General features: G+C 33.3%; 2 protein-coding genes and 2 pseudogenes across 2 annotated transcripts; 1 reads left to right on the forward strand and 3 right to left on the reverse strand.

The window, feature by feature from the left end:
• Positions 1 to 4,847: 4,847 nt before the first annotated feature.
• On the reverse strand, positions 4,848 to 36,012 carry LOC145961409 (aminopeptidase N-like). The gene is made up of 12 exons (XM_083081564.1): positions 35,552 to 36,012; positions 33,707 to 34,159; positions 31,769 to 31,949; positions 30,283 to 30,421; positions 25,026 to 25,107; positions 24,191 to 24,543; positions 22,155 to 22,435; positions 21,147 to 21,337; positions 20,589 to 20,927; positions 20,433 to 20,502; positions 20,207 to 20,311; positions 4,848 to 4,988 (listed from the first exon to the last, which is right to left on the reverse strand). Exons 1-12 carry the CDS (start codon positions 36,010 to 36,012, stop codon positions 4,965 to 4,967), a joined length of 2,679 nt encoding a protein of 892 aa, XP_082937690.1. The 3' UTR covers positions 4,848 to 4,964.
• On the reverse strand, positions 12,001 to 12,929 carry LOC145961701 (uncharacterized; annotated as a pseudogene).
• A 329-nt stretch (positions 36,013 to 36,341) lies between the features above and the next one.
• Positions 36,342 to 38,665, forward strand: LOC145961810 (uncharacterized; annotated as a pseudogene).
• A 23,437-nt stretch (positions 38,666 to 62,102) lies between these two features.
• On the reverse strand, positions 62,103 to 62,902 carry LOC145961811 (uncharacterized). Its single transcript, XM_083082273.1, has 3 exons — positions 62,498 to 62,902; positions 62,244 to 62,386; positions 62,103 to 62,154 (listed from the first exon to the last, which is right to left on the reverse strand). Exons 1-3 carry the CDS (start codon positions 62,900 to 62,902, stop codon positions 62,103 to 62,105), a joined length of 600 nt encoding a protein of 199 aa, XP_082938399.1.
• Between the last annotated feature and the right edge of the window lie 9,187 nt (positions 62,903 to 72,089).

The following is a 72,089-nucleotide window of genomic DNA, read 5'->3' on the forward strand; positions in this document are numbered from 1 at the left end:
AGTGTGCAAAAATATATAGGGTGTTCCATTTAAAAAAATTGAAGTGACCTTCACGTGACCTTCAAATGACTCTTCAAGGTCAAACCAATGGTACCATCTTATGGCCCCTTTGAAACCAAATAACTTTTGCCTGAAACATATTTTTCCAAAATGCACCGTTTGTGAGATATTTAGGGGTTTCCACACTTTTGACAAACCCTGTATATATACGGAGAGAAAACTGTGTCACTTAGGTTTCATATGCCCAAGATTATGTAATATGAAATTGAGTATTACAGGATTCTTTGCATGCTTCGCGAAAGTAAAAAGAAAATAATTAATATAATCTTGATCGGAAAAATCTTTTAAAAACATAATCGATGTTGTACTATCATTTTTTATTAGATTTAGATAGTCTTTGATAAATTGTGAATCCTCAGGGCAAGAGAGAAATTTTAAAAGTTTAGGTTTAAATTTTTCTTTTCCCAGACGATATACTCCCCACCAAGGAGAATCTTCATCGCTAAGAGAATAGTACAATACTTTTAAACCTTGACAGTATGTCCATTGTTTCCACCATGGCAAAAGCCTACGAGATTTAACAAAAAACAAATTCTAATATAAAAGTTTTGCACATATTAACCTTATATTTTGATTAAATAATTTAACAAATTATAATTTCATAACATAACATAATAAATTTAAATTTTGATCAAATAATGTAATAAACATTGCACATGTATCTACAAAACAATTAAATTAGAATAACCGAGAATATATATGAAAAATTACGTGTTCTTTTTGGGATCTGCGAGATGTCGATTTAAGTTGTGCTGGGCTGCTCTTATGCATATGCGACCATCAAGATTACATGCCCATTTCGCAGCCTCCATTCTTAAACTCCTTGTAAGATCGTGTTCATTAGAAACTTCATCGTATTTAAGTTTATCAAGCAAATCGTATAGTAAGTTTAGCATTTTCCCCTAAATATATAAATATATATATTTATATGTATTTATATTGTTACTTGATATAAATTTTATATTTTTCGATTCTTGCATTATATTTTGCCATACCGAAAGATATCTTGCGCAAATGTATTTTACATGGTTTTATATATTAAGAACGTTTTGTCTTGGTAAACAGCTCTAAACTTCTTTTTATAAAGATATCTATTATATGTATAGCTATACTTATATTGTATACGTATTTACACAAATTTGAATTTTACTTGCGTGCATATTCACACATGCTTAACACATGCACACATGTCCATATCAAAATATACAAATATATGTCTACAAAATACAAAAATATTTTGTAGACATATAGACATACATGTAGACATTATATGTATAATATAATTTAATAACTTTTTAACTGTTTGTGTGTGTATTAAACACACAAATAACTGATGTACATATATGTTTTCTACTAATTTTCTATCTAAAAATTAATGATATTTAAATCGTCATTATGAATATCATGCTTTGATTAAAAATGGTAACAATTTTCATATTTTTCTCTATCTTCCTCTCCAACTTTTTATAATTAGTATGTATTCTATTCGAATAGAAATAGATACTTATCATTCATCCAAAATATATTTAAAAATCGTAATCAAACTTTTTTAGCCACATGTATTTTAATGTATGTATTTTTTCTGAAAGCACTTAATAATTATTGTTATAAATGCACACAATATTAATATGTGCAATAAGTAATATGTTTTTAGTATGTTTAAGGCATCATTATTGACATTGTTTATAATTGGTGTTATTACCTTGATATTAAAATATATTGGTTCCTGAAATAGAAAGATATTGGACAGATATTCCAAAGCTTTGAACATAGGATACCATGCCACGTAGTCTGTTTCTCGTGATAGATATTTCGTAATATTCCAGAATACAGTGGAATTAAGTTGGTTTGTTATCATTAAGTAGAAAGCGTCATCGATAATTTGGGCACGATTCAAAACATGTATTTTCATATAATTTTTAGAATTTAGATAACTTGCAATTCTTCGCCAGTTCTCGATATCGTAATTGACTCGATAATATCCTGCCGAAAATAAATAAATTGTATATATATATATATATATATATATATATATAATTCTTTCAAAGGGTTTATCAGTAAAAGTGTCTGTTTATACTTTTGTACTTATACTTTTATACATTAACACAGATCAAAAATGTATCATAAAGTGAACATAAATGGAAAGGCAAATTGTATATTATATTAGGTATAAAATCATTTTGCATGAAAATTGAATATTTCTAATAATTGTACGTATGTATGTATGTATATTTAATGTATAATAAATGTAATGTATATAATACATAATATAATAAATAATATTTTTAATAATGTAAATCTTTTTCTCCAATGTGTATGTCTGATATACACTGTAAAATGTAATAAATTTATTGCACACTTACCAATTTGTTGTTTATTAAATACTATCCAGTCACCCAACTGCGTAATATACGACATAGGTATGTCATTATTCACTATCTTATGTAAATTTCTATGTTGTATCGTTACTTTTATCCGTCCGATAGGCTGATTATAATCTCGTACTATTTTCAATACAGGAAAATATTTTCGTTTTGTTGAAGACTCAATTAGCTGTCTTATAAGTAAATTGTCTGTAGACATTTGAATGGACGAAAGGTTCTTCATAACTTCACCAAAATAGTTAAAAGTTGGCTTGCTAAAGTTATAAAATTTATGCAAAATTTATTGATGTGACAACGAAAGGTATTATAAGCAAATAAATATATATATATATATATATATATATATATATATATATATATAATTATCACAATTTAAAATTGTTAATTATATTTTATGTTTAATTTAATTAAATATATAATTAATTACATAATTAATCATATGATTTATAGTTTTTATATAAATATTGATGCTACAGTTTAAATTATAATTTAAAAGAAATGGCCAAACTTGATTACTTTTAAAGATAAGTGTATATATAAAATGAAATATATCTTGAATATTTAATGACATTGAAGGTAAAAAATATTGGAAATGATAATAATAAAGATAATAAAGTATAAAGAAACGGTGTGTTTAAATAAAAATAAAATAAATTTAATTTAAATAAAAATAGTAATTATAGCAATATAGTGTATTACTTACTTGTCCTTTACATATATACGGATACTCTGCCAAAATATCACTTCAGTAATCATGTGTTGTAATATACGCAATACACTGGATACTATAATTATATAATTTACATCAGAATATGAATAAGATAATAGTTATAGTAAATAATAATTAATAATTATGGTAAAAGTACATAATATGATATTAAAAGCATTATGTATGAGGTTAGTTTACATTGTACTAATTTACAATAAGATACTCTTTGTACTATATAATGTAATCGAAACAAAATTTTATATTTAAAGGAATACGTTTGCATTATCCGTTCTGGAAGTAGAACTCTCCCGTAAGGAATAAGGGGGAGGGAGACGGAACTCATTGCGTCCACGAAGTGTACTTTGTAAGACAAAGCGAAGTTCATTCTACATCTAATCTTGATCCTCGCAGAAAGTTTCGTCTACGCAGGGTGTCTCTCTTTACAGTGCTATATCTCGTAAACCAATGATTTTAGAGAAAAATGTTTCAGACAAAAGTTGATTGACTCGAAGGAGAACATAAGATGGTGCCATTGATTCGACCTTGGATAATTGTTTGAAGGTCACATGTAGGTCATCTTTAATTTTTTAAACGGAAATGCCAATTTTTTATTGCTCAGTCTTATAGCTTATCTCGAGAGCTTTTCAAAACGCTATAATAAAGTATTTTTGCGTTGAGTGATTTTCAAGTTGAGGCTTGAAATAATTTCTTAATTTTATAATCTATAAAATATCTAGTAAAATATTCATTTTTCGATTATCTTACCTTAATACTTTTATGTAATAAATAATGAGACGAATCAATTCGTGTAAAGAAAAAACATAGTTGTTTTTAAGAAAAAATATGTAATTGTTAATTGCAAATTACATATTTTTCTAGTATTTTTTCATTGAGTACTTTTCGAGTTATGAGGCTTGAAACAATTTTTAATTTTACATAAACCATAAAATATCTAGTAAAATATTCATTTTTCGATTATCTTACCTTAATACTTTTATGTACAAAATAATGAGATGAATCAATTAGTGTAAAGAAAAAACATAGTTGTTTTTAAGAAAAAATATGTAATTTGCAATTAACAATTCCATATTTTTTCTTAAAAACTATGATTTTTCTTTACACCAATTGATTCCTCTCATTATTTTGTACATAAAAGTATTAAGGTAAGATAATTGGAAAATGAATATTTTACTAGATATTTTATGGTTTATGTAAAATTAAGAAATTATTTCAAGCCTCATAACTCGAAAAGTATTTAATGAAAAAATGCTTAATTATAGTGTTTTGGAAAGCTCTTGAGGCAAGCTACAAGAGTATGGAAAAGTATATAGAGTGTCCTGTTTAAAAAGTTGGAGGTGACCTTCACGTGACCTTCAAACGACTTTTCAAGTTAAAACCAATGACACCGTCTTATGGGCCCCTTAAAACCATACAACTTTTGTTTAAAACATTTTCACCGAAACCGCCATAGTTTCAAGATATTCGAGTGTGAAAGTTAAAATGGAACACCCTGTATATATATGTTTAACGCAAACCTTGCTCACTTGCAAATAATATGATACATATATATATATATATATATATATATATATATATATATCCATCATGTTGTTTGCTAGTGAGCATGTTTTGCGCTAAAGAATGCTTAAAATAACCTGATTGGTGACATATAATCCAAGAAATGCGACAATAGCTTCATTTAACAAAGAGGTAACGGCCAAAATGGATTTTCATAATAAGAACATTCCTATATTATTTTATGGGCCATGAAGCGGGCAACTTTGATTTTAGTCGCAACAGAATCTACATTGTCATTGTAGATAATATCTGCTTCTCTGAAAATTATAAATAATGTCTATTTCTGTTGTATAATAACACATAAAGAATATTGTATTTCCAAATTTATAATTAAATGATTCTATTAAATTAACATATTAATAATATATTTTTATTAATGCCTATACTTATACCTTAATATAATTATTTAATTTACAATTTTATATTTTAATTTGTAGTTTTCAATTTTATGATTATAAAATATATATATTTTAATATTATTTTTCGTATAAGTTGATGTACATTGAAGATATAAGTTGTCCAGAAAGTTATTGTGGTTTTTAACCTTCAAGTTCTAATACGCATATTTTAAAAGTGAAACTTATTAATATGTCAAGTGAACTTTATTAATCGAAAAGAGAACCATTGAAATTTAAATATTTTTGCCAACGAGAAACAATATTTATTTATTCCTGTAGCATAAAATTTAGATTTCTAGAAGCGACAAACTCTTCAAAGGTGTTTTTGACAGTAGCTTTATTGTTAAAGGTTTTCCCCAGCAAGAAATTGTCAAAATGTTTAAAGAAGTGATAGTCAGTTGGTGAGAAAACCGGCGAATATAATGGGTGAGACAGAGTTTCATAGAGCTTCATAGCTCAATTGATTAATGCAGCGTCGGTTGTGCGGCGTGTAGTCGAGCATTGTCGTGTAGAACAATTGGAACTTTTCTGTTGACCAACCGAACGCAAACGTATCAGTTCCTGATGCATTTTGCCAATTTCTTGACAGTACCTCTCTGCCGCGATAATTTCGCCCGAATTTAAAAAGCTGTAATGGATTATCTCGGCTGACGACTACCAAATAGTCACCATAATCTTTTTTTAATGCAAATTTGGTTTCCGAGAGTGTTTTGGCGCTTCATCATGGTCAAACAATTGTGCAAAACGTCGACGATTATCGTACAAAATCCATTTTTCATCAAACGTTACAATGCGATCAAGAAACGGATTATTTTGTTTGCGCAAAATCAATGCAGAACACACTTCAAAGTGACGATTCTTTTGATTTTCGCTCAATTGATGCGGCATCCATTTGTCGAGCCTTTTTGTTTTTCCAATTCGTTCCAGGTAATCAGAAACAGCTGACTTGACTACTTGCTTACGCCAAGTTTTTCCGCTAGTTCTCGAATCAATGTGCGTGACTTTGTTTCAACTAACACCTTCAAGTGGTCATCGTCAATAATCGCAATCGTCCAGAACTTTTCATTATATGTTAAAAAACTCCATTTATTGTTCTATTATTATATCTATGTTTCAATCTCAAATGATAGATATTTAAAGAGCTATAGTTTTTCGCAAGTATGTTGATTGTTACTTTTATCCGGGGGATCGGGGACGAAAGTAACATAGTCTGGGGATAAAAGTACCAGTTCTTATTTTCGGAAAAATAAAATAAATATGACTTTTTTCAATTTAAGGCAACTTTTATTATTAATCTTTTATTAAGCAAGATATCTTTTTTTATAAATTTGTATTATATTATATTAAAATAAAAAATAAAATAAATATTTATTTTTATCATCTTTGAAAAACTTAAAAGAAATAATCTTTGTTAAGCAAAGTAATTATAAGTAATATCATAAAATAATTATACTTAATATTACACTAGTTTTGTACTTTTTTAAGTCTAAATAACAGTTTAATTCTAAATAATAGTGTAAAAATTGTATAATAACTTATACAAAAGAGATTGGTATTTATTCCGAATCACAATTATGGCATACGTGAATAACAAGAATCGCCTTTGGTACAGTTATTATGGGACCAGCCCCCTTACACTCTAAGCATTGAAACATGTTACTTTCGTCCACAGAGTATTGTGTTACTTGTGCCCTCAAACATATTTTTTAGAATAAAAGCATTATAACCTAAATATAATGCAAGACTCAGCCAAATCAACTATAAAAACTTATGAATACATTTTAGAAGAATGCACCGGCAAATAATTACATCAATATATACACTTTAATATACACTTTAATTAGGCATAGATACAAAAAAACTAAAACAAGAAATATTTAGGTGAATAATGCAAATACACTAATTTCACTTCTGCATGTGCAACCGGCATGATCGTTCTACAACAATTAACTGAAAAGGAAGAAAATCGAGGCGTATGCGTTTGACTATCGTTATGAACGTAATCGCGAATATCGGGATCGTAAATGAGCTGAGCCACTTCTCTAAGCTTAAAAGGATATAATACTTTATTAACACTGCGTGTATACAAGGGGTCGATCTTCCTACTCGCGCGATCCTTTCGCAACTCTTCGTGCTCTCGCAACGACGCCGAGATTCTCACTGTCTTTTTACATCCCGGACCGAAAATGCCCGGGCGACCTATCTGTTCTATCTCTAACTCAAGTGCTCGGCTGTTTATTTCTAGAAAAATATTTCAAGTGCTCGGGCACATTTTCTACTATCCTTGCCAGGACATCCTCCCCCTTTTCGTGGGAACGAATATCTATAACTTATCGTAAAAGCTTAGTCTAAGATTGTACATATATCGAAATAGCTCAATACAGAAAAAATGAACTCAGGAAATTATACAAAGCAAAACGCTAAATATGTTCTTCTTACAACTAACGCTTGATTTCAAAACGATCAGATTTCTTACTAACGCGTCCACTTTGTGTGGTTACAATCTTTAGATCGTCGTCTTTCTCTTTATAAACAGATTGCTCCTTTCTAACACAATCAATTTTATCGCTAAGTTCTTTGGAGCTCGCTCGCCTGTCTAAATCTTTGATGAGGGTCTCAGACTTTCCTCGCTTTATTTCTAACGGATAGATTCTTTACACCAGCCTCTTAAACAAACCATTCTTGGTTTTTAAAACAAACACTCTATCTTGACCGTCGCGGCCCGGAATTATTTTCACTACGCGTGCTAAGGGCCAATCTATGCGCTTGTGTGTGTTGTCGCCGACTAGAACGACGTTGCCGATTTCTATTTCCCGCGTTTCTTTCTTTTTTCCTTCCTTCAATAATAATTGACCTAAGTATTCCGTACGAAATCTTTTTCGAAGGTCTTCGATAATTTTCTGTCTGTGTTTGAGTTTCTTTTCTAATTTTGCCCGATATAGCATATCGCAGTCGGATACACCGTATTCTCGATTTTCTTGAAGAAATACCGACGGTGACAATGGCTTAAGATCCTCGGGATCTTCTGAGATATACGTTAGAGGTCGAGTATTAATTATTGCTTCTGCATCACACAGAAATGTGTTTAAACTTGCGTATGAAAGACTCGCTTTTCCTAGTATCTTTCGCAATAGTGTTTTCAGAATTCCTATGAGTCTCTCCCACCAACCACCCCACCACGGTGCTGCTGGCGGATTAAAATACCATTCGATCTGTAATGCCTGTGTGCCGAACTGTGTTTAGCGATTTTTTCCCAGTCTAATTTGCTTAATGCGTTAGCGGCGCCCGTAAAATTAATCCCATTATCGCTATATAGGTATGGTACGTGGTCGTCCGCGTCTTGCTATAAATCTACGTAAGCATTCTATGAAACCCTAAATCGATAGTGTTGATGCTAACTCGAAATGTACCGCTCGGTACACGGCACAGGTAAAAATACAAATCCATCCCTTCCCCCCATCCCGCAAAAATAGTGGACCTGCAAAATCGATCCCAACTATCTCGAAAATTGTTGCGTCGCGAACGCGATGGGGAGATAAAGGAGGAACTTCGATTTTCATACGTTTCGTTTTCTGCCTCTTGCAGACTATACAATTGGCTATCACCGCTCTTATTATTTTTCGAAGAGAAATAATCCAAAATCTTTCCCGTAAATAATTGATAATAATCTGTGTTCCGGCATGGCCCATGGATTCATGAGTTTCTTTCACTAGCATATAAATTATGTCATGATTATTATCTAAAAGAATAGGACATAAAAAATTGAGATCATCGATTCGATTAAAAATCTTAGTCTTTAAGACGTATAAATCGTATTCATTCTTCATTATCTTAAAGGCAGATAATTTTTCTTTACCTTTTACAGTCGTAAACATTTGTCTTGTAGATATTTAAATAATCTAGTTTCTGCTGCTTTTTTTTCCACGAGAATTAAGTATAATCTTTTTTGCTCTTTTCCAGATAAATATGCTCTTTTAGGCAATTCGTGCATATCAAGATCGTCGTTTAATTTCTTTCTTTTATCGATCTCTTTTTTCCAATTTAAAAGAAACCTATGCATCCATGCCAAAAAACGCATTAGCTTATTATAAGACAAAAAGTAATCATCGACTTTAACGTAGTAGTTTCCGTGCTAATTGTATATACTAAAGCCGACTTTTTAATTTCTCTATTTATTTCTTCTTCGACAAAGTCGCCCTTTCCTTTGGGCCAATCTATATCTGGCTTATAAAGCCATGAGGGGCCTAACCACCACTCAGATCGTACTAGCTGAGCGGGACTTCAACCACGCGACGGAAGATCCGCAAGATTTAAATCCTCGGGTACATATTTCCATTCCTCTTGTCTACTGAACTCGCGTATTTCTTTTATTCTGTTCCGAACAAACATTTCCCATTGCATGTCGCGTTTGATCCACGCCAACACTGTAGTCGAGTCGGTCTAACTAAAACGTCGTTCTAGAACTCTTTCGCGTTAAAGACTTAATAACAGAGGTTGTAAGTCTGACCGCTATTGTGGCCGCCATCAATTCGAGACGCGGAATTGTAGCTTTTCGGGAGCTATGCGAGATCTCGCACTCAAAAGTGTAACGTTTACTGCGCTCTCATATTCCATTCTCGCGAAAACAGCTGCTGCATAAGCCGAACCGCTGGCGTCGCAAAACGACGTATGTAATGTTAAATCATCCCTGCCGAGTTTTCGCGGGATGTCGATTCGATTCGATAAAGGTAACTCGTTTACCCAGTTCACGAATTTACTTGCTTGATTATCCGCGACCTTTGTGTCCCAATCTTTCTTTTCCGTCCATAATTCTTTAAGCAATAATTTAGGCAACAACGATATGAAACACGTAAAGCCGATAGGATCGAAAATTTTGTGCGTTGCGGACAAAATTACTCTTTTCGTTATAACGCTTGAAATATTCAAATTCAACACTGACGGATTGACCGAAATAGTGTCTTTGTTTTTGTTCCATAAAATTCCCAAAACGAGTGTTGTTTCGTTAGCTCTCGAATCATGTAAACTTTCCCAGCCACGAAGTTCGAAACCGCCCGTTTTCATTATCATCGTGGATTCTGATATAAACGTTCTTCATTCTTCTTCCGAATCTACACTGGTGACATAATTGTCGACATAGAACGATTCTCTTAATTTTTCCGCTGATTTTTTATTCGCGTCAATGTTAAGAACGTCGATAAATGGAGCTCAATGATCGCTGCTAATATAAATGGGCTGCAGGCTAGACCGAATACTACTCGACAATGACGGGAAACTATCCTTTTACCGCCTACGATCCAAAAGAAACGGAGATAATTCCGGTCCGCCTTGTTTACAATTATCTGTAAAAACGCTTTCTTTATATCAGACACACACTACTCCGATCTCTCTTTCTCAAAATCTATTCAAAGACGAAGGTACTAACTCAATTAAGTTAGGGCCCTTTTTGAGGCATTGATTTAAAGACGGATATCCTCTCTTAGAAGCAGAAGCGTCAAACACCGGTCTTATTTTAGTCGTACTATTCAATTTTATCATTGGGCGATGCGGTAAATAATGGCCTAAATTGTCAATTTCATCGTCAGGTACTTTTTCAATAATCCCTTCCGACAGCCATTCCTTGAAAACATTATCATACGCTTCTAATAAATTTTTTGAAGCAAGTTTATCCAGACATCTTTCAAATTTATTGCGCGCTATATCGTAATTGCTGGAAACAAGCTCATGATTTTCCGTCCACGGTAATCGAACTTCATATCGACCGTCCGCGTTCAATTTAGCCGTCTCTATCAAAAACTTCCGCGTTTGTTCGTCTCTCGCTGCTTTATCCGTTTTCTCGATCGAATCTGTGATACCGATAGCATCTAGACGCCACAAATCGCATAGATTGGCCTCCTGCACGAACATTGTCGTTATCATTACCATCGCGTCAGATCTCGTGGATTCTTTCTCGTGGATAATTTGCCTAACACCGTCCATCCTAGACGTGTCTCGATAGCCGTTAATCCATTCTTTAAATCGCATTTCCTACCAGTTAATAATTTACCGGCTACATCCGCACCGATTAGCACTTCTATAGAATTACTTTTACCTCCGATATCCGTTAGATTAATATTCTTTGCTTGTAATTCATCGACCCATGCATCTCGCTTAATACTCGCGATCGGAGCGCAAATAGTATCCCGGTTCATGGCCGAGAAATTGCACGCGTACGATTCATCTAAATTCTGAATGTGTATCTTAAACATATTGTGAATTTTGCTTCCCGACTTGATTCCGCCGAACAGCGAATGTGAAACTTTTAATTCACCAAGCGAAACGTAACCTAATTCTCTCGCAATATCTGTGCGGATATACGAACGTTGTGACGCCGTATCAAAAATCGCACTTACAATTTTCTCTCGCGCTTGAGAACACAATTTTATTCGAAGAGTTTGTAAACAAACATCCGGCGTCTCGCAAAATGAAGCTAGGTTCTGATCATCGACAATCTTTTCGTTATCGTTCGATTTATTTAGAAACGCTCGGTTTAATTACGGAATTGTTCTCCTTGCGAATTATACTCGGACACATTAATAGAACGTACTGTCTCGATCACATATCGCATTTTACTTTAACTTTAAATTTTTATGAAATATGTCCGCGTTTTAGACAATTAAAGCAACAGCCTTCTTTCTTAACAATGTCCTTTTGTTCATTTAATATTAATTTACGCGCGGATTCGCAGTTTAGACTATCGTGATTTAACTTACAGAAAATGCACTCTAGCCTCCTTTGGTCCTTTGCCACGAGAAGCACACTAGCACTAGCTGCCTCCTTCCGCCGTCGATTCTGTTTTACCTTTCAGCTTCTTCATTTTCTCTTGTTCCGTCGATTAACCGAAGCCTGTCAATGCCATGTCGATGCGCTCCTGGCTTTCCATTTCCAACTGCAGGAATCTAAGAAGTTTTGTGAGTCGATCTATTGTTTCACGTTGTCCGTTTGTTTCCATCGTTTTCCGTTGTCCACTGTGTTGCCATGCTCGAAGGACCTCTTCTGAGAGAGACGACTTGACGAGCGGGTACAGCATGGCGGCACAATTGTTCGTCGTCACGCCAATGAACGAATGTAGCACTTGAGCTTATCGTATAGGCTCGTAAGGGACAACTTCTTATTTCCCTTTACTGCGTTTTGCAACACGAGACCTAGTAGTTCGCGCACGTAAAATTCCACAATGATATTGTCTCGTCCAAACCGATTTTTTAGGCTCGAAATTGCTTTTTTATAATTTTCCCCCGTAGGCGGGAAACTTCGCACGAGCTCGTTCGCGCGCGAATCCGGTATCATTTCTTGTTGTAGATATTGCATTTTATTTTCTTCACTAATTAAAGGATCTTCGCTTATCTTCTTAAACTGGCTTCAAAGAGGAAGCCAATCTTTAATATTACCGCCAAATTTTGATAATTTTAATTTAGGAAGCTTCGACGTTTTCAGGGTGTTCGTCGAGACCATTCTCGATATGTTGTCCGACGTCGATGGCGTTATCTTAGATATTTTCATTTTCGCTGTTAGATACTGAATTTTGTATACATCGCCCGATTCTAACTCTCTGTTGATATCAGTCTCGTCCGCCTCTGATTCGAACAGTGTTTCGTTATATGCAGAATGTACTGCATCCAGCTCAGTCATTTTCGTTTCAAGGAATTGAAACGCCACTATCTTTTCTTCTCTTGAGCAGTCGCTCTCTAATCTTGTTGAGAACGCAGTGAGAGCCTTTGTAAAGGCTATACGAAGCGCCTTTCTTCGTTTCTTTAGGGCATCCATCTTCACGGCGTCGACACAACTAAGATTCAAATTCTAATTCCCGATTTCGCGAACAAATTGTCCTGTCACGGTCGCCAGTTGTTATGAACGTAATCGCGAATATCGGGATCGTAAATGAGCTGAGCCACTTCTCTGAGCTTAAAAGGATATAATACTTTATTAACACTGCGTGTATACAAGGGGTCGATCTTTCTACTCGCGCGATCCTTCTGCAACTCCTCGTGCTCTCGCAACGACGCCGAGATTCTCACTGCCTCTTGACATCGCGGACCGAAAACGCCCGAGCACTTATCTGTTTATATCTATCTCAAGTGCTCGGGTGGTCTATCTATTTACTTAATCAAAAATATTCAAGTGCTCGGGCACACTTTCTACTATTCTTGCCAGGACAATTTTAGTACAACAGTACGTGCTAACAATCTATCACTTAAATCATCACTTTTTATCTTTAATTTTGATCTAACAAGGAAAGGCACGGAAGTGTCCCCCTCCGATTTTGATGAGCTTTTAATATGTTGTTTCCTAGACAAAAATAAGGGACACGTATTCTTTTATACGTGCCCATACGCGTGTCTAGGGGGTAAAACACCTCTTTGAAAAAAATCTGTTTTTTCCTTTCGAGATGAATATTTCAGAAACTATAAGAGATAGAAAAAAATTTTCAAATTAAAAGTTAAATGGCTTCAAGAGTACTTTACAATAATAACAAAAAAAATGTTTAGCTTTTTAATTTTTCAAAATACCCCCACCACTAAATATATTTTTTTTTAATTGTGAAATTTCATTATCACCAAGTGAAAGGTTATTTTCTTGCGAATCCAACCATATATGATTAAGTTATGTTTCGAAAAGTTATTTTCCAGAATTAATTATAAACCTCTCTGTAATACGCTATTCGTGTCCGTCTATGCGCTCGATTTTTCGCGTAATACATCCTGTTTTTCCATCATAAAGGATAACTAACACGGATACATTTATCTATATAATTATGTTTTTTTCGCGTGCATAGATAGAATAACATTGATAAACATTAGAATAACATCAAAACGTTAAATATAAATAAGCTCAAAATGTATGCATGAAATGACGCACGAGACTCTAAACTTGTTTAATTTAAGATGGCACAAGATGAAATAATAATAATAATAATAATAATAATAATAATAATAATAATAATAATAATAATAATAACACTTATGTAAATAATATTATAAAAGAAGTAATATATATGAAAATTTTGTAATTGTAACATACAATTTTATAAAGATCATCAATAAGAGAGGAGGAGAAAGGATAAGATAAAAGAAGGTGTAAATATATATCCATTTATTAAATCATATATAAATATATAATGCTGTTTATTAAATAGACAAATAAGAAATTTTATAACATAATTGTATAATTCAATTGCACAATATAAATGTGTAAATGCATTTGATATAATTATGTACATAAATAAAATTATGGTTTAAAATTGTTACAAAGATGGTGGATGAAAAAAATGTTTTAAACATAACGTTTTCTTACACCATATGTATGATATACAGGATGTTCCATTTTAACTTTCACACTCGAATATCCCGAAATCATGGCGGTTTCGGTGAAAATGTTTTAAACAAAAGTTGTATGGTTTTAAGGGGGCCATAAGATGGTGTCATTGGTTTTACCTTGAAAAGTCGTTTGAAGGTCACGTGAAGGTCACCTCCAACTTTTTAAATGGGACATCCTATATACTTTTACATATTCTTGTAGCTTGCCTCGAGAGCTTTCCAAAACACTATAATTAAGTTAGATTTCATTAAGTGCTTTCCGAGTTATGAGGCTTGAAATAATTTCTTAATTTTACATAAACCATAAGATATCTTATAAAATATTCATTTTTCGATTATCTTACCTTAATACTTTTATGTACAAAATAATGAGAGTAATCAATTGGTGTAAAGAGAACATACAGTTGTTTTTAAGAAAAAATATGGAATTGTTAATTGCAAATTCCACATTTTTTCTTAAAAACAACTGTATGTTTTCTTTACACCGATTGATTACTCTCATTATTTTGTACATAAAAGTATTAAGGTGAGATAATCGAAAAAATGAATATTTTATGTAAATGTTTATGTAAAATTAAGAAATTATTTCAAGCCTCATAACTCGACAAGTACTTAATGAAAAAATATTTAATTATAGTGTTTTGGAAAGTTCTCGAGGCAAGCTACAAGAATATGCAAAAGTATATAGGGTATCCCATTTAGAAAGTTGGAGGTGACCTTAACGTGACCTTCAAACGACTTTTCAAGGTAAAACTAATGACACCATCTTATGGCCCCCTTAAAACCATACAACTTTTGTTTAAAACATTTTCACCGAAATCGCCATGGTTTCGAGATATTCGAGTGTGAAAGTTAAAATGGGATACCCTGTATATGATTTAATAAATGGATATTATATGTTTACATCTTCTTTTATCTTATGCTTTCTCCTCCTCTCTTATTGATGATCTTTATAAAATTGTATGTTACAATTACAAAATTTTCATGTGTATATTACTTCTTTTATAATATTAATTACATAAGTGTTATTATTATTATTATTATTATTATTATTATTATTATTATTATTATTATTATTATTTCATCTTGTGCCATCTTAAATTAAACAAGTTTAGAGTCTCGTGCGTCATTTCATGCATACATTTTGAGCTTATTTATATTTAACGCTTTAATATCTTATAACATATTAAATATAAATTTGATTTGTTATATCAATGTTATTCTAGCTATGCACGCGAAAAAAACATAATTACATAGATAAATGTATCCGTGTTAGTTATCTTTTATTACAGAAAAACAAGATGTGTTGCGCGAAAAATCGAGCGCATGGACGGACACGAATTGCGTATTACAGAGAGGTTTATAATTAATTCTGAAAAATGACTTTTCGAAACATAACAATCATATATAGTTGGATATGTAAAAAAATAACCTTTCACTTGGTAATAAAGAAATTTCAAAATTAGAAAAATATATATTTAGTGGTGGGGGTATTTTGAAAAATTAAAAAAATTAAAATTTTTTTTGTTGCTATTGTAAAGTACTCTTGAAGCCATTTAACTTTTAATTTGAAAATTTTTTTCTATCTCTTATAGTTTCTGAAATATTCATTTCGAAAGTAAAAAATCGATTTTTTTCAAAGGGGTGTTTTACCCCCTAGACACGCGTATGGGCACGTATAAAAAAATACGTGTTCCTTATTTTTGTCTAGAAAATAACACATTAAAAGTTCATCAAAATCGGAGGGGGACACTTCCGTGCCTTTCCTTGTAAGTTCAATTATAAATGACACTACTATATGATATATGACATAGAACTAAACTTAAACCGAGGAGAACTAAACAAACACATAATATTCTTTGATAAATAATTTAAATATCGTAAATTATTCATATTTTATGATGCTTCAGAAAACAGAAACTTATTAAATAAATTTATAATTAACGCCGTTGTTTAAACAAACATCCGTAATTTGAACTCAGATTGAAATCGGATACTATATAACCACATACATTACTAGCGGTTCACGAATATATGTACATATCGTATATCACTCTAATAGAAAGCTGTGACTTTTATATGACATCAAGTGAATTAAATTTGATAATTTTTATCGCTATAATTAATATTGTCATAAATTATGGAAGAAAGTGGTACATGATTATATAATTTATTTTTTAATTAAAAATGTCGCTATTTGCTTATATAGTAGGTGCAAATTAATTTGTGTGCATTAGTGCGTGCGTGTGTAAATATTTGCACGAATGCGCGCGGGTGTATGTTACATTTCTTTAAATATGTAAGACGTATAGAGAAATAGACATGTAGATGTATGAGAAAATTGTGCCATGTGGTTTATTATAAAAATCAAAAATTATATAAAATTTACAAAGATCATGTGTTTCAAACAATTAATAATATATATTTAAAATATTAATAATACATATTAAATTTATAACAACAATTTATTATATATATATATATATATATATATATATATATATGTATATATGTATATATAAAGTTATTATTATATTTATAAATATTAAAGAATTGTAATATGTTTTATAAATTTTTAATTTTAGATGTTATTTAAATATTAATATGCATTATTATATCTATATTATACCTATAATAAAAATTTGATTCAAGATAATATAATTAATAAATATTAACAAATAAAGTTACAAATATAGAACAAATCAAATACAATTTAAAAAATAAATCAGAATACAATTTAAATTAGATAATACGTTTTTAGTACATTAATAATATAATGTTAAATATATTGCAGATACTTTCTCATTTAATATAATTAAAATTAATTGTATAATATAACATAATTTAATTATAATTATTTATATATTAAAATTATGAACATAATTTACACTTAATTTAATTATATATTTAATAATAATATAACATAATTTAATTATGATTATTTATATATTATTATTATGAATATAATTTACACTATGCTTTACTTCATGTTAATAAGGAAATAAAAACATCAGTGAATTGCAGGCTAAAATGAATCGTTGTTAATGCACGTGTATTTAATTATATATTATTAAGCATAAATAATAAATCGAAAACTATAAACATTGTAAAAAGCTATTTGTAAAAAATATATATAGATGTATTCGCGTCACAATTGTTACTTTTATTAAACGGTTATTGTTGATATTTGACAAAATTTTGAAAGTAATTCTGTTGACTTTTGATTTCGAAAAAGCGCATTTGTATCTTGCATTCAATATTTGAAATATATTGCTGCATACATCTGAAATTTTCTGCTAATTCTGTTAATTTGCTTGTCTAAAACAGATTATATCGGTATTAAGTATTAGTGTGAATAGCCAATAATTATTAATAAATATTATATTAAATATTATCTCGTGTATGTGTATATACAGGGTGTGTCATTTTAAGTGATGCAGCTGAATATCTCTTCAAGTAAAAGAGATTGGGAAAAATGTTTCAGACAATAGTTGTATGGTTTCGAGGGGGACATAAGACGGTGCCATTAGTTTGACCTTGAAGAGATAGCTGAAGGTCACGTGAAGGTCACCTTCAACTTTGTAAATGGGACACACTATATGCTTTTGCATATTCTTGTAGATTATCTCGAGAGCTTTCCAAAACATTATAACTAAGTTAGTTTTCATTAGGTACTTTCCGATATGTAATTGTTAATTGCAAATTACATATTTTTTCTTCGAAAGAACTATGTGTTTTCTTTACACCAATTGATTCCTCTCATTATTTTGTACTTAAAAGTATTAAGGTAAGATAATCGAAAAATGAATATTTTACAAGATATTTTACAGTTTATGTAAAATTAAGAAATTATTTCAAGCCTCATAACTCGGAAAGTACTTAATGAGAACTAACTTAATTATAGTGTTTTGGAAAGCTCTCAAGATGAGCTACAAGAATATGCAACAGCATATAGGGTGTCCCATTTACAAAGTTGGAGGTGACCTCTACGTGACCTTCAGCTGACTCTTCAAGGTCACACTAATGGCACCGTCTTATGTCCCCCTCGAAACCATACAACTATTGTCTGAAACATTTTTCCCAATCTCTTTTACTTTAAGAGATATTCAGCTGCATCTCTTAAAACGACATACCCTGTATATATAATATTAATACATTTAATACATATATATAATACATACAATAATATTAATAATCTTAAACATAATAGAAATAAATAATAATTATGGAAATTACAAATTTGCTGAAATGAGAATAAAATCATTCTTCTATTGTACTATGTGTTCTATTATATTATGTGCATTGTGTTGCACTATATTTTACTTAACAACTCTTTTGTTTGCAAGGATTGCTTATAAACAGTGTTGCGCTTAGATAACTTAAAATAATTTAGATACAGATTAGATAAATCATATACTCATGTATCTCAGATAAAATAAAGATAATTCGGTTTGAGTGTATCTAGATAAAAGATGTATTAGTTAAATATTTTATCTAGATACTTTTAAGATAATATTTAAGACAATTTAGGATATATAAAAATAATACACTCCAGACAAAAAATTACAGAAAATAAGCATGTATTCATTTGACAATAATAACGAGTATAGGCCGTGTCCACAATGTCAATGTCAATCGACCAATGTGATTATGGCTACGTTCCACTTAATAATCGCAACGCTCGCAAAATCATCTTCTCCTTGTTGTTCGCTAAAAGTTAAACAAAGACACATTATGTTTACAAGTTCCGCGATCATTAAGTGGAACGCTTTTAAATCCGTATTACACTATAGGTTGCGGGCTCGATTACGATTGAAATGTTGAAATTGACCGATTAGAGTAGCCGGCCGGTAAATTGCTAGTTTGAAGAAATTGTACTCAGTGCACACTGATTACATTATCTTATGTGTTTTAATAAAAGATATCACTTTTCTTATATCTGAAATACAGATAAAGATACCACAAACATGAATTATATAGATAAAAGATAAAATAAACAATAATTGCATCTAAGTGAAAATCTAGATAATTTTATCCAGATAACGGAGAAAACACTGCTTATAAATAATACTTTGCAAGTAACTTTCAACAAATAAAAATCAAAATTTAGAATTAAAGATTTTAAAAATTAAAGATTTTAAAAATAAAATTAGAAATTTATATGAGTTGCAGCTGTCACAGAGATAATATCATTATAATATTATAATATTATAACTGTTATATCTAGCAAGTGCATTAATTCTTCTTAACTTATCCATCTTTATTAAATTTTTATTTTAGTAAACAAATGGCTCGTGTAATATTAAAGTATGCGAATCACATTACGTAATACTTTCTCAATCATATTGAAAAACATTTAAATTTATTTAACTAAGAGCTGAACATCTAGACTAACTAAGATTTAAATCTGAAGCTTGTAAATTCTCTTTTTAAAATTTATATAAATCGATTTTCACTAAAATTTCCAAGTAAAGAAATTATCTTTCTCTTTTGCTTTCGCTTGCTCGCTCACTCTCTCCCACTTTCTCATTCATTAAAAATACATATTTCCAAAATAATATATTATCGGAAATTAGAAATAATAATATGCTTATTTTATAAAAAAAATTAAATAACATTAATTTTTGCTTGTTACTTTGTGATACTGTGACATTAATATATTCTACATGAAAAAAAATCAATGATTAATAAATGAAATATTAGAATAATGATATTCATAAAATTTACCTTTACTTTCATATTACTTTCTTTCACAAAAAACCATAACTTCTTACATTCATTTAATTCAACTTGCGTTACATTAAGAAATTTATCTGTTAGGAAGTCGTTTATCTAAAGCAGATTATTTTGATGATATTAAACAGCAATATTTGATGTCGTATCATGGTTATTTATTTTACACACACATATATATATATATATATATATGTACATAAGCACATGCAATTTTTACCTTTTCGAGTTGATTTGTGGAATACACATGATTAATAATAATAATAAACGTTGTATACTTGCTGACTTGTCTGTAACAGTAAAACAGTAAATGTATTGATACACAAATAAATTGTTGAATGATAGATACATATTTACGGAGAGAAAACTGTGTTACTTAGGTTTTATATGCTCAAGATTATGTAATATGAAATTGAGTATTACAGGATCCCTTGCATGCTTCGCAATTGTAAAAAGAAAATAATTAATATAATCTTTATCGGAAAAATCTTTTAAAAACATAATCGATGTTGTACTATCATTTTTTATTAGATTTAGATAGTCTTTAATAAATTGTGAATTCTCAGGGCAAGAGAGAAATTTTAAAAGTTTAGGTTTAAATTTTTCTTTTCCCAGACGATATACTCCCCACCAAGGAGAATCTTCATCGCTAAGAGAATAGTACAATACTTTTAAACCTTGGCAGTATGTCCATTCTTTCCACCATGGCAAAAGCCTACGAGATTTAACAAAAAACAAATTCTAATATAAAAGTTTTGCACATATTAATCTTATATTTTGATTAAATAATTTAACAAATTATAATTGCATAACATAACATAATAAATTTAAATTTTGATATATAATTTTGATATATAAATAATTTAATAAACATTGCACATGTATCTACAAAACAATCAAATTAAAATAACCGAGAATATATAAGAAAAATTACGTGTTATTTTCGGGATCTGCGATATGTCGATTTAAATTATGTTGGGCATTTTCTATGCATATGCGACCATCAAGATTACATGCCCATTTCGCAGCCTCCATTCTTAATCTCTTTGTAAGATCGTGTTCATTAGAAACTTCATCGTATTCAAGTTTATTAAGCAAATTGTATAGTAAGTTTCGCATTTTCTCCTAAATATATAAATATATATATATATATATATACATATATATTTATATGTATTTATATTGTTACTTGATATAAATTTTATATTTTCCGATTCTTGCATTATATTTTGCCATACCGAAAGATATCTTGCGGAAATGTATTTTACATGGTTTCATATATTAAGAATGTTTTGTCTTGGTAAACAACTCTAAATTTCTTTTTATAAAGATATCTATTATATAGCTATACTTATATTGTATACGTATTTACACAAATTTGAATTCTTCTTACGTGCACATTCACATATGCTTAACACATGCACACATGTCCATATCAAAATATACATACAAAAATGCATATTTTGTAGACATATAGACATACATGTAGACATTATACGTATAATATAATTTAATAACTTTTTAACTGTTTGTGTGTGTATTAAACACAGATAACTAATGTACATATATGTTTCCTACTAATTTTCTATCTAAAAATTAATGATATTTAAATCGTCATTATGAATATCATGCTGTGATTAAAAATGGTAACAATTTTTTCCATTATTTTTCTCCATTTTCCTCTCCAACTTTTTATTAGTATATACTCTATTCGAATATTAATTTACAAATAGATACTTATCATTCATCCAAAATATGTTTAAAAATCGTAATCAAATTTTTTAGCTACATGTATTTTATTGTATGTATCTTTTCGGAAAGTACTTAATAATTATTGTTATAAATGCACATAATATTAATATGTGTAATAAGTAATATGTTTAAAGCGTTTTAATATATTTAATACATCACTGTTGATATTGTTTATAATATTTGTTATTACCTTGATATTAAAATATACATTTTCCTGAAATAGAAAGATATTTGACAGATATTCCAAGGCTTTGAACATGGGATACCATGCCACGTAGTCTGTTTCTCGTGATAGATATTTTGTAATATTCCAGAATACAATGGAATTAAGTTGGTTTGTTATCATTAAGTGGAAAGCGTCATCGATAATTTGGGCACGATTCAGAACATGTATTTTCATATAATTTTCAGAATTTAGATAACTTGTAATTCTTCGCCAGTTTTCGATATCGTAATTGATTCGATAATATCCTATCGGTAACAAATGAATATATAACGATTATAATTCTTTCAGATAGATTTATCAATATAAGTATCTGTTTTTATACATTAACGCAGATAAAAAAGTGTATCAAAAATTGTAAATAAATAGGAAAACCAGATTGTAAAATATTATATATATGAAATTACTTTGCACTAAAATTGAGTATATATAATAATTGTACAAGAAATTTTATATAAATTTAAACCAATTTGTTTAATTATATAAATAATGATCAATTTGCATTATATTACATAACATTATTTGTTATTATCTATATATTCATATAAAAACATAATCTGAAACTAACATAAAAAAGTTTTTCTATAATCATTAATTACATGTTGTGTTAAACGGTAGGTTATAAATGTTTTAAAATTATGTAGCTTAAAATTTACACGTACATGCACATACAAAATACTATTTAATAATGCTATATAATACAAAATGTATGTATGGCCAAAGTAATAAAATTGATAATAAAATTGATCTGCAATAGTTTGTTTTACATGGTAAATAAGTTGACTAAATTATCAAATAATAAATTTATTAATTAGATAAAAAAATTCTTATTTTTATATATACATGCATCTATATAAATTATATCTTACTTTAAAGAATTACATTATGCATTTAAGAAAACTATTTAAGCAAAATGAAAGGAAAGTTTTTGCTGTAGTTAAACTTTAATTAAAATATCCATGCCTAATAATATACAATATCAAAACAAACACAATTTTATTGAAGACTTAAATGCATTGTAGACTCAAAAATTTAATGAAATTCTGAAATTACTTATTTAAATTTAACACAGAAGATATATTATTAAATTTACTATACATTTGTAAGAATAAATAACTTTATTACTTAATATTATACAAAAAGAAAGTAATATTATACAGAAAGATATTTATCTTTCTTGCAAATGATAATGTACTCTCTAAAAGTGAATCAATGAAAATATCACTAATTTAAACAGTAAAATAAGATTTCATTGACAAGAGAATCAATGAGTATTTTACTAACCCCCTCCCCCCCGCCCCTCTTCAGTGAAAACGTTTATTTTTTGTTACTTCATCTTATATCTCATTGATTATGGTCAGTGGAAGTAAATTTCATTGTAAAACTAGTAATCGCTAGTTTGTTCGTTTATCGCTACGATGCGCTGTCCCTTTCGTATTTAAGTTTCAATAATGAGAATTAAAGTTTGCAAAGGGCGACAGATAAAATTTAAAATATTACTTCGATTTAATTTCTGATACAATCTGACCAGAGGAACTTCAAATATTAAATCGATTTTATAAGTCGGACATAAATAAATGTCCGGAGAATATAAACGAAAATGATCCATTCATTATCTATTATATTTAAGACAACTAGTTCAACATGCATGTAATATAAATAAAATAAAATTTTTAATATAATAAATATAAATAAAATATTACTGATACTGATTCAGACAATCAATATTACTAATTCTTTCAGTGAAATGTTAGTGATTTACAGTGCTGTATTTATAACTGCTATAATATCAGTGACTATTTTCTGTTTTTCAGTAATAGTACACTGATTCACTTTTAGAGAGTAACAGAATAATTATCATTATATTCTACAGTCAATCATTTTGAATATATAACAAGTGAAAACGTTTAGATAATTTAGGAACTTGTATATAATTAAAATAATATAAAATTTTCATTATATTATAAACATTATAAAGTGTGATACATTTGTTACATATTTACCAGTTTGTTTTATGTTAAATAATATCCAGCCATCCTTTTTAAAAGTCAAACGTAATCCAAATTGTAGAAAATAGTTCAATGAAATTTTACTTGAAGTACCAATAAAATGCTGTGTAGTATACGTTATAGGTACGTCATAATTCGCCAACTTATTTAAATTATTTAAATTATGCGTTGATACCTGTACCCATTCTACAGAAGAACTATATTCTCGTGTTATTTTCAATACAGGATAATATTTTTGTGATAATATTACTGTCCAAGATTTAATTATCAGCCATATAAGATACAAATTGTTTGCAGATTTTTGTGTAGAAGGATTCTCCATTTCAGCAAAATAGTCAACAGGTTTGCTAAAGTTACAAAATTTGTGCAAAATTTATTGTCAAAGTGTCAAAAAGTATTATGAGCAACATATAAATATTATAAAAACATATAAAATTAACACAATATTAACACAATATATAAAGTTGCTACGTTAATTATATTTTTTATTTAGTTGAATTAGTTATATAAATAATTATGTAATTAATCATATGACTTATAGTTTCCATAAATATTTGATATGCTACAGTTTTTAACTATAATTTAACTAGGAATAGCCAACTTAATTATTTTTAAAAGATAAGTGTATGTGTAAATTGAAAGTTTATCTTGAATATTTAATAACATTGAAGATAAAGGAAATTGTGTATGTTTAATAATAAAGTATGAAAGATTCGATGTAAGTTGAAATAAAAATAAATATAAAAGACTTTTATGATATATAATCAATCATTCATCATATTTAGTTTTCTGTAGTAGAATAATTATAGTAGTACAGTATATTACTTACTTATCTCTTACATATTTGCGGATACTCTCCCAAAATATTTGTTCAGTGACCATTTGTTGTAACAAACGTAATACACCGGATCCTACATTTACATAATTTATATCAGAATATAAGATAATAATACTTATAAATTAATAATAATTATAATTATATATATATTTAAATATATTGAGAAAGAAAGATCAACATGTGAATATTAAATATATTTAAGATTATTTTATTATTATGTTTATTTTTAAACATATTTAATTTGGTAAATAAAATAAACTCTATATATATGTACACTACGTGTATATATATGTAATAAATTATTATTAATTATATGTATATTATATATACACGGTGTTCACAATTCGCAATTGAAATTTTAATAACATATTCCTGAGCAAAGACAGAGACGAAAATTCGGAGACACAACAAGATTGAGGCTGCAATAGTTTTTGAGGCGAGGGGCAAACCGCTGATCAAAATTATGTACATTAATGCCTACTAATACCCAATTCCTGGGCATTACAGCTAAATTTTTTACTAATGCCTAGTAATGCCCACCAATGCCCAAGCAAGACTAATAGGCTGCGTTCAGCAGAAAAAGTAGCTTTGCAACTGTTATAAAATTTTTTATATGATTAATTTATTACATTTAGATCGATAAGAACTAAGGGCAAGAACGGCTAAGAATTTCGACAAGAATTAATCGTATTGAAGAATCTTACAACAGTTGCAAATAAGTTGCTTTTTCTGCTGAACACAGTCATAGTAAAACTGTATAAGTTAATATTTACCTTAATAGATTTACATAAATACACTTTATTTAAATCATCTAATATACAGGGTGTCCCATTTTAAATAATACGCACAAATATCTCCGAAACAGTGCGTTAAATAAAACAATATTTCAAACAAAAGTTGTATGGCTTGAAGGGGGCCATCAGATGGTGTCATTAATTTGACCTTAAATAGTTACTTGAAGGTCACGTGAAGGTCACTCTTAATTTTTTAAATGGAACTGCCTATTTTTTATTGCATATATTCTTGTAGCTTATCTCGAGGACTTTCCAAAACACTATAATAAAATATTTTTCCCTCAAGTACTTTTTGAGTTATAAGGCTTGAAATCATTTCTTAATTTTACATAAACCGTAAAATATCTTGTAAAATATTCATTTTTCGATTATCTTACCTTAATATTTTTATGTACAAAATAATGAGAGGAATCAATTGATGTAAAGAAAACACATAGTTATTTTTAAGATAAAATATGTAATTGTTAATTGCAAATTACATATTTTTTCTTCGAAACAACTATGTGTTTTCTTTACATCAATTGATTTCTCTCATTATTTTGTACATAAAAGTATTAAGGTAAGATAATCGAAAAATAAATATTTTACAAGATATTTTACGGTTTATGTAAAATTAAGAAATGATTTCAAGCCTCAACTCGGAAAGAACTTAATAAAAACTAACTTAATTATAGTGTTTGTAGTGGAAAGCTCTCAAAATAAGCTACAAGAATGTGCAATAAAAAATAGACAGTTCCATTTAAAAAATTGACGGTGACCTTCACGTGACCTTCAAGTAACTATTTAAGGTCAAATTAATGACACCATTTGATGGCCCCCTTTAAGCCATACAACTTTTGTTTGAAACATTTTTTTATTTAACGCACCGTTTCGGAGATATTTTAGCGTATTATTTAAAATGGGACACCCTTATATCCAAATTTCGATGATGACGTAACAAAACGAGAACAATAGTAGTGATAGCAGCGCTGAACCGGCGTTTATCGACCGGAATAATCAACGGATAACATCATAAGATATTTATACAATTTACCTAAAATTTAAAAACACGTTTTTTTGAGTGTTGTAATTGTGACATGAAATTATTATTTGGAAAAAAAGACTTAATATTACTTTAATAACGTCCATAATACGCATTAATACTTCAATAAAACCTAATAATGCCCAAGTAATGCCCAGTAATGCCCAAGCAATGCCCAGTAATGTCCAAGCAATGCTCAGTAATGCCCAAGCAATGCCCACTAATGCCCAAGAAACGCCAGTAATTCTCAAACAATGCCCAATAAGTCTACCAATGCCTCAAATCTGTACACCGCAATGCCCTCAGCGATTTGCCCCTCGTTTTGAGGTATAAGCGATTAAAGTTTGCCAATGATATCGTGTAGAATTCGCGCGCTTAGATCCGTAACTACATTTACATGTGTACTGATCTGTCATCTGTAATTGATTTTTTCATGTGATATTGATTTCTACTGCACAGCTAATTTTATTTTTTTATTTTACTTTATAATAATACTAGACTAATTTCTACAAATATTTCTTTGATTAAAAAGAAATGTATCTCATTTCTCAAATATGTTAAAACATTAGATTGTATAATTTCGTTTAAATGTAATAGCTGAACAATTATTTAAATTTTTATTTAAAAAAGAATTAAATGTTTTCTGTATATTATTTGTAATTTGTTAATATTAATTAATCACCATAATCACCATGTATGATGTATATAATAAAGAACTGAAATAAAAAATGAAATCAGCTGCAGTAAAAATCAATATCATCTAACATGAATAAATCAATAACAGATGACAGGTTGGTACACATGTAAATATAGTTACGAACCTAAGGGCGCGAATTCTACACGATATCATTGGCAAGCTTTGATCGTTTATAACTCAAAAACTATTGTAGCCTCAACATTTTTTCATTAGAATTTTCGTCTCAGTTTTTACTCAGGAATATGTTATTAAAATTTCAATTGCGAGTTGTGGAACACCCTGTATATATGTGTGTGTATATACAGGGTGAGTTTTATTTTGTGTCAAACTTTTTATCATACGAGAGATTATCGACTGCAATTATAATAAATTGATCGATACACAGATGTCAGTTCAGATGTCACAGGGTGTATCTGAAATGATGCACTAAACTTTAGGAGTATATTCTAGAGGTCAAAATAAGACTTTTTTTTCTTATGAACATGGGTCCGCAAATGAACCCCCTCCGAGCTAAAATTCGAAAATGTGTGAAATTGACCAAACACCCGCAACGCAAATTTATTTATCTCTCAAGAGAGGGTGAGGTAACGTCAAAATCAAGGTCAAATAATAAAGCAATCCATAATACAGCCAATTTTCAATTTTTTTTCCCAAACTTTAGGGGCCTCTAGCTCGGAGGGGGGGTTCATTTACGGACCCATGTTCATAGGAAAAAAGAAGTCTTATTTTGATCCCTGGAATACGCTCCTAAAGTGCATCATTTCAGATACACCCCGTGTATATATATATATATATATATATATATATATATATATATATATATATATATATAGTGTGTCACATTTTAATCGATCACCCCGAATAACTTTTTCAATTTTGATTGTAGAAAAAAACGTTTCAGACAAAAGTTATATGGTTTTAAGGGGGACATGAGACAGTGCCATTAGTTTGACCTTGAAGAGTCAGCTGAAAGTCACGTGAAGGTCATCTCCAACTTTTTAAATGGGACACCCTATATGCTTTTGCATGTTCTTGTAGATCATCTCGAGAGCTTTTCAAAACACTATAATTAAGTTAGTTTTCATTAAGTACTTTTCGAGTTATGAGGCTTGAAATCATTTCTTAATTTTACATAAACCGTAAAATATCTTGTAAAATATTTATTTTTCGATTACTTTACCTTAATACTTTTATGTACAAAATAATGAGAAGAATCATTTGGTGTAAAGAAACCATATAATTGTTTCGAAGAAAAAATATATAATTTGCAATTAACAATTACATATTTTTTCTTAAAAATAACTATGTGTTTTCTTTACACAATTGATTCCTCTCATTATTTTGTACATAAAAGTATTAAGGTAAGATAATCGAAAAATGAAATTTTTTACAAGATATTTTACGGTTTATGTAAAATTAAGAAATTATTTCAAGCCTCATAACTCAAAAAGTACTTAACGAAAAGGTACTTAATTATAGTGTTTTGGAAAGCTCTCGATGTCAGCTACAAGAATGTGCAAAAATATATAGGGTATTCCATTTAAGAAATTTAAGGTGACCTTTATGTGACCTTCAAATGACTGTTCAAAGTCAAATCATTGTCACCATCTTATGGCCCCCTCGAAACCAAACAACTTTTGTCTGAAATATTTTTCTCTCCCGGGCTTGGTTTTCGAGATATTCAACTGGTCGGATTAAATTGAAACACCCTGTATAATTTGCAATTAACAATTCCATATTTTTTCTTAAAAACAACTATGTGTTTTCTTTACACCAATTGATTCCTCTCATTATTTTGTACATAAAAGTATTAAGATAAGATAATCGAAAAATGAATATTTTACAAGATATTTTTTACGGTTTATGTAAAATTAAGAAATTATTTCAAGCCTCATAACTCAAAAAGTACTTAACGAAAAGGTACTTAATTATAGTGTTTTGGAAAGCTCTCGATGTCAGCTACAAGAATGTGCAAAAATATATAGGGTATTCCATTTAAGAAATTTAAGGTGACCTTTATGTGACCTTCAAATGACTATTCAAGGTCAAATCATTGTCACCATCTTATGGCCCCCTCGAAACCAAACAACTTTTGTCTGAAATATTTTTCTCTCCCGGGCTTGGTTTTCGAGATATTCAACTGGTCGGATTAAAATGAAACACCCTGTATAATTTGCAATTAACAATTCCATATTTTTTCTTAAAAACAACTATGTGTTTTCTTTACACCAATTGATTCCTCTCATTATTTTGTACATAAAAGTATTAAGATAAGATAATCGAAAAATGAATATTTTACAAGATATTTTACGGTTTATGTAAAATTAAGAAATTATTTCAAGCCTCATAACTCAAAAAGTTCTTAACGAAAAGGTACTTAATTATAGTGTTTTGGAAAGCTCTCGAGATAAGCTACAAGAATATGTAATGACAAATAGTAGGTTCCATTTAAGAAATTGAAGGTGACCTTCATGTGACCTTCAAATAACTCTTCAAGGTCAAACCAATGATACCATCTTATGGCTCCCTCGAAACCATAAAACTTTTGTCTGAAACATTTTTCTCTAAAATGCTTTGTTTCCGAAATAATTGCGTGCGTTAATTAAAATGGCTCACCCTGTATATAATGAAGCCATTATATATAAAATTAAATTTTTTATCAATTATTCTATATATTTTTTTAAATATTTATAATCAATATTTACGCATGATCAGTTCTTAATTATATTATCATACCTTTAATGTAAAAGGGATTTTCGACAGCACTGTTGAATGATGTATTATAAAGCGATGTATTATATTCAGTATCAAGATGATGGGATTCTTGTTCAAATTGTACCACAAACAAATCTATTACTCGGTTATTTGGGAGAACCTATAGAAAATAATTTTAATGTATTTACTTAGTTAATATTAGATTTAACACACAGTAGCAATATGTACTAGGACCGCTACTTTTACGTATATGTAAAAAAAATTTGTTACTTATTCTCTCTCTCCCTCTTTTTCTGTCACGCCCCCTCCCTCTCTCCCATCCCATCTCTCCCCTCCCTCTCACCCTCTCTCTCTCTCTCTCTCTCTTCCTCTCTCTCTCTCTCCCTCCCTCTCTCACCCTTTCCCTCCCTTTCTCCCTCCCTCTCTCCCTTTCTCTCTCCATCCCTCTCTCCCCCCCGCTCTCGCTCTTTGAATATGGAATAAATAATTCAAAAATAATATTAATAATAATAACAAAAATGGTTACACGATATCACTTTTAAATTAAATTTTTCTAGAATTATTTATATCATATAGCAAATATCTCATATAGCAAAATTATCGTATTACACAATTTCCATATGCATACAAATGCTTAACTTTATAATAACTTTATATATAATTTATGCAATCTGAATGATAATTTCTCCTTTATTTTATATCAGTGCTCGGATTTACTTGCAACTTTCGGCCAAATTTCTTAGCTTACGTCTACTGTTCCCCTCTTACCGCTCGTGCCGCTCGTAACTAAGGAGCGCTCAGGAACGTGCACGTCACAAATGTAATGTGGCAATCTATCTAAGTTCTCTATTGTTTATTAATAATAAAAATAATTATTCTATTATTAATTACGTATATGTTCTGTAACAATTTAAAATATTTGTGTTTTGAAACGTAATTACAATAAAGAGAACTTAGATAGATAAATTGCCACATTACATTTGTGACGCGCACGTTCCTGAGCGCTCCTTAGTTACGAGCAGCACGAGCGATAAGAGGAGAACAGTAGGCGTAAGCTAAGAAATCTGGCCGAAAGTTCCAAATCCCAGCACTTTTATATAATAAAGATGTCGAACAAATGTAATATAATAGTGACTTTGACAAATAAAAGAAACACAAAAATGTAAGAATATTTTATCTACGTTTGAGAAATATAGCATTATTTTTAAATTATCATTTTTCTTTGTAAATATAGAATCTTCGCGTAATATTCTAATTCACAAAAAAAATTTATACGCTCTGATAAAGCTAAAATTATAAAGAGCTTTTACATTATGTATGTATATACATATATCTTTATGTTTAACTCAAACCTTGCTCACTTGCAAACAATATAATAGATATGTATATATATATATATATATATATATATATATATATGCAAACAATATAATAGATATGTATGTATATCTATCATATTGTTTGCAACTGAGCAAGTTTTGCGTTAAAGAATGATTAAATCAATTACCTTATCGGTGATATATAATTCAAGAAATGCGACAATAGCCTCATTTAACGAAGAGGATAACGACCAAAGTGGATTTTCATAATAAAGACATTCCTGTACTACTTTGTGGGCTATGAAGTGAGCAACTTTAATTTTACTCGCAACAGAATCGACATTCTCAATGTAGGTAACATCTGCTTCTCTGAAAATTAAAAAAAATGCTTTATACAGGGTGATTCTGAACAAACGTTTGTCTTTAAAATATCAAATTCTTGGATGAATTCTAAGACGATTTTTCCTCTTGCAAAATTTTGCTCGGAGCTTAGTTTTTATAAGTGTATGTGTGAGAATGTGTACGCACGCGCACACACACACACACACACACACACACACACACACACACACACACACACACACACACACACTGATTGTTACAGTCATCGCGTATAGCAATCAGCTGATCGCGGCGAGTGCCCCACGTAATCGCCTATATCGCGTCGTCCCTGCCTACCTCTTGTACTCGTTCCGTAAGTAGTTAACTATTTTCCTTTATAGTATAAAAACTAAGCTCCGAGCAAAATTTTGCAAGAGGAAAAATCGTCTTAGAATTCATTCAAGAATTTGATATTTTAAAGACAAACGTTTGTTCAGAATCACCCTGTATATAGAAAGCTTATTACTGTTGAAAATATTTTGTGCTTACAAATTTAATATAATTAAATAATTCTATAAATTAACATATTAATTATATATTAATGTTTTATAATGTCTGCGCGTATGAATGACTTATCACGAAATAATACGATATTTACTTTATATATATACAGGGTGAGCCATTTTAAGTTACCCATCCCAATAACTTTTTTATTTTTGAATGTACAACAAAATGTTTCAAATGAAAGTTGCTTGACTTCGAGGGCGACAGAAGATGGTGGCAAAAATTTGACCTTGGATAGTCATTTGAAGGTCACATAAAGGTCAGCTTTAATTTCTTAAATGGAATCTTCTATTTCTTATTACATATTCTTGTAGATTATCTCGAGAGCTTTCCAAAACACTATAATTAAGTACCTTTTCGTTAAGTACTTTTTGAGTTATGAGGCTTGAAATCATTTCTTAATTTTACATAAACCGTAAAATATCTTGTAAAATATTCATTTTTCGATTACTTTATCTTAATACTTTTATGTACAAAATAATGAGAGAAATCAATTGGTGTAAAGAAAACACATAATTGTTTCGAAAAAAGAAATGTAATTGTTAATTGCAAATTACATATTTTTTCTTAAAAACAACTATGTGTTTTCTATACACCAATTGATTTCTCTCATTATTTTGTACATAAAAGTATTAAGGTAAAGTAATCGAAAAATAAATATTTTACAAGATATTTTACGGTTTATGTAATATTAAGAAATGATTTCAAGCCTCAACTCGGAAAGAACTTAATAAAAACTAACTTAATTATAGTGTTTGTAGTGGAAAGCTCTCAAAATAAGCTACAAGAATTTGTAATAAAAAATAGGCAGTTCCATTTAAGAAATTGAAGGTGACCTTCATGTGACTTTCAAATAACTCTTCAAGGTCAAACCAATGGTATCATCTTATGGCCCCCTCGAAACCATACAACTTTTGTCTGAAACATTTTTGTCTTAAACTTATGGATTTTGAGATATTTCAGTGCGTATATTAAAATGGTCTACCCTGTATATAATATTTTAATATTATTTTTCGTATAAGTTGATACAGATTATAGATGTAATAAATATTTAGGTATGTTTCTCTCATTGTCTCATACAAGTTTACTTATTTTTTAAAAATATATATTCAAATATATTCAAATAATATTTTAAAAATAGACCAAAAAATATGTAGATAATTTTAAGTATCAAGAATTATTATCCTTTTTCATCTGTCGAAATATATTAATATTTTTTAATTATATTATAATATAATTACCTATAAATAGCAAGGCTCAGATTTATGATGCTTTCGTTTTCCGGAAAATCCGGAATTGCAACATGATTTATTCGCCAAAATTTATTCAGGCGTTCCCATTTACGAAACAAGTATAGAGTTATATTTTGAACAATTTCGTGTGCAAATGCGCAGTGCATTCCACACCACATATCAACCTTGACCTTACTTTTACTTGGACCAGACATGAAAGATATATTAGTCCGGTTAGATAGAAATACAAAATAATTAGGCCTTACAAACGTAGTATGAAAATGTGTCACCGTCATGTTATTATCATTCATTTCCATTTTTTGTATCGGCATATTTGATAAAACTCTATAATTTTGATAATGTTTTATAATAATATTATAGGCAGGCGAAGAAGATACAGCAAATTCGGGCAAACGTGGAATCATGTGTTGAATCCTAATAGTATCAACATACGCTGCCAACCTATCACATTTAGAAATATGAAATAACGATAATAAATTTTCGACATTTATATAGAAATATTAAAAATTGAATAAAAAGATATATGGACGCAATTTATATGTATATAAGAATAATATCTATAGAAAATTATGGCATAGAGTTCTTCTTACTCTTTTGTTCTATATCTTGTATAACATTATGTAATCTAACATGATTTATATCTTAACACTGATTTTGATAGTATTTTGATATTAGTAAAACGTAATGGTCATGTAATGTTTACTTTAGAATATACTAGTATAAAATGAATAGTTAGTATTTAATAGTTAATATTTTAGTATCAAAATTATAAATTTTAATAAAATTAAAATAAAAAAAAATTTTATATTACACAATATTAGACTAATGACTTCTTTTAATTGTTTTTAATTAATGTATTGTGATTATTGACATTGATATATTACCTAACTATTCCATACATAATTTTATATATGTTAAAAAAATTGCATATTTTAGTGATAATTTGTTAAATGAATCACATATATATGTTTTTAGTTATTCGCATATTATAGCGAAAATAGTTTCTAAATGGGTACTATGTGTGCGTGTATGTGAATGTTTAAATATAAGAAACAGCATAAATATAGCTTATATATATATATTTAATTTTATATATTTATATTTAATTGTTTATATAAAGTGTTTATGAAAAGTGAGTGATTGTTCATGATCTAATCAAATTTTGTTAGTGACTTCTGAAATATATGAACAAAAAAATTCATATAAACTTCATACAAATAATTCATACAAAATTCATACCAAAATTCATACATGTGTCTGGAAATGTTTTCTTTCCGAATTATTATAACTTTTAAAACAATTTTTTAGATCTGTATCATCAGCTTTATTATAGATTAATTTTATGTTATAAATGCTTCTGTAATAGGTTTCATTAAATATTAATAATTTCCTAAAGTTTGTTATTAGTAAACAGTGTAAAAGTAAAATATTTGCCAAAATTTTAAATTTCAAATAAGCAAGTTCTATAAAAACGTAAACATAAATCTTTCAGAATTGTATTATTTAGATTTTGAAAACAATTCAAAACACTACCGGAATATTTAAATTCGTCTGACAGTTGATGATAAAATGTTGTATAAGACGTGCATTACTGCTGATTTAATTAAATTGATTTTTATTTGCAATTTACATTCATTTTAATAATAATAATAAATTGCAAAATTTGTTACTAAGATCCTAAGAAACATATAATTAGGAATGAAAACTTTTCAGATAGGCACATTTCTATATAAATGTCTTTTCTTAGAAAATACTTTTTAATAAATAGAATGCTGTACCAGGATTGTGTCACCCTGTAATTACTACATATTTAATATTTTAATAGTTACTTACCATTGTCGTTCATTTCTTTTATAAAACTTTTTTAGATCTATATCACCCGTTATAATATAATTTAATTTTATGATGTAATACTTCGGCAATAGATTATTCCGGAATATGTATTCGGTAATATTCTTCTCATTATCATACAAACAATCTACCGGTTCATAAGGGATTATTTTTCCGCGAAAATATTGTGGATCATTAATCACCGTTATATCCATAACACGTTTTACGTCTAAATACAATTGTATTCTTCGAACTGATTTTAATATCCCAATACTCATATTACAATTGCCGACAAAAGTATCTTCCTCAATATATGATGTAAGAATGATATCATATTGTTTCGGTATTATATAGAATGATTGCATGTATGTATCTGTTTCATTTAGTTTGCTTATCTGGTAATCAATTGAAAAGACCGATACAATGATTGTTAAACTGCTACATAATAATAGTTTTACAAACATGATACTACTTTCTCAGATATCTATAAAGATATATTTTTGTTAGAAAGTACAAACTGACATATTAAACAAAAGCATTGCCTCTATCATGATTTAATGGAAAAGAAAGAATTAAGACAAATACATAGAAATAAATTTAATTTTTAACAACTTACTTTGTATATTGAGATATATCACAAAATGTATGCAAATGTATGTCCTCTTATAAGAATTAGTTGCAATAAATCAATGCTTTATTCATTATCATCAGTGTAATATAAAAAATATATATGCACAGAGTTATGACTTCTTAATATCTCGAGAAACTTCCAAAGACTAACAACATTTGGGGTATGCGATATTGTAATAAATATGTGTGTCATGTAAACACAACTTCTGAGGTCGTTAACAGCCGTTTTGATCGAGAAATGGTATGTAAGAGCAAAGCTTCAAATAAAATTTTATAAATTATATCATTACGAGATTGTATCGATAAATTCTCTTTGAACAAGTTAACGAAGAAACGTAACTTATTCACACTAGAGTATAATATTACAGTACCGTATATAAGAAAATATAATAAATAAATATTATTTATTAGATTTTTGTTCACGAGCTCTTTCAAATTTATTTGGATTTATGAATTAAACAACAGGAAATCCCTCAAATCGATCAAATCAAAAAGATTCTATTAATTATTAATGATTTAGTTTAGTTATTAATTTATTAATTATTACTTATTTTCATAATTAATATGTGTGTGTGTGTGTGTGTGTGTGTGTGTGTGTGTGTGTGTGTGTGTGTGTGTGTGTGCGCGCGCACGCGCGCGTGTGTGTAAATATATACCTTTTATTTGTAAACATATATATTTTTAATAAACATATATATTTTTTTATTTTTTTTAATCATGTACTTTTAATTATGAATTATTTTATTTATTTATATTTTATTATATATCATAACTTTAAGATTAATGTGATGATATACAGAAGAGTAAAGATTGTTGAAATTGCGATAATTTCATGAAATTTTCAGATAGCTGTTGTACATACTTGTGGTATATGTGAAACAATTATTAATGAAGAGAACATTCCGTCTCATGGTTGTGCGGAAGCTTTTCTCCAGTTGTTTATTGATAATAGTTTTAACTTCTATCCAGTAACAGATGCAATATATATATATATATATATATATATATATATATATATATATATATGTATATATATGCAATATATATATATATATATATATATATATATATATATGCAATATATATATATATATTTAATTTTTGTTTCATCATTAAAAAGAATATAGTATTCTACTAAAATTTATATTATTATATGTAGATGATAATCGCATTATTCGACGAAGCCTTGTCGACAACGAAGAAATTGTCTTGCCGGTTCATGAAAACAATCCAGATAAATAGAAACTTTGATTGAAATCCTAAAAGTAATAAATCCTGCAGTAATAAATCTGTATTTCCTAATGAATTTGATTTTAGGAACTATTGAAATACTTTCGGTATCAAATAAAGAAATCTTACAGGAGAAAAATGAAAATAGATCACTCAATAAAAAAAATAATTGGAGAGCCAACGTAAAATCGACATTGAATTATGACGACGAAGAATTACTAATTTTATCCGTTCAAGAAAGAAGACCCCTTTGAGATTTTACAATTAGAGCAGCGATGCCAACGGCTAACAAAAAAACTTTGGGATGAAGTGTCTGAAATATTGGGAGGTTAAAAAACAGTAAAAACATTTGTGATTGAAATATTTAAATAAAAATTTCATTTACGGGTAAACTTAGCGAAGAAGAAGCCAAAAAGAAATTTAAAAATTTACATAACGCCTATCGACGGATAATACATTCCGAAAATCATCCCAGTAAATTGGCTAGAGCTCCCCCTACAAAAAAATGGCATCATTATAATTCCATGCAGTTTCTGCAAAACTTATGCTTTATCAAAAAGTAAAAATTAAATATTTTGATTATTTATGTTTTCGAACACCTTCGACTTGTAGTTTTTATATTTTTAGAGGAAAGGCTTCTAATATTGATCTTGATGGTGATATATCCAATAACGAGTCAATAAATAATAGTGATGCAACTGGTGATGACAACGATCAATCAGAGTCAGAAGCATCAGGTAATTAACACATTAATATTTGTCTTAAATAAAATGCGGTCGGGAAGACGCTCTGGATACTTTAATGTGTTTGAATGATCAATCAGGTTACAGAAATCTTTACTCCTAGAACGTTTAATTGGTCAATCAAACGTCCAGAGCGTCCCAATCGCATCCATAAAGTATAGAATAAGAGCGCACTCACACTTGTCAGAAAAGCAAAAAGCAAAAAAAAATAATAATAATAAATAAATAATAATAAAATAATAATAATAGTAAATAATAATAATAAATTTCAGGTACGCCAATTAAAAGAAAGAAGAACTCGGAACAGCAGTCCAGTGCATTGGAAAGAATTGCCGATTCGTTGAGTCAACCATCAACCCCATTCATATCACCGCTAGCACCAAAGTTTGATGAAATTGATTCAACTTTAGCAGTTATTAGATGCAGATTAAGACAGATGAGTTGAACCAATCAGTTAGATGCTATTCAGCAAATAATGAACCTAACGTATAATATACTTAAAGAACAAAATTAAATCTTATTAATCATTCCATTTTACTAGTCAGAAATGATGAACGATTAACTAATTGTAAGAAACAGAAGAAACTTTAACAGAAAACAACAACGAAAAAATTAACAATGATGAAATTGCCATATGGAGACATACTGCAGCTTTAATAATTGAAATTGTTTTTTCTATACTGCAATTAATTGGTCGCTGAAAAATTCTCCATTGGTTGACTAGGATACCAAATGTATTCTCTATTGTTTTTCTGGCTCGACTCAACCGATAGTTAAAAATATTTCGCTCGTCATTTAAATTTAGGCAGGGATGGCGCGATATAGGCGATTACGTGGGGCGCTCGCCGCGATCATATGATTGCTATACGCGATGAGTGTAGCAATCAGTGTGTGTGTGTGTGTGTGTGTGTGTGAGTGAGAATGTGCACGCTCACACACACGCACGTGCGCACACACACCCTGATCGCGTATAGCAATCAGCTGATCGCGGCGAGCGCCCCACGTAATCGCCTATATCCCTGCCTATCTCTCGTACTCGTTCCGTAATTAGTTAACTATTTTCCTTTATAGTTTATAAAACTCAGCTTCGGGAAAAATTTGCAAAAGGAAAAATCGTCTTAGAATTCATTCAAGAATTTGACATTTTAAAGACAAATGTTTGTTCAGAATATATATATATATATACACGGTGAGTCATTTTAATCTATAATCGCAATTATCTCGTTGGCAAAGCATGACAGAGAAAAAATTTTCCCACAAAAGTTGTTTGTTTCTTTGGGGGCCATAAGATGGCACCATTGGTTTGACCTTGAAGAGTCATTTGAAGGTCACGTGAAGGTCACTTCAATTCTTTTAAATGGAACACCCTATATATTTTTGCACATTCTTGTAGCTTATCTCGAGAACTTTCCAAAACACTATAATTAAGTATTTTTTCATTAAGTACTTTTTGAGTTATGAGGCTTGAAATAATTTCTTAATTTTACATAAACCGTAAAATATCTTGTAAAATATTCATTTTTCGTTTATCTTACCTTAATATTTTTGTGTACAAAATAATGAGAGGAATCAATTGGTGTGAAGAAAACACATAGTTGTTTTGAAGAAAAAATATGTAATTTGCAATTAACAATTCCATATTTTTTCTTAAAAACAACTATGTGTTTTCTTTACACCAATTGATTCCTCTCATTATTTTGTACATAAAAGTATTAAGGTAAGATAATCGAAAAATGAATATTTTACAAGATATTTTACGGTTTATGTAAAATTGAGAAATTATTTCAAGCCTCATAACTCAAAAAGTACTTAATGAAAAAATACTTAATTATAGTGTTTTGGAAAGCTCTCGAGATAAGCTACAAGAATATGTAATGAGAAAATGTAGGTTCCATTTAAGAAATTGAAGGTGACCTTCACGTGACCTTCAAATGACTCTTCAAGGTCAAACCAATGGTGCCATCTTATGGCCCCCAAAGAAACAAACAACTTTTGTGGGAAAATTTTTTCTCTGTCATGCTTTGCCAACGAGATAATTGGGATTATAGATTAAAATGACTCACCGTGTATATATATATATACAGGGTGACCCATTTTAACTTAGGCAGCCAAATAACTCGAAAAATAAGCAAGATAGAGAAAAATGTTTTAGACAAAAGTTGTATGGTTTCGAAGGGGCCATAAGATGGTATCATTGGTTTGACCTTGAAGAGTCATTTGAAGGTCACGTGAAGGTCACTTCAATTTTTTTAAATGGAACATCCTATATATTTTTATACATTCTTGTAGCTCATCTCGAGAGCTTTCCAAAACACTATAATTAAGTACATTTTCGTTAAGTACTTTTTGAGTTATGAGGCTTGAAATAATTTCTTAATTTTACATAAACCGTAAAATATCTTGTAAAATATTCATTTTTCGATTACCTTACCTTAATAGTTTTATGTACAAAATAATGAGAGGAATCAATTGGTGTAAAGAAAACACATAGTTGTTTCGAAGAAAAAATATGTAATTTGCAATTAACAATTCCATATTTTTTCTTAAAAACAACTATGTGTTTTCTTTACACCAATTGATTCCTCTCATTATTTTGTACATAAAAGTATTAAGGTAAGATAATCGAAAAATGAATATTTTACAAGATATTTTACGGTTTATGTAAAATTAAGAAATTATTTCAAGCATCATAACTCAAAAAGTACTTAACGGAAAGGTACTTAATTATAGTGTTTTGGAAAGCTCTCGAAATAAGCTACAAGAATGTACAAAAATATATAGGGTATTCCATTTAAAAAAATTGAAGTGACCTTCACGTGACCTTCAAATGACTCTTCAAGGTCAAACCAATGATACCATCTTATGGCCCCCTCGAAACCATACAACTTTTGTCTAAAACATTTTTCTCTATCTTGCTTATTTTTCGAGTTATTTGGCTGCCTAAGTTAAAATGGGTCACCCTGTATATATATACAGGGTGGGCCATTTTAATCTATGCACCCAAATTTCTTTGTACCTAAGACAGATACGGAAAAATGATTCAGACAAAAGTTTTATGGTTTCGAGGGGGCCATAAGATGGTATCATTGGTTTGACCTTGAAGAGTTATTTGAAGGTCACATGAAGGTCACCTTTAATTTCTTAAATGGAACCTACTATTTGTCATTGCACATTCTTGTAGCTTATCTCGAGAGCTTTCCAAAACACTATAATTAAGTACTTCTTTGTTAAATACTTTCCGAGTTATGAGGCTTGAAATCATTTCTTAATTTTACATAAACCATAAAATATCTTGTAAAATATTTTTTTTTCGATATCTTACCTTAATATTTTTATGTACAAAATAATGAAAGGAATCAGTTAGTGTAAAGAAAACACATAGTTATTTTTAAGAAAAAATATGGAATTGTTAATTGCAAATTACAGATTTTTTCTTAAAAACAACTATGTTTTTTCTTTACACCAATTGATTCCTCTCATTATTTTGTACATAAAAGTATTAAGGTAAGATAATCAAAAAATAAATATTTTACTATATATTTTATGGTTTATATAAAATTAAGAAATTATTTCAAGCCTCATAACTCGAAAAGTACTGAATAAAGAAATACTTCATTATAGTGTTTTAGAAAGCTCTCAAGATAAGCTACAAGAATAAGCTACAAGAATAAGTAATAAAAAATAGGGGTTCCCATTTAAGAAACGGAAGTTGACCTTCAAATGACCTTGAAAATGACCTTTAATGTCGAATCCAAGGTCACTATTAGATAGCCCCCTTTGTTCCCTACAACTTTTATCGGAATCGTTTTCCTTCAAACGTTGATCCTGAAAAGTTATGAGGGTGGAACTTTTAAAATGGGACACCCTGTATATACTGATATATGTAATATGTAATCATGCGTCATCAAAGCGCATGCGTAGAAAAACATATCCTATGTACAAATTTGTACCTAAAATCGTAGACGTCTTATCACAGACGTCTATACAGGGCGATCCCGAAAAACCTTCCGTCTGTAAAATGACGTATTCTTGACACCATTCTAAGACAATTTTTCCTTTACCAAAATTTGATTTGAAGCGTAGTTTTTGAATTATGAGCAAAAATAGTTAGTAAATCACGCGGGGAGCGTCCGAAATGGCCACGTTCGAAATGGCCACGGATAAATTTGCCCACGTTCGAAATGGCCACGTTCGAAACGGCCACGTTCGTAATGGCCACTCGTTCGTAATGGCCACGTTCGAAACGGGCACGTTCGGAACGGCCACGTTCTAAACGGCCACGTTCGGAACGACCACGTTCGGAACGGCCACGTTCGGAACGGCCACGTTCGGAACGGCCACGTTCGGAACGGCCACGTTCGGAACGGCCACGTTCGGAACGGCCACGTTCGGAACGGCCACGTTCGAAATGGCCACGGATAAATTTGACCACGTTCGAAATGGCCACGTTCGAAACGGCCATGTTCGAAACGGCCACGTTCGTAATGGCCATTCGTTCGTAATGGCCACGTTCGAAACGGGCACATTCGGAACGGCCACGTTCTAAACGGCCACGTTCGGAACGGCCACGTTCGAAATGGCCACGGATAAATTTGACCACGTTCGAAATGGCCACGTTCGAAACGGCCATGTTCGAAACGGCCGCGTTCGTAATGGCCACTCGTTCGTAATGGCCACGTTCGAAACGGCCACGTTCGTAATGGCTACTCGTTCGTAATGGCCACGTTCGAAACGGCCACGTTCGGAATGGCCACGGGAAATATTGAATAAAGTTCGATTTGACCACGTTCGTAACGGCCACGTTCGGAACGGCCACGTTTGAATCGGCCACACGTTCGAAACGGCCACACGTTCGAAATGGTTGGGAGGGTCCCGTTAGCGCACGGTGCGATAGCGCACCAACCCGATAGCACACGTCCCGATAGCACACAAAGTAAATCGCGCACAATCCCGATAGCGCACGGGTTCACTTTGCAACTTTTCACGCGAAGCGAGGGGGACGGGGTGGGTGCGGGAGGGGGGGGCGGAAAGCCCCTCCTTGCACCCCCCCGTTGTGTGTGTGTGTGTGTGTGTGTGAGAGAGAGAGTCGTGTGTGAGGGGATAGTGCTTCCAACATTTCGTGGCCATTCCGTGGCCATTCCGAATGTGGCCGTTTCGAACGTGGCCGTTTCGAACGTGGCCGTTCCGAACGTGGCCATTACGAACGTGGCCGTTTCGAACGTGACCATTACGAACGAGTGGCCATTACGAACGTGGCCGTTTCGAACGTGGTTATTACGAACGTGGCCATTTCGAACGTGGTCAAATTTATCCGTGGCCATTTCGAACGTGGCTGTTCCGAACGTGGCCGTTTAGAACGTAGCCGTTCCGAACGTGCCCGTTTCTAACGTGGCCATTACGAACGAGCGGCCGTTACGAACGTGGCCGTTTCGAACGTGGTCAAATTTATCCGTGGCCATTTCGAACGTGGCCAAATTATATCCACTCAATCACGCGTCGGGTACGAAAGACAGGCAGGAGCGACGCGGCGTGCCGCGAGCGCGGGCGCAGCTGACCGCCCTACGGGTGATTACCACCGCATGAGTCGCTAACTATTTTATCTTATAACATAAAATTATGCTTTAAATAAAATTTTGGTCAAGAAGAAAATATCTTAGAATTACGTCAGAAATACGTGTTCCTTAAAATAACGTTATTTCAATAATCAAAAGTTGTTCCGGATCGCCGGCCGTCCGACGTTGCAATCAGCTGATTGCTACACGCGATGTGTGTATGGCGGAGTGTGTGCGTAAGAGAGAGAGAGAGAGAGAGGGAGAGAGAGAAAGAGAGAGAGAGGAAGAGAGGAAGGGTAGGAGGGACAGACATTCATACACACGCACGCACTTTCTTTCTCGCTCTCTTTCTCTCTTTTACGCAACACTCATACACTCTCTCATTCAGTCTCTCACTCACACTCTCTCGATCACTCACTCACTCACTCACCTGCTTACTCACTTGCTCACTCACCTTGTAGCAGCGTAGCGAATCTTCATGCTATGTATTGTTGTTATCTGCTGCACGGTTATGATTGCTAGAGATGCGCGACACATCGAAATTTTTTCGATTATTAGTCTCACACTCGATTGACACAATACAGATTACGCGATAACGAGTTTACTGTTTATTCACTCACTATCGATTTATCGATACCAAAAATTACTTTCAAAGAAACGCGAATGCAAACAGCACATAACTCGACGCGAAGCGACGGACCGCGGAGACTGCGCGACCACAAGAGTTATGTTGCCAGAAACGCGACACGCGACATCTAACAAACGACTTGCGCGTGGCGCGTGATTGACGCGAGATAAAACGAACGATCGGCTAAAACCTTCGCATTGCGAATGCGGTAGAAAACATGAAACGTATAATGACATACTTAAAAAATTAATTATTTATTATAAATAACTATTTCTAATTATAATAAATAATTATTATTTTAAAAAGCATGTGTTATACGTTATTACGTTTTCGAAATTATTGCATTCACGATGCGAAGATTTAAGTCAATCGCAAGAATAATGTAATTAAAATTACATTTGGAAAAATTTATTTTTATTCTGCTCACAATGAAATGTTCCAACGTGAAAATGTATTGGTCGCTCTGAAAAGAGCGGATTGACTAAAAAAAATTTTAAAGCAGATGCTCAAAATGCCCGCCATCCATCCTAATGCAAGCTCTCATGCGTTTTAATAAGTTTCTTTCGACGTTTTCCATTATTTCTTCGTCAATATTCCAAATAGCGAATCGTAATCTTGTCTCCAGATCTTCAATATCTTCGGGAGGCGTTTTATAAATTACTTCCTTGCAGTATCCCCATAAGAAAAAATCTAGAGGATTGAGATCCGGAGATCTTGCGGGCCAACGTATCGAGCCGTACCGACCCATCCAGCGTCCGGGAAAATTCTCGTTTAAGTAATTCGTAACGATCCTGGCGTTGTGTGGCCCAGCACCGTCTTGTTGGAAGATAATATCGTTTCTTTCAAATAATGGCACATCTTCTAAGAAATGTGGTAGATTTTCTGTTAATAAATCGACGTAGGTTCTTCCAGTTAAAATATCTGGAAGAATAACTGCACCAAGTATTTCAGTGCCCATTATTCCAGCCCATACATTAATCTTCCAACGAGTTTGAAAATTTCGAAATCGCGTGACTCTGGGATTTTCTTCGCTCCAAAAGTGCATATTATGCACATTAAAAATTCCTTCTTGTGTGAATAGCGATTCATCGCTGAATATCACACGAGAGGAATATCTGGGATCTCGATCGACGTTTCGCAGAAAATTTTCGCAAAACGTTCGTCTTGCAGGGTAATCTACTGGTCGTAAATGCTGCACGCGTGTATAATGAAACGCGTGCAACTTTTCTTCTTTTAATATTCTTTGTACGGTTGTATAGGATAAATCATGTTCTCGAGCAACTACCCGAATACTTGTTTCGGGATTATCCTCGAAAGTACGTATGACTCTCTCCGTGTTCCGTACATTTCTAACATCGCGATTTCTCCCAGCGTCGTGTTTGTTCGGCAGGACACTGCCAGTATCATACAGTCTTTGAGCTGCTTCAAGTATGACGTAACCCGATGGATGTCTTTGGTTTGGATATAATTCGGCGTATCTTCTTGCAGCAGGGTTTTGTTGCCCGTGACACTCGCCAAGTGCCATCAGCATGTCATAATATTCTTGACTTGTGTACGCTGCCATATCTTCTTCGCGCTTATTGATAATCGCTGATAATCGCAGGCTTATTGATTGCATCATCGATCGTGCGTCTAATTTATACGATCTTTGCTGGGGGTCTATGCCCCTCCTCGCCTTCCGCGACCAATCGCGAATGTCGCGGACGCTAATTAGTGATTGGTCGCGAGAGGCGAGGAGGGGCATAGACCCCCAGCGAAGATCGTATAAATTAGACGCACGATCGATGATGCAATCAACGCATGAGAGCTTGCATTAGGATGGATGGCGGGCATTTTGAGCATCTGCTTTAAAATTTTTTTTAGTCAATCCGCTCTTTTCAGAGCGACCAATACGTTTTCACGTTGGAACATTTCATTGTGAGCAGAATAAAAATAAATTTTTCCAAATGTAATTTTAATTACATTATTCTTGCGATTGACTTAAATCTTCGCATCGTGAATGCAATAATTTCGAAAACGTAATAACGTATAACACATGCTTTTTAAAATAATAATTATTTATTATAATTAGAAATAGTTATTTATAATAAATAATTAATTTTTTAAGTATGTCATTATACGTTTCATGTTTTCTACCGCATTCGCAATGCGAAGGTTTTAGCCGATCGTTCGTTTTATCTCGCGTCAATCACGCGCCACGCGCAAGTCGTTTGTTAGATGTCGCGTGTCGCGTTTCTGGCAACATAACTCTTGTGGTCGCGCAGTCTCCGCGGTCCGTCGCTTCGCGTCGAGTTATGTGCTGTTTGCATTCGCGTTTCTTTGAAAGTAATTTTTGGTATCGATAAATCGATAGTGAGTGAATAAACAGTAAACTCGTTATCGCGTAATCTGTATTGTGTCAATCGAGTGTGAGACTAATAATCGAAAAAATTTCGATGTGTCGCGCATCTCTAGCAATCATAACCGTGCAGCAGATAACAACAATACATAGCATGAAGATTCGCTACGCTGCTACAAGGTGAGTGAGCAAGTGAGTAAGCAGGTGAATGAGTGAGTGAGTGACCGAGAGAGTGTGAGTGAGAGACTGAATGAGAGAGTGTATGAGTGTTGCGTGAAAGAGAGCGAGAAAAAAAGTGCGTGCGTGTGTATGAATGTCTGTCCCTCCTACCCTCCCTCTCTCCCTCTCTCAATCTTTCTCTCTCTCCCTCTCTCTCTCTCTCTCTCTCTCTCTTACGCACACACTCCGCCATACACACATCGCGTGTAGCAATCAGCTGATTGCAACGTCGGACGGCCGGCGATCCAGAACAACTTTTCATTATTAAAATAACGTTATTTTAAGGAACACGTATTTCTGACGTAATTCTAAGACATTTTCTTCTTTACCAAAATTTTATTTAAAGCATAAATTTATGTTGTAAGATAAAATAGTTAGCGACTCATGCGGTGGTAATCACCCGTCGGGCGGTCAGCTGCGCCCGCGCTCGCGGCACGCCGCGCCGCTCCTGCCTGCTTTCCGTACCCGACGCGTGATTTACTATTTTTGCTCATAATTCAAAAACTACGCTTCAAATCAAATTTTGGTAAAGGAAAAATTGTCTTAGGATGGTGTCAGGAATACGTCATTTTACAGACGGAAGGTTTTTCGGGATCGCCCTGTATAAATTCGCATTTGCATAAGTGTAATTTCGAAGCTTCGAAGCTTCGAAGTTAATTTCAAAATTCGAAGCTTCGAAGCTTCGAAAACACCTCAAACTTCGAAACTTCGAATTCTTTCGAATCTTTGAAGTTGTCAAAAGTAACAGCCCTACTTTCTAGCCTCTCGTGGCAGAAAGCAGTAATGCAACAAGACTAACGGGCGCCCGCTTTTTGTGAATGTTATACTTGCATATATACATATAGGGTGATTCAAAATAACCCTATTGTCCGTGAAATGACACATTCTTGAGTCAATTCTAAGGCGATTTTTCCTTTGGCAAAATTTCGTCCGACGCTTAGTTTTTGAATTATTAAAGGAAGTAATTAACTTATATCAGGTCGGATACAGGAGGCAGGCAAGGGTGGCGCGATTCACCGTCAGACGCGGGTGCTTACGCGGGGCGCCTGCTGCGATCATCTGATCGCTACATACACACACATGCGAATACATACATTCTCATTCTCTCTCTCTCTCTCTCTGCCTCTCTCTCTTTCTCTCTCTTCCTCCCTCACTCTCTCTCTCTCTCATTTGCTTACTCACTTGAAGTTAATATTACTCTTACTTAAATTATTATTTACTTTTTATTATTATACATTTTCACTTTAATTATTATTATTTTTTTATATTGTTTTTTTTTACGGGAGAGGGGAAAATGCATTTTATGCATACTCACAGGCCTGTCCGGTGAGTTATGTGGGACTCGAGTACCAAGTTGAATTACCAACTCGATACTTCCTACCAACTAAAAACCCTTCTCTTTCACGAATTTTCTCTAACACTGTTTATTTGACATCCCGAAGTCTGTTTTCACACAACACCAAAGAATAGTTATTATTACCTTGTTCGATGCATTGCTGTAATTTCTTGAGAAATGAATTTTTGGACAAATCGTACTTTCACTCAAATTGAACGTAGATATCACGTTCTAAGGGACAGAGATTCACTCTAAATAATTAATCGAAAGTTCTTTTTTGTTTTATAAACTGTATTCTTTTATAAACTTCAACATACGTAATCACATTCATTCACTCACTGAGATGAAAAATTTACTAATGACTCTATCACAAATCACTATCAATCACTGTCGAATAATCACTGTTGGCAATTAAAAACCACTCGAGTAAAGAAACACACGCGCACATACATTATTACACGACGCAACGACGCGACAACGCGACGATATTTACCCGGCGACAGCAAATAGTTTTTGGTTACGGTAAGTTACGGTAGGTTAAGGTACTAACAGCGCTGTCGAACGTGAACATGTGTTTGATTGAAAAATTAAGCCGACGGCACACAGTACGATTTTTCGTACTGGATTTGATAAGATTTAGTAAAATACTAAAAATGCACCAATCAGAATGCAGCATTTCTAATATTTTACTAAATCTTATCAAATCCAGTACGAAAAATTGTACCGTGTGCCGTAGGCTTAAGGGGGGAGAGTCATGTAAACGTACTTTTCTTTAAGATTTTTTTATAAAGAAATGGAAAAGTTTATTGAATTAACATAAAGCATATCTCAAAATATACGATGTAAAGTATATCGACAAATTTTTTTAGACTAAAATATTTCAAAATGGCGGCGCCACAGCTGCTGGAAGTCGGCACCTCAGATTTGCGCCGTGCAGCCTACAGGTCTCAAATCTCAACTAAAATCAAAAAATCAAATTTTTATCGCTAAAATACATTAATACGCTTTGCATGACGGAGAGAAAAAAAAAAAAATTAAAAATTCAGGACCATTTTGAAAAAAAAAATCACTTATTTTTGTATAAACAATCGGTAAAAAACAAAATAAATACTGTTATATTTGTTTTTTACCGATTGTTTATACAAAAATAAGTGATTTTTTTTTTCAAAATGGTCCTGAATTTTTAATTAATTAATTTTTTTTTTCTCTCCGTCATGCAAAGCGTATTAATGTATTTTAACGATAAAAATTTGATTTTTTGATTTTAGTTGAGATTTGAGACCTGTAGGCTGCACGGCGCAAATCTGAGGTGCCGACTTCCAGCAGCTGTGGCGCCGCCATTTTGAAATATTTTAGTCTAAAAAAATTTGTCGATATACTTTACATCGTATATTTTGAGATATGATTTATGTTAATTCAATAAACTTTTCCATTTCTTTATAAAAAAATCTTAAAAAACGTACGTTTACATGACTCTCCCCCCTTAATTTTTCAATCAAACACATGTTCACGTTCGACAGCGCTGTTAGTACCTTAACCTACCGTAACTTACCATAACCAAAAACTATTTGCTGTCGCCGGGTAAATATCGTCGCGTTGTCGCGTTGTCGCGTCGTTGCGTCGTGTAATAACGTATGTGCGCGTGTGTTTCTTTACTCGAGTGGTTTTTAATTGCCAACAGTGATTATTCGACAGTGATTGATAGTGATTTGTGATAGAGTCATTAGTAAATTTTTCATCTCAGTGAGTGAATGAATGTGATTACGTATGTTGAAGTTTATAAAAGAATACAGTTTATAAAATAAAAAAGAACTTTCGATTAATTATTTAGAGTGAATCTCTGTCCCTTAGAACGTGATATCTACGTTCAATTTGAGTGAAAGTACGATTTGTCGGAAAATTCATTTCTCAAGAAATTACAGTAATGCATCGAACAAGGTAATAATAACTATTCTTTGGTGTTGTGTGAAAACAGACTTCGGGATGTCAAATAAACAGTGTTAGAGAAAATTCGCGAAAGAGAGAGGTTTTTAGTGGGTAGGGAGTATCGAGTTGGTAATTCGACTTGGTACTCGAGTCCCATATACATAACTCACCGGACCGGCCTGTGAGTATGCATAAAATGCATTTTCCCTTCTCCCGTAAAAAAGAAACCAATATAAAAAAATAATAATTAAAGTGAAAATGTATAATAATAAAAAGTAAATAATAATTTAAGTAAGAGTAATAATAACTTCAAGTGAGTAAGCAAATGAGAGAGAGAGAGAGTGAGGGAGGAAGAGAGAGAAAGAGAGAGAGGCAGAGAGAGAGAGAGAGAGAGAGAATGAGAATGTATGTATTCGCATGTGTGTGTATGTAGCGATCAGATGATCGCAGCAGGCGCCCCGCGTAAGCACCCGCGTCTGACGGTGAATCGCGCCACCCTTGTCTGCCTCTTGTATCCGACCTGTTATAAGTTAATTACTTCCTTTAATAATTCAAAAACTAAGCGTCGGACGAAATTTTGCCAAAGGAAAAATCGCCTTAGAATTGACTCAAGAATGTGTCATTTCACGGACAATAGGGTTATTTTGAATCACCCTGTATGTGTATATATATGTTTAAATTATAGTTAAAATATAGTTAAAATTATATATGCGATTAAATAGTATATATTGATGAATAATAACAGTAAGATTATATAGATAATAGGGTGAACAAATCTATAATATGTAAGACACGGGTGCCTATTAAATTTGATAATTTGTTGCTTTCTCATATTATCAATACTTCATATATCATGTTAGCGAGGTAGAGAGGTAGTATGATGTCACTTTTGTTTTGATTATTTTTTAGCAACCATAATCATAGTTTCACCCATACAGCACAACAAGATTGCAGAAACAATGTTTTATCGCAATATTGCAACGTTGCATAAACGTTATAAAATGTTGCTGCAAGATTACAACAAGGTTGCAGCAACTGTAAAATGTCCTCTTTCAGAAATATTAATACGCAACGTTGTAACAATATTGCACTAAAATATATATGTAATATTACTTTAGAAATGTGTCAGTATACGATCGGATTGAATTTTTTGTGTCTAATATTTTTCGCGTGAATTTATGTACATTTTTCCTTTAGCAAACTATCCGCTGTTATTATCGGTCTTAAAACGCATTTCAAGCTGAAGCTAGAACAGCAATCACATAAAATTTAATTTATAATTGTACTATTTTAGATTTAGCTTGAGATTGCATTTTAAGACCGACAGTAACGGCGAGTTTGCTAAGGGAAAAGTAATGTATATAAATTCACGCGAAAAGTATTAGGCACAAAAAATTCAGTCCAATCATATATTGGCATATTTTCTATTTGATGATTGATATAATAGAATTTCCGAATAAATATTATTTTTTACATCAAATACAAATCTTCATTTATCTCTTTAGACACATAAAAAACTATATAAAAAATATATTTTATAAAAATGTGTATGTACATTTTGTTCGAAGTGTTCTTGCATCTTACAGCAGTTTCATCTCAAGAAGTTCGATGGTAAGAACTTTCAGCTATGGAAGTACCAAATGGAAATTATCTTTAGAGCCGAAACAGGCATGTTTGATCTAATGAACGGCGTCACAGCACGTCCAGCAGAAACGGACGTTGCGGCGAGAGCAGCATGGGATTCCTTAAATATAAAAGCAATGTTGCTTGTCTTATTGGGAATGGAGTATGAACAACTCCAGAGTAGTAGTTACATGTCAGACAGATCCGGAAATGTGGACTCGGCTGAAGGCAGCTCACGAGCAAAGATCGGCAGTGAACAAGGTAAGACTGATGGCAGAGAACGAGATGTTAGCGCTTACGTCTGTCGTAGTCATGGACATAAAGTAAGACAGAGAAAAACGTATACGTAAGTAGCATATATATTTTTCTCTGCCTTATTTTACGTCTATGACTACGACAGACGTAAGCGCTAACATCTCGTTCTCTGCCATCAGTCTAACGCTGAAACAAAGGTTTTTCAATTACAAGATGGCAGACACTGATTCAATCGCGCAGCATGTAAGTAAAGTTGAAGAGATAGCGCAAGCGCTGTCAGATGTTGGTGAGCCGGTAAAAGACGTCGACAAGATGGCGAAATTACTAGGAGGATTACCACCTAAATACAATGCATTCGTGACAGCCTGGAATTCTTACGATGAAACCAACCAGACGTTCGATAATTTGACAGCACGATTGTTGAAAAAAGAACAAAAACTAACACAATCGGAAAATATGGCAACAGCATTTGCGGCAATTAAAATTAAAAACAAGCAAGCAAGTTCGTCAAAACCGAAGAAGAATGAATCACAAAAGGATAAACGGAATATTGAGTGCTTCTATTGCAAGAAAAAGGGACATTACAAATCGGATTGTCGATTAAGAATAGCGAAGTAAAAGGAAAGTGAAGAAAAAGAAATTAAGTGAAGAAAAGAACCATCGAGCTCTATGTATTGAAACAAAGAATTTATTAGACACAAACAATGAATACGATTGGTTGGCTGACAGTGTCGCTTCAAAGCATATGTCGCATCGAGAAGAGTGGTTTACTGAAATAAAGAAAAGCATAAACGAGTGTACAGTCCAAATAGGAGATAATTCTCAGTTCTGAAGGTAGAAGGCTATAGTTCTATTTGCTTACATGCATGGGTTGACGGTAAGTGGGAGCCAAGAACTCTCGAGAATGTGCTATTTATTTCAGGATTAAAGAAAAATTTACTATCAATCGGTGCAATGACAAGTAAGAATTTAAAGGTAACGTTTGATGTTGATAAATTAGAGGTTCGTGGTTCAAGATTGATAGCCACTGATATAAAGCAAAAAAATGAGTGCTTCAGGATGCTGTTCAAGATGAAGACAACTCAAGAAGAAGCTAACATGCCAGTAGGAGCCCTGTTGTGGCATGAAAGAATGGGACATATTAACTTTCATTCACTGAAGAGCATGGCCGACAATGGACTTATACCAGGTCTCAAAATAAACAGTCCCGACACACTGTTTTGTGAAAACTGTCAATATGGAAAACTACATCGAAAACCATTTCAGAAGAAGACCCAAGAGAGAGCATTGAAGCTAGGTGAGTACGTGTACATGGATTTATGTGGGAAGATGACACATCTATCAACAGGTGATTCAAATTATTTCTTACTTCTCAAAAATGACAGTATATCATATCGGTCAGTGTACTTCATCAAGCATAAGAGCGATGCATTCGCAAAGTTTGCCGAATATAAAAAGCTAGTGGAAACACAAACAACAAACAAAATAAAGAAGGTGCATAGCGACAATGGTCTCGAATTCAGCAATGAACAATTTCGACAGTTCTTCAAGGACAACGGCATAATACATGAGTTCAGTGCTCCCTATACAGCCGAACAGAATGGAAGGATCGAGAGAGAAAATCGGTCAATTGTGGAAAATGCCAGAACAATGTTGATCACAGCAAATCTTCAACCAGAAAATTGGGCTGAAGCAATCAACACTAGTGTATACATTCTGAATCGGAAACCGCGCAGTCTGGACAAGAAGATTCCCTATGAGCTATGGACAAGAAAAGCAGTAGATCTCAGACATTTACACAAGTTTGGCGCCGATGTTTATGTACACATCCCGAAATAATTTCGAACTAAGTTTAGCAGTAAGGCGAAGAAAATGGTCCTAGTTGAATATGAAAACGACAGCAAAAACTATCACGTACTAGATACAACTACCGAAAAAATCACTATTACACGTGATGTCAGCTTCAATGAAAGTGTACACAGTGAGGAAGACAATAACAAGAAAATCGATAACACCTTCTCTGTATATTTCAATAACAAAAGAGCAGAGCCAGAAAACGAAGAATTAGAACAAGAGGATGAACCAGAGAATGAAGTGTTCGAGGATGCAGTAGCCGGACAAGACAACGAAGACATTCAAATAACGCAGAAACGAAGATTACGTGACAGGAGCAAACTACGTAGACCATCCCGTTATGATGAAGAATGCTACATAGCATGTTCAGCAGTACAACTATAGATGAACCACAAACATTCGAAGAAGCAATAGTTGGTGATAATGCCGAAAAATGGAAATAAGCAATGACAGAGAAGATAGAGTCACTCAGAGCAAATAATACATGGACTCTAGAAGAACTACCAGAAAACAGGCAAGCTATAGGAATACAAGTGGATATATCGAGTCAGGAGGAACATCGATGGATCTATTGAATGCTACAAGGCTCGGCTGTGCGTAAAAGGCTTTCTGCAAAGGAAACGTATTGACTACGGAGAAACCTTCTCGCCAGTAGTCAGATACGACTCAGTACGCATTTTACTAGCTCTTGCAACAATCAACGAATGGAAAATAAAGCAATTCGATGTAAAGGCATCTTTTTTGTATGGTGATCTGAAGGAAGAAGTGTTTATGAGACAGCCAGAAGAATTCAGTAGCAATAATCCAAATCTAGTATGCAGACTGAAAAAGAGCCTATATGGGCTGAAACAAGCTCCACGATGTTGGAACGAAAAATTCAGAAGTTTTCTCAACAAATTTAATTTCAAACAACTCGAATCAGATAGAAGCGTCTACAAGACAATATATGATAATGTTGTTGTTCATCTCGTTTTATATGTGGACGATGGACTCATCATGTCTGAAGAAGGAAAGGTAATCCAGAAGCCACTAAATGAACTCAGATCCATGGTGGAAATAAAAATCAGCGAACTCCAATGTTTCGTCGGATTGGAAATAAAATGGAATCGAAAGGAGAAAACAACATTTACAGTCAAAGAAGCTACATATCCAGAATTCTGAAGAGATTTAATATGGACAACTGCAGAGCGATTTCAGTTCCAGCAGATCCAAGTACATATCTAACAAGCAACGCAAAGTCAAGAAGACGAAGAGGTTGGAAAGAGCAAAACTCTTTATCGTGAAGCAGTGGGCAATTTAATGTTTGCAGCAATTATGTCACATCCAGACATCATATATGCAGTAGGTCAAGTCAGCAGATTCTTGAACAATCCACGAAAAACTCATTGGATAGCCGTTAAAAGAATCTTAAGATACCTGCAAGGAACTCAAGATGTCGATACAGCAAGAACTCTGACGAACTAAAAATGTACAGCAACGCAGACTTTGCAGAAGATGTCGAAACACGGAAATCTACATCAAGATATGTGAGTATGTTCGCAAACGCACCTGTAACGTGGTGCTCACAAAAACAAAAGTGTGTGGCACGCTCAACAACCGAAGCCGAATACATCGCCGCATCCAACGCAGCACAAGAAATCATGTGGCGGAGAACATTTCTCAAGGAGACTCGAGGAATAATAATGTCACCTACGAAGCTATTGATAGACAATCGAAGTGCCTTGAATCTTGTGGAAAATACGGAGCATCATAAATTCACAAAACATATAGATGTAAAATATCATTACATTCGTGAGCTTGCAGCAAGAGGAGAAATTAAAACAGTATATGTACCTTCTGATAAACAGTTAGCAGACTTTCTGACAAAACCATTGTCACGTCAAAAATTCAGCTCAAACTGCAAGTCATTGTCTATTGGCACAATTAAAAAGATTTTAACAAAAAATTAAATTAAAAATAGGAGTGTTAAGAAAAGAGTTTAATTTAGTTTCTTTTAGTTATGTTCTCTATGTGTCTCATTTAGATATTTTTCTTTCTATAATTATTTTAAGTTGGCACTAGGCAGAAGTTTTTTTTGTGCGGTTTGTAGCACTTACTTTTTACTCTCTCACTAACTTGTCTCATCTAAGTTCAATTATTCTTTGTACAATAAATGAAACTACAATCTGAAATAAGTTCTCTACGAAGGCTCACCTTTCCACAGTTAAATACAATCAAAGTTCAACAGATACAATTAGTCACAAGTACAATAAATTATATATTATTAATTTACAATTGAATTTGAACGAGAATTAGGTTTCCATTAATTTCTAATACATTATTGATATAGTATAAAAAAATTCTACGTTAAGTTTAAATCACAGTTAAACAGTTTTAGGTCGAATTTATGAAAACTTGACGTGTCTGGGTTCGGTATATTTCACAAACAAATATATCTCGCCGCTAGAAGGCTCCGTGGCGGAAAACTTACTCGCACTGAAAAACCACTTTCGAAGTGTATATAAAGCAAGCATGTTTGGAGAATTAGCTAAAGATAGAGAAAACATTGGGGAAACTGTTAAAAAAGATGTTAAGCTTCGATTTTACTTTCGGCGTATGCTACGAAAGTAAAATTGATTTCATATATGCACTGCCACCGGAAATATCAAACATCATAATGGCGATGTTAGACAGCAGATCTCTTCAGTACGCTGCGATGGTCAGTCGCAGCTGGAGACGCATATCGGAATACGAAAATCGAAGAAGACTGCGACAGATGAACAAGTCAAGACCAAGAAGGTATGCTGCGGTTAAGTCGAGGAAGAGAATGCTTCTCTTCGATTTAATCGGAAAAAATCAAAACAATACGGAGCGGATATATTGCCAAACACCAATGTATGCCGCTTCCAACGGAAAATGGAAAAATGCGGGACGAACACGTAAAATAAGAATATAATGGTAAAATGTAATCAAGTATTCGATTAAATCGTTCGTGAGAACAAAAATGTGACAAATATAGTCGATGTAGACACATGTAATTTATCATGTTGTTCTTAAATGATGTAGACACATGTAATTTATCATAATGTTCTTCTTAACCTTGATTATATATATTGCCTTTTACTTAATTACTAAAATAAGCATACATATTTATGTGTAATCTAACTTCTTTAATTTATTTCTCTATGTATGTATTTTCTTTAAGGTAATATACTGTAAGATTAAATGGGTGAGATCGAAATAAAGAGAGAGATAGGGGCAGAGGTGAGGAAGGAGATATTACGATTTGTAATTATTACGGAAATAAAATAGATTGATAATCATGTAAATGTGTTACGACCAGGAGACACGATTCTTTGCTTTCCCATGACACAGGCACACGCGCAAGGAGTCTTTAGGAATTATTAGCGTCAATAAAATCGCAACAGTATACTCGGTAGTGTTCCAATAATGTCAGCTATATACTTTCGACTCATAATATTCTAAAATTAGGGAGATCGTAGCATCCAGTCACGTCTAAGTTCACTTATAATATCAATGCACCAGAGCCTGAACGATTATAGTAAATTGATACCTAACCATCACGGAATCAACTTCACAGAATCTAAAGAACTGTAACATGTATCAAGAAGACGGGCGCTCTCCGGAAGGTGACTGGATGTATCGATGCCTGATCGTCGCGACATACAGTTTATCGCAGGCACAAGGGGGTGGTAAAAAAAAGTCAACTCATTGTTTTTAACAAATTTGTCGAGCACTTAATAAAAGGGATGGATTATTAGAACAAATGGCCATCAATACTGAGAATCCTGTCACCCTTTTGGAAGACGCTTTCTTCTTTTTGCGGACGAATCTAATAAAATTCTGATTTGTTACATCTTTCCTAAATATCCACAAGGTGAGGTAGAAAAGACTGAATAGAAATTCTAATGGGGGAGTTTCTATTTGTTGGATTCTTTCGAAATTTTACGCAAATCGTAAACCGAAAAACAGAAACGAAAATTTTTCGCGGGACACAACACTATTATTATCGATACGTTGTCAAGATATGTTCGATTATTCTCGTCTTCGCGATTTTTGCTCGACTGCCACTTTAATTTAAGTGTGACGCGGAACGGGGTGAAATCTATTCTCCTGCAGTGGCCCCATCTTCGCCGCATCGCCCAGTCTTTACAACAGCCCACAGAGCTGTTTGCCAAGCCTCACTCGATTGCTGCTGAATTCAACGCTGAAATCAACAACTAAATAGAGTGGGTCAAGTTATTTTTGGTCACTTTTCCTTATGCTTTCTAAATTGCCTCCCTTCTGGTAACTATTTTTACGTCATAATCAAACATAATCAACTAAACATTCAATTTCATAATGCCTAAAGTTTTACATTTTTTCTCTAGATATGTTTTGTTTGTGAAATAAACGACCCAGACACGCCAAGTTTTCATAAATTGGATCTAAAGACTACTCGTATTTATGCGATTTTATTTTACGTAGAACCTTTTTTATACTATATCAGAAATGTACTAGAAATTAAAGAAATCTTAATTCTCATACAGTTTCATTTACAAATAAATAGTACATACTTTATTGCACTTGTTCCTAATTGTATCGATCTCGTATCTATTTTTAAATATTTTTAGTTAGATTTTTTGTTATGTAAAATGGAAATTTTTTATCACATTATAAATGATGTACGCGCGCACTTAATATACGCTTGTTCAATTAATGCGCATCCGTGCCGTTAGAAGGCTCCGTGGCGGAAAACTTACTCGCACTGAAAAACCACTTTCGAAGTGTATATAAAGCAAGCATGTTTGGAGAATTAGCTAAAGATAGAGAAAATATGAAAACATTGGGCAAACTGTTAAAAAAGATGTTAAGCTTCGATTTTACTTTCGGCGTATGCGACGAAAGTAAAATTGATTTCATATATGCACTGCCACCGGAAATATCAAACATCATAATGGCGATGTTAGACAGCAGATCTCTTCAGTACGCTGCGATGGTCAGTCGCAGCTGGAGACGCATATCGGAATACGAAAATCGAAGAAGACTGCGACAGATGAACAAGTCAAGACCAAGAAGGTATGCTGCGGTTAAGTCGAGGAAGAGAATGCTTCTCTTCGATTTAATCGGAAAAAATCAAAACAATACGAAGCGGATATATTGCCAAACACCAATGTATGCCGTTTTTAACGGAAAATGGAAAAATGCGGGACGAACACGTAATATAAGAATATAATGGTAAAATGTAATCAAGTATTCGATTAAATCGTTCGTGAGAACAAAAATGCGACAAATATAGTCGATGTAGACAAATGTAATTTATCATGTTGTTCTTAGATGATGTAGACAAATGTAATTTATCATATTGTTCTTCGTAACCTTGATTATATATATTGCCTTTTACTTAATTACTAAAATAAACATACATATTTATGTGTAATCTAACTTCTTTAATTTATTTCTTTATGTACGTATTTTCTTTAAGGTAATAAACTGTAAGATTAAATGGGTGAGATCGAGATAAAGAGAGAGATAGGGGCAAAGGTGAGGAGGGAGATATTACGATTCGTAATTATTACGGAAATAAAATAGATAGATAATCATGTAAATGTGTTACGACCAGGGGACACGATTCTTTGCTTTCCCATGACACAGGCACACGCGCAAGGAGTCTTTAGGAATTATAAACGTCAATAAAATCGCAACAGTATTGTACGTCCAGGCCCGAGGAATGATGGGCCGAAGGAAGGACACTTGTGTCCCGAGAACAGGTGCTTTAAGGGCAGATGTCTCGGGTCGAGCGAGCTTGCGGGAGATCCAACGATAGGTCAACGACCGCAAGGGTCGATCTTACGCTATTTCTGGTCCAAATGACCGCTCGACGGTCCTCTTTTTGGTAAAGGAATTTAATCCTTTTTACCCGGGACGGGACCAATTGCGATTCAGGAGCGTGGGAGAGATGATGGATCGATTAAGTTGAACGCGGAAGAATAAATTTAAATGAATTTATTATACATTATAAAGAAAGGTTATATAAAAATTTTTATCATAAATCGATACGGTCTAGTACATGATTCTGTATCAATATTAAATGAGTATGTGTATGTACACGTGAGTGTGTGTGTGTATGCGAGACGAAGAGGATCTAATCAAAATCAGGAGGATACCTTTCCCGGAAGTATTCTATGGGGAAGGCTATGGGCTTATCGGTAAAAAGGGGTGAAACAGGGGATGGAAATATCGGGAGGAGCGGTGCGGAAAAAAGCCTTAAGGCTGGGAATGTGTATGGAGCCAGGTCCCAAGGTGAAATGACCTGGAGAAATGGGATCTGTGTATTCAGGGTAGGTTAAGGAGAGAATTGTTGCGACAGTTCGATCGCTAAGATCGATCCAGGAGAAAATAGGGGGACGAAGAGCGGGAGGAGAAGAGATGAGAATCGGGAGCTGGTTCGTGGGGTGAAGAAGGAAAGGACGACAATGGCGGAAATTCGGGCGGATGGTCGGGTTCCGTGTCGTACACGGGAGAGTAGCTAGGAGCAAGGGTTCCAGGAGACAGATACGGGGAGTAATTGGGAGGAGAGATTTGAGGGGACAAATATGAGGAGTCTCGCGTATCTTCTTGGATGTTACTCAAGAAGATTCGAGTGATAGGAAGATTCGTATTTATTTCGTTTAAATCTAATGTAAAAGAAGGGTCAGCCACAGCCCGAGCCAGTAGTCTGCGGGTTCGGCGATTGCGACGGTATCGGAGTCGCTTTGCTTTGGCTTCAGTGGATTTTTTCGAAGCGGGTTCCACTAGGGAAGCGACTATAATAAGTAAAGAGAAGAAAACGGAGGAAGTGCGTAAATAAAAGAAAAGACTTACTATTTGTTTCAGAGAACGCGATTGCGGTTAGCGCTAGCTGGTGGTGTCTGTTGCTGGGCCTCTTGTCGTCGAGAATGACAGGATACTTGCACTGTTATTTAGCAAACACGCACAGACTCGATGGAGTTACTGACTGTTTTTTTTAATACAATTAATCCCGAGATTTTCGAGAATAGTAATTTAGTAATGCAAAGAATGCTGAGATGCTGAATGAATAGCCGATTAACTGAATAACTGATTAATCAAGACTTAAGAATGAAAAATACTTGAGAATGCTGATTTGTTCGAAGTTCGCGCTTATATATCGTTTTTGGACCCTCTTCTAGAGTGAGGAGCTAGGGAAGTTAACGAATAGAAACTCTCATTAGATTTCCATCGTCTCTTCCCTGCCCCCTCTTATGAGCGTTTAGAACAAATGTAACAAATCGGAATTTTATTACATTCGTTCGCGAATAGGAGAGCATCTTCCAAAACGGGGAGACCTAGGATTCTCAGTATCGGAGATGGTAGTAATTTATGTCTTGCAGGATGCGTCTGCTAAAGACAAGGGATGACTTTTACTACCCCCTTGAAATTAAGATGGGTACGTGTGTCGCGTCGCGACATCCGGTCACTCGCGTTTTCATGAATAGTTTCTTTTATTTTCTATAGCTTCTTTAGATTTTATGAGTTTTCAAGTGATAGGAAAATATCAAATTCAGGTGACTGGCTGGCGCCTTGACTGTGACCGGATGCTACTCTTTATGATTTTATAGCCTGTTAATATCTGGCTGTCGTTTTTGGAGCACTTACTGAGAATCCTATTCCAATTTAACTGACATTAACGATTTTTTGGAAGTCATGCACGTGTGCGCCAATTATGGGAAAGAAAAGAGTCGTGAAGTCCCTTGGACGTAACAGAATACTCGATACTGTTCCAATAATGTCAGTTAAATGCTTTCGACTCATAATATTCTAAAATTAGGGAGATCGTAGCATCCAATCACGTCTAAGTTCACGTCTAATATCAATGCACCAGAACCTGAACAGTTCTAGTAAATTGATCTTTCTTTTACATGGGGAAATGTCCTAGAGTATAGCGGGGTTTATGCAGGACTACGAAAGTCCTCTCGATTCTCCGCTATAACTCCATGTTTGCCTCTATCGCGCATGATTATGGTCCACGGAATCGCTTGCGCATTCGGCCGCGAAGCACGCAAGATCCCTCTCATGTGTAAATAGAGTATTCCCTGTCTCTTGTTGGGGTATTAAACCACCCCATTTCCTGAACAAGTATGGCGACTAGACGCGGCCGCGCTATCTCGTCGCTCCTCCGGGTTGGACAGTATGTATGAGAACGTCTGAAGCAGAATGTCACTCGCAGTCCCTAACCGAGAGTTATTTAACTCTTCTCGACTCGCCACTGGAAGAAGTGCGAGCGTAAATTCCCCTGCAGGAGACATTAGTATAACCGGACATACTCCTAGCGCTTTCCTTCCTGCTGCGGATGGGAGCGGAAAACGGTTTGTCCTCACGCACCACCATGACGTGACCTCCTTTCGCGAGATTACGTCCTCGCAGAAGAAGACCATGGCGCCCCAGGCATTCTCGCTCCCAACCTGGGCCTTGACTGCGGCCGGGAACAAGAGATCATCACCGACGATTTGTCCGAGAACACGGCGCTGCACATCCCAGGACATATCTCTAGGATATTCTGAACGTGTCCCTCACCTTCGCACAATGGTAACATTTTGTTTTTATTTCGTACTTTGCCTTCTCGTGCAGGTACTCACTAAAGGAGCCATGCCCGGAGCACCTGTACTAAGAGATACTCCACTATGCCGCCGATCCACCCAGTCCTTCAAGACCGGGCGGATGACCCCGACAACTCGGAGGCCGGCATTAGCCAGTCTCGCCTTCCATTTTAATATTGCTAGCTGCCGGGCCTGGTGCCTAGCAACTTCTGCCACTTGCGGTGTTGGGACAACACCCCATTGGCGGAGAACGGCACGCCACTCGTATAGAGAGCGTACATTTCCGCCAGCAGGTCCCATGGAATGGACTCCGACACACACCGCTAGGGCCGCCTCGTAGGAAGTGGTCCTATACCCCCGTGTGATCCTGATCGCCAGCCTCCGCTGCAGGCCAAGCAGCACGGGTGTACTGCCTCGGCTGATCATCAAATCTTTGGAGCACATGGGTGCCCCTTAGAGTGGCCTTCACTTGGACACAGTACAATTGGACACAGTGCATTTGGACACAATCATTTTGGACACAGTAGCTTTTGAATACAGAAGAAAATTCATTTGGACACCGTTCAGTTGCACACCGCTCAGTTGCACAGCGCTCAGTTGAAAAAATATAATCAGCTATTTTATTGCGTTTCATGATTGTAAATATTTATATGTTTGTAGTATGAGTGCTGGCGGATAGGGGGTACAGGGCAGAGCCCCATCTTTCATAAAGCTAACATCTATTATAAAAGCAAATATATATACTAAAAATACCGAAAAGATTAACAAAACCTATACGCAAGGTAGGACGCTTTCATTAGCGATTCATAATACACTCTACCTTACGTAAGGGCCTCGCTAATCTTTTCAGTATCTATCATTTTTAGTATAATGTAGACTCATCAAGTATTTAGTAAGGCGAAGATTTATGCAATAAAATTCTAAAAAATTAAATATGCAGCAAAAATCTAATCACATTAATAAAATCACATTTCTAATTTTTTCAAGTAAACCGTTCGCCTTTGTAACATATCCAAGCAAACAGTGTGCAACTTAACGGTGTGCAACTGAGCGGTGTGCAACTGAACGGTGTGTAACTGAACGGTGTGCAACTGAAAAGTGTGCAACTTAGCGGTGTGCAACTGAGCGGTGTGCAACTGAACGGTGTGCATTTTTATGTGTTCAACTGAATAGTGTCCAAATGAATTTTCTTCTGCGTCCAAAATTATTGTGTTCAAATGCACTGTGTCCAATTGAACCATGTGCAAAGTTTCGTGTCTATTTGCACCGTGTCCATTTGCATTGTGTTCAATTGTACTGTGTCCAAGTGAAGGCCACTCGTATATTTTATGTAAAATCCTTTTCAATACCGAAAGGCAAGAAATAAATAAATCTATCTATCTAATCCCGCGAGTGCTATCTGCGACTATACTATGAAACTCTACTAAATCTAAAATTATGTATTTATAAATGTTGACAAAAAATCAAATGTCGCAAAGAAAAAGACGCTGTATAAAGAATATAATAAGAGAGAATCGCGCAACGTAAAAATAGGAAGTTATCCTTGCAAATGTGCTTTACTGGAAATGTTGCAATAAAAGAGAGTTTAGAAAGCGCTTTAAGTGCACAGCCACAACACTAGCTCAGAATTTTTGCATGTCCAAATATCCAAAGAATAATGAATTGTGATGCAATACACATAGAAAGTAAATCAAAACTGTTGAAATGTAAAAGTTATAATTTTTTGTAACAGTAATATGTAAATAGTATTCCTGTAACATAAATAATTTTCTAACAGGAAATTATATTTCCTACATTTTAACCGACTATTTTATTATTATTCTTCCTATTTTTTGTTATATATTTTTTGTTCGAAACGATTAAATAGTATTATGCGTGCAAATTATTTAAATTCAAATTATTTGCTAAATTTATTTTCCTTTAAAGAATTAATAAAATAATTTAATAATCAAGAAGATTTCGTTCGGAAAATTTGAGATTTTTCTATTTGACAAGAGAAATGTTAACTGCTTCTCAAATCCAGTTTTTTTATAGAAGAAAACATATGTACATATAAACATATTGTTATGCATGTACATATGTACATATAAACGTATTGTTACGCCCGGGGCGAGGGACTTTGAGATTTATCGAAGCGCGAATTAGCGGACTACCGGCACTCGCGGATCACGTTAAATAAATTAACACTTTTAAGGATAACAAGGAACTTTAATACGAACACAGAACACACACATAACAGATTAACACAACGGATTAATAACACAATAAAGGCTCGTAAGAAAACGCGTTTAGCTTAACAACTCGGCTCAGACTCAGCTGAGTATCATTGTTTATCAACATTCTTCTTGTCAACGGGATCCGGACAACGGCAGGGCCGTAACGACTCGGGCGCGCGCATAACACTGCCCCTCCTCTTCAAGATTGTCGTCCCGACAATCAGCAAGGGGCTTCATGACTAATCCTCGCGGACTTCCAGGGACCCCAAACGATATCCTGCTCTCCCTGAGCTGCTGCTACAGGTTACCGAGCATCGCTCCGACCAGGCCCCAATCCACTGGGCAGACTCCCATTCGACTCCTTCCAGAGAGTTGGCCAATCCCTCAAGAGCCGACTCCAAGGCAGCCTCCCATTCTTTTAGTCTTCTTCTTTGTGTTCGGCGCAAGTCTATTCTTCTGTCCTTATCTTCCCGTTGCCTTTCTTCGGACAAGAGGGGGGTATTCACCGTGAATCCATCGTCCTAAAGGACTCCCCAAGTCCCTACCTCGGCATTCGCCCTCCGACCTACGGGAAAACCACGGTTCAAAAACCGTGTGCGAGGCAGTCTTCTATTAAGGGGGGAAGACCCTCCAGACAACAGGTTTTTCAATAATTTTTTACAAAAAACTGAGAGTATTTATTACATTGAATGAAATTACATATTGACATTGATGTTCAAATGTATACACACAAATTTTTTTATAAGAAAAAAAAACAAAATGGCGGCGCTACAGCTGCTCAAACTTGGCTCCTTCAATTTGCGCTGTGGAATGCCCAGCCCCTTGTAGTCAACTGAAATCAACCAATCAAAAGTTTTTCATTAAAATAAGTTATTTCGCTTTGTATGTACCTATTTTTAACGAAAAAAAAAAATGAAAATTTGAACACAAAAAGAAAAAAATTACACTTTTTTTTTATAAACAAATTGTTAAAAACAATATTTTTAGTAATAATTATTACTAAAAATATTGTTTTTAACAATTTTTTAGTAATAATTATTACTAAAAATATTGTTTTTAACAAATTTTTAGTAATAATTATTACTAAAAATATTGTTTTTAACAATTTGTTTATAAAAAAAAGTGTAATTTTTTTCTTTTTGTGTTCAAATTTTCATTTTTTTTTTTCGTTAAAAATAGGTACATACAAAGCGAAATAACTTATTTTAATGAAAAACTTTTGATTGGTTGATTTCAGTTGACTACAAGGGGCTGGGCATTCCACAGCGCAAATTGAAGGAGCCAAGTTTGAGCAGCTGTAGCGCCGCCATTTTGTTTCTTTTTCTTATAAAAAAATTTGTATGTATACATTTGAACATCAATGTCAATATGTAATTTCATTCAATGTAATAAATACTCTCAGTTTTTTGTAAAAAATTATTGAAAAACCTGTTGTCTGGAGGGTCTTCCCCCCTTAAGATCTCCTCTTCAAATGTTTATCACAGTAGACCACTCCGACACGTCTCCAAAATTTCTTTCCTTTACAACAAAAACAATAAAGCGAGTAACAAGTACTAAACTTTTCCATCCATAACTTTCTCCCCTCGAGCCTTGGATGTAGAACCATTCCCTAATAAAAATAATTTGGTTGTCCATCCCACAATACTTCGAGGATATCTCTACCAATAACAATTCACTCAAAGAAACAATTGGAACCAATACAACCATCATTAAAACAAACATCGAAAGTCACGAATATTGCCATCCAGGCATTCTAATGAAAGAATTATCCCCTGTTCAAGATACATCCGAGCCCGCTTTAATTCCAAACACGTCAGCTCATTCTTTTAAAGAAATTTTTTTAAAGGAAACATTTTTAATGTTTTTTTAAAACAAATTACGCGTGCGGATCTGACTGTGCGATTTAGCTGCATTTCTTTTTAATATTGGAGCGACTTAGCTGTGTGAAGGCTGAGACTGGCTCCCTCGCAGAAGCTGCAACTCCTCGTTGTGCCGGCGAAGCATTGCAGTGATTTCCTCGCGCATTCGCCGCATCTCAAGCAACATAGTCTTTAGAGCTATCGACTCCGTCGCTGCCGATTCCATCGCTCTCGATTCCGATGGCGATTCCGATAATTTTCGCCTTCTCCTTTTCGCAGTTATCGTTGCCATCACTTTCGCTCTCTCTATCCCGAACGAGCCCCCAAAATGTTACGCCCGGGGCGAGGGACTTCGAGATTTATCGAAGCGGACTACCGGCACTCGCGGATCGCGTTAAATTAATTAACACTTTTAAGGATAACAAGGAACTTTAATACGAACACAGAACACACACATAACAGATTAACACAACGGATTAATAACACAATAAAGGCTCGTTAGAAAACGCGTCCGTTTAGCTTGACAGCTCGGCTCAGACTCAGCTGACTATCATTGTTTATCAATATTCTTCTTGTCAACGGGATCCGGACAACGGCAGGGCCGTAACGACTCGGGCGCGCGCGTAACAATATAACAATAACAAGATAAACGTTGCAATAAGCCATACAAGCATGCACGATCACCTTTGCAATTAGCCGATCGAAAAATGGTTCGCGCATGGCAAATATGATTTTTCGCACATCAGATCTCGTTAGTGGCCTACAATGCGCTCCGGCCTGAGGACGTGTGTGAACTTAGCATTCGACATTTACAAAATAGAAATTTAATATAAGCATTCGATTAAATATTGTTTACTCGTTTGTACTGCTTTTTGTTTCGTTTGTATCTTAAAGGTGTGAAAGTTATAAGGAATTGAAAAATCACCAGCACTCCATTTTAAGATACAATTTTTAAAATGTTATTCGATTAAGCATCGTTTCTACTTGTTTATATAGTTTTTCGTATCGTTTGTACTCTCCGGAATGGAAACATTGAAAATTCCCCTAAGAGATAATTTTATTACTTTTAAAGATTTTCCAAATCAGAAAGCAGATGCTGCTTCGTAATCGTTTATCAGTTTACCAGTTTCTATTGTTTTTCATTTCTATTATTTAAGGCGGTACGCCACCTTGACAGGTTCAAAAAAATGGAAAATTTTTTTTTGCTTTATTTTAATGTTTGAAGTGTCTGAAATGTTGGGCCAAAAGGATTTTTCAGGATACAAAGTTTTTACAAAGTTACAGCACTTTGAAGGATCGCGCGTCCGCGCAGGTAGAAAGCTGCAAGCGGAAGGGGTAAATCTTTACTTTAACTTACCCACCTCTAATGACTTTGACCTTGACATATGTTGTCAAGGTCACTACCCTGAGTGACCTCCAAAAAGTTTTAGCCGTCGGTCACAATTTATTAAAAAGTTAGAAACAAATAGTTTCATGAATTTCACGTAATTTTCGAACATATTACGTACTTAATGAAATGTATTTATAAGAAATATACGTTTATTTAATTATTTTTTATTTTTAATAACAAATTTAATAAATTATTTAGGCAAAATAAAAAAAAATCAAAACAACAGTATCTCTATCACAAGTGAAATAAGTAAGCTAAATCAGAAATATATAAGCATGTTATTACACAGTGCTTCGCAGTATATCAAACATTCAGTATATTCAAAGTTGTCAAATAGTGAACATGTTGCTTATGAAAAAATTACAAACCCATGAGAGGTCCATCAGAAACGTGTGTGTACACACACAAGACGCACACACACACACACACGCGGGAGGTGCAAGGGGGCCTTCGGCCCCCCCTCCCGCACCACCCCGCCAGTAGGCAAGGTGGACCTCGTTTTACAATTTACAATTTACGTTTACAATTTACAACATCTGTCCATTGTAGCAAAGCAACGGGGGGTGGTGCGGGAGGGGCCGAAGGCCTTCTTGCACCCCCCGCGCGCGCGCGCGCGTGTGTGTGTGTGTGTGCGTGTGTGTATATGTACACATACATTTCTGATGGACCTCTCATGGGTTTGTAATTTTCTATGCTAAGCGATGTATCCATTGTATCCATATAATTCGTCAAACTTTATTTGTTTATAACTTTATAATAAACAATGACCGACGGTTAAAACTTTTTGGAGGTCACTCAGGGTAATGACCTTGACAACATATGTCAAGGTCAGAGTCATTGGAGGTGAGTAAGTTAAGGTAAAGATTTACCGCGGAAGGGATCGGAGCCTGTTTCTCGTCGCCCGAATGAATTCTTTTATGCTTTATGGCTTGAGATCAATATGAAAATTGTATTACCATCACAGTTTGATGTTTATCTGGTGGCAATTTTTGCTTGATGTTTATAACACTGATTTGTTTCGAGGTTACAATTCACGTACCGTGCGCATAAAGTCGACTTTTTATCGTGACAATGTCGAGTAAAAAGCGTCCTTACATCGATTTAAAAGGAACTCATGAAACTAAAAATCGACAAAATAGTTTCAAAAAGAATCGGCCGAAGAATAGATATGAAATGGAGCAGGAAACTGCAAGTACGAGTGCGTTGGCGAAAAAGCTGAGTAGCGGGCAAACGGTTGATGTGGAAATGAACGCAATTTTCGGTTACCGAATTTTGAATTTCGTAACTGTATTTTCTACTATTAGCAGTGTTGTGAAATGTAAAAATTGTGGCGGTGACGTAAAATTCCGGAAAACGAGCATACGAAGACTTGGATTCAAGTTACTAATTGTTTGTGATTCGTGTGAACCAACAAGTGTCAATTCAAGTTCCCTTATAAACGATCATACTTATGAAATAAACAGGCGATTGAGTTTTGTTTTTAGATTACTAGGAATCGGTCTTACTGGAATTGAAAAGTTTTGTGGACTGATGGATTTGCCAAAGCCTGTTTATCATTCTATGTACGATAAAATCATGATGAATGTTTATACCGCGATTGAAGCTGTTTCCAAGAGATCCATAAAAAATGCTGTTGTTGAAGAAAAACAAAACAATCTTGACGCGGGAAATAGTTCAGGATTAACGGTTTCGGGCGATGGGACGCGAATGAAGCGGGGATTTTCGTCGCTTTTTGGCGTTTCGACACTGATTGACTACTACTCCGGCAAAGTTACAGATTTTATGGTAAAATCCGCGTATTGCAAAGCTTGTGAGACATGGGAAAAACTTTCTTCGTCCGTTGAATCTGCATTATGAAAAGAAACTCACAAAGAAACATGCAATGCCAATCATGAAGGATCATCCGGTAAGATGGAAGTAGACGCAATTGCGGAAATGTTTGCCAGGTCGAACGAATTATATTCTGTACAATATACAAGATATGTAGGAGACGGCGATTGTAAAATGTACAACGGAGTTGTTGCTTCGAAGCCTTACGGAGATACAAACATTGAAAAAAAGGAATGCATTTGCCACGTTCAGAAACGAATGGGCACTCGCTTGCGGAATGCGAAAAAGAACCACAAAGGTTTAGGAGGTAGAGGAAAACTGATCAACAAATTGATTAATGAACTGGCTGTTTATTATGGACTCGCAATCAGGAGAAACGTAAACAATAAGGACGAGATGAAGAAAGTAATATGGGCTACGTACCTCCACAAAATTTCAACGGACAAGACGCTGCAGCACAAGAACTGCTCCGAAGAATGGTGTTCGTGGAAGAAAGCAAAGGCGAATGAAACATTGAAGGACTACAAGCACAAGGACCCACTTCCCGAGGACGTACAGGACGCAATTTATCCTATTTATTAGGACCTCACTTCGGACGATCTTCTGAAAAGATGCGAAGGCGGGTTTACGCAAAATAATAATGAGAGCGTGAAATAATAATGAGTCCGTCATTTGGAATATGGCTCCGAAAACCACTTTCTGTGGTAAAAAAAACTGTTGATATTGCCGCAGGTGTCGCCATTAGTACATTCAACGACGATTATATGAACATCCTTTTAATGATGCAATTAATGAATATTACTATTGGCACACAAGCTTTCGAGTACTGCGATAAAATGAACGAGCGCCGCGTCAACCATGCCGAGATTCGAGCGCAGCAGTCATCCAGAGAGGCCCGCCAGCTTCTCAAGGAGGCCCGGAGGCCAGTGTTGCCAACTTGGTGGTTTTTCCGCTAGATTTGGTGGTTTTCGAAGATGTTTGGCGGTAAGATTTATCGGTTTAGTGGTTAACGGGAAATTTGGTGATTTTAAGGTAATTTTAGCGGAAATTTGACGATTTAAAAAAAAGTTTGGTGTTTTTAACGGGAAATTTGATAATTTTAATGTAATTTGATATTTTAGAGATAAATTTTATAATTTTAAAATAATTTAGTATTTTTAATGAGAAATTTCTTAAGGGTGGGTAATATGGAACATTATTAAAAATATCGGATATCGATATCTAATTTGGTGGTTTAATAATTGATTTATTTTTATGCACATGTAATTTACACATACCAAAAATCTCGCCTAAAATCTCAATTCAAATTCCAAATCCCAAACTAAATCCTAAACCAAACCACAATCTAAATAACCTACATTCAAACTGAAATTTCAAATTTTTAGCAATATCTGTTAATTTATAAAAATTTCAATCACCTACATCTCAGTATAGAATCTCTCGCAGAAGAATCGTAATCTCGTAATTCAAACATAAATGAAAACAAACTTAAATAAACTTAAAATTATTTGTTTTATTATGTATAATCAGTCTTATATACTATCACATTTCTGATAAAATAAAGAACTCAACATTATTGATTGTATAATCTCTGAAATAAATTAAACAACGTTTATAACGAACTAAATAAACTCAAATAGATTAAATAAACTAAATAAACTCAAAATTATCTAGTGGCATATGTCTTTTATAAACATTTTAAAAGTAATTATGTTAATCGAAATAAAAATCGATGATATCATCGTCATTCCCGTCAATTGCTTGCGAATACGACTCATCAGCTGTTTGTTTGGTGTAGGCTTCTTTGGAACCAATTTTCCGTATTACTTCTAACGGCAGAACGTAGTTGTGACAGCATTTGTTGTTTCTTCTTAGTCCGAAACGAATCGTTAAAATTGCATTTGTCATTTCGACCGACATCTTATTTCGTACTTTATTTTTTACAAGATTTAATTGACTAAATATCCGCTCAACTTACGCGTTTGAATATGGCAGAATAAGCATCGACAAAGCAAAAGTGGCCAATTCGGCAAATGGGTTATTTCCAGATGCGTCCTTGTATTTATTCACCTCATCCCAAAATGTAATGGTATCAGTTTTGTTCTGCCAATCAATCAAATTGATTTTTGAAAGTTGTAATTCAATAGCATCGATATTACTTGAGGCGCCCATGTATTCCAGTAATGGTTGTATTGGTTCTTTAACCGCCTTCAATATATTGTCCACTGAGAGCAGCGATATTTTTTTAAGAATAACTACATTCTCAGGTAATCGTTGTTTAAGCTGCTTGAAAAGGCCGAGTAAGAATGATTTGCATCGTTCGCGGATTCCTTGCT

This window comes from Camponotus vicinus, unplaced genomic scaffold, assembly GCF_025532165.1.
Source record: "Camponotus vicinus isolate PSW18456_S1 unplaced genomic scaffold, iyCamVici1.0 SCAF_11, whole genome shotgun sequence".
NCBI classification, from domain to species: Eukaryota; Metazoa; Arthropoda; class Insecta; order Hymenoptera; family Formicidae; genus Camponotus; species Camponotus vicinus.

Coding starts and splice junctions, on each gene's coding strand:
- LOC145961409 (XM_083081564.1), bottom strand. CDS start 36,012: ATGTTTGTAAAACTATTATTATGTAGCAGTTTAACAATCATTGTATCG. Junction 34,160..35,551: donor AAAAGAAATGAACGACAATG/GTAAGTAACTAT, acceptor TAAATGTGATAG/GTTGGCAGCGTATGTTGATA. Junction 21,338..22,154: donor ATGTATATTTTAATATCAAG/GTAATAACAAAT, acceptor TTATATATTTAG/GAGAAAATGCGAAACTTACT.
- LOC145961811 (XM_083082273.1), bottom strand. CDS start 62,902: ATGTGCTCCAAAGATTTGATGATCAGCCGAGGCAGTACACCCGTGCTG. Junction 62,387..62,497: donor CTCCGGGCATGGCTCCTTTA/GTGAGTACCTGC, acceptor TGGGATGTGCAG/CGCCGTGTTCTCGGACAAAT. Junction 62,155..62,243: donor AAGGAGGTCACGTCATGGTG/GTGCGTGAGGAC, acceptor TGTCTCCTGCAG/GGGAATTTACGCTCGCACTT.